The sequence below is a fragment of the Eptesicus fuscus genome, chromosome 13 (assembly GCF_027574615.1).
Source record: "Eptesicus fuscus isolate TK198812 chromosome 13, DD_ASM_mEF_20220401, whole genome shotgun sequence".
Taxonomy (NCBI): Eukaryota; Metazoa; Chordata; class Mammalia; order Chiroptera; family Vespertilionidae; genus Eptesicus; species Eptesicus fuscus.
The window spans coordinates 44,922,216-44,990,724 of NC_072485.1; the positions used below are offsets into that span (position 1 = coordinate 44,922,216).

At 51.3% G+C, this 68,509-nt stretch overlaps 5 protein-coding genes across 5 annotated transcripts; 1 reads left to right on the forward strand and 4 right to left on the reverse strand.

Annotated features, from left to right (window-relative positions):
* Positions 1-296: 296 nt before the first annotated feature.
* RRP8 (ribosomal RNA processing 8) lies at positions 297-5,091 on the reverse strand. The gene is made up of 7 exons (XM_008159842.3): positions 4,862-5,091; positions 3,092-3,455; positions 2,424-2,877; positions 2,205-2,334; positions 1,915-2,021; positions 1,730-1,826; positions 297-1,507 (listed from the first exon to the last, which is right to left on the reverse strand). The coding sequence occupies exons 1-7, from the start codon at positions 4,958-4,960 to the stop codon at positions 1,388-1,390; spliced, it is 1,371 nt and encodes a 456-aa protein (XP_008158064.2). The 5' UTR covers positions 4,961-5,091; the 3' UTR covers positions 297-1,387.
* Positions 5,092-5,185: 94 nt separating this feature from the next.
* Positions 5,186-11,704, forward strand: ILK (integrin linked kinase). Its single transcript, XM_008159838.3, has 13 exons — positions 5,186-5,254; positions 5,679-5,814; positions 8,993-9,158; positions 9,315-9,410; positions 9,607-9,703; positions 9,792-9,875; positions 9,978-10,063; positions 10,181-10,290; positions 10,397-10,524; positions 10,609-10,730; positions 10,802-10,901; positions 11,005-11,135; positions 11,298-11,704. Exons 2-13 carry the CDS (start codon positions 5,726-5,728, stop codon positions 11,445-11,447), a joined length of 1,359 nt encoding a protein of 452 aa, XP_008158060.1. The 5' UTR covers positions 5,186-5,254; positions 5,679-5,725; the 3' UTR covers positions 11,448-11,704.
* Positions 11,676-13,034, reverse strand: TAF10 (TATA-box binding protein associated factor 10). The gene is made up of 5 exons (XM_054724937.1): positions 12,758-13,034; positions 12,486-12,640; positions 12,225-12,289; positions 12,025-12,139; positions 11,676-11,842 (listed from the first exon to the last, which is right to left on the reverse strand). Exons 1-5 carry the CDS (start codon positions 12,987-12,989, stop codon positions 11,753-11,755), a joined length of 657 nt encoding a protein of 218 aa, XP_054580912.1. The 5' UTR covers positions 12,990-13,034; the 3' UTR covers positions 11,676-11,752.
* A 490-nt stretch (positions 13,035-13,524) lies between these two features.
* On the reverse strand, positions 13,525-21,766 carry TPP1 (tripeptidyl peptidase 1). Its single transcript, XM_054725398.1, has 13 exons — positions 21,723-21,766; positions 21,536-21,607; positions 21,128-21,267; positions 18,550-18,700; positions 18,217-18,344; positions 17,890-18,068; positions 17,435-17,633; positions 17,081-17,274; positions 16,771-16,835; positions 16,228-16,348; positions 15,975-16,133; positions 15,694-15,819; positions 13,525-15,514 (listed from the first exon to the last, which is right to left on the reverse strand). Exons 1-13 carry the CDS (start codon positions 21,764-21,766, stop codon positions 15,374-15,376), a joined length of 1,719 nt encoding a protein of 572 aa, XP_054581373.1. The 3' UTR covers positions 13,525-15,373.
* A 1,014-nt stretch (positions 21,767-22,780) lies between these two features.
* On the reverse strand, positions 22,781-56,104 carry DCHS1 (dachsous cadherin-related 1). The gene is made up of 21 exons (XM_008159834.2): positions 56,029-56,104; positions 41,087-42,995; positions 35,906-36,094; positions 35,577-35,808; positions 35,214-35,450; positions 33,856-34,881; positions 33,436-33,629; positions 33,130-33,226; positions 32,872-33,029; positions 31,811-32,675; positions 31,481-31,720; positions 31,252-31,377; positions 30,419-30,628; positions 28,211-29,089; positions 27,978-28,091; positions 27,595-27,806; positions 27,352-27,506; positions 27,046-27,176; positions 26,643-26,926; positions 26,149-26,287; positions 22,781-25,854 (listed from the first exon to the last, which is right to left on the reverse strand). The coding sequence occupies exons 2-21, from the start codon at positions 42,872-42,874 to the stop codon at positions 23,243-23,245; spliced, it is 9,888 nt and encodes a 3,295-aa protein (XP_008158056.2). The 5' UTR covers positions 42,875-42,995; positions 56,029-56,104; the 3' UTR covers positions 22,781-23,242.
* Positions 56,105-68,509: the final 12,405 nt, after the last annotated feature.

Genomic DNA, 68,509 nt, shown 5'->3' on the forward strand with positions numbered 1-68,509 from the left:
ATCTTCTCCAGCACTAGCCTTTCTTGCCTATAGCTTTTCCTAGGACATGCTGATCTGGCCCTAGTGTTAGGCAGAAATGACAGACCTTTCTGCCAACGAACAGCCCAATCCCCCACCCCAACGTGGCATCAACTGATGGTTATTTATGGAAAAAAAACCCAACTCCCTCACCACCACCCTCCAAGGATGGCTCAGACTCTATCAAGAATCTCTAAATATCCTATTAAATGAGCCCGTTGAAAGGCCTATATTGAGTTCTCTGAGTCTTCCTCACGAAGAGGAATAGAACAAATCTATTCTTTTTAAAAAAATATATATTTTTATTGATTTCAGAGAGGAAGGAAGAGGAAGAGAGAGATAGAAACATCCATATGAGAGAGAATAATTGATCGGCTGCCTCCTGCAAGTCCCCACTGGGGATCGAGCCCACAACCTGGGCATGTACCCTTGACTGGAATCGAACCTGGGACCTTTCAGTTCACAGGCCGACGCTCTATCCACTGAGCCAAACTGGCTAGGGCAACAAATCTATTCTTTACCCTCCAACCTCCAACCCAGTCCAGAGAAGGTCTTTAAAGAACAATGAAGCTTACAACACACAATACCTAGCTACATCTATAGTTTACTGAGCACCTCCTCGTACCCAGCCATGGCTATAGATCTCCTCAGTTGGCCCACAACAATCCATGAGACAGGAATTCTACCGTTTTCCAAATGAGGAATGTGACATTCAAAAATCAAATGACTCTCAGCCAGGCCCACCTGATTCTAAAATCTGTGCTCTCAGCCAGACACACACCAGGGCCCCACAGGACAACAGATGCCGGGAGTGTTTGGGTCTTGTAGCTCCAAAGGTGGAGATGAGACTAGAGGGGAAAGAAGTGTTTAGTGCAGAGACAATCCAACAGTCCTGACTCAGAAACCCAGTTTGTTGTACTGAGCCAGGATGTTGGAGGGCTACTAGTTGTTCAGAGCCAAGAAGCAGACCGAAGCTGAAGAGGCAGCAGTTATGAGTAAGCAGAGGAAGCTGGTCTGCAGACAGAAGATCAGAAGAGAGAATGGAGACACCAGGACAGGAAGCCCATGTGGCTCCTAAGAGACAGAAAAAAAGAGTCAAATAATTCCAAATAATCTAGTTTCCATGACACCTAGGGGATCCATAATTCCCAGATATCCCTGTGTTCTCACAATAAACTCCGTATTCTTTAGCCAGCCCGAGTGATTTTATGCTTCTTGCAACCAAGAATCCGTGAGTAGAGCAGGGCTGAACCAGGGGTTTCATCATACTTTGTTCTTGGGATAGAGGAAGGTGGTACCCGGTCCTGGGTCACAGCCTGGCTGGTTATGGAGTTCAAGACTTGCATCCCCTTCAAGGGGGCTCCAGAGGTCACCTGCGCTTATAGAGACATGGCTGAAGCTTCAGGCCTAGGAGTTGAGCCTTGGGCCCCACTCGAGGGGGCCCAGTCTTTTCAAAATCAAACAAGAAGAAGTGGCTGTTGGTCAGGTCCTAGGGGCAGAAAAGACCCAGTGAGTCGCAATTCCTCACCCCATTCTTTAAAAACACCTCCATCTATGTCCCACCCTTGCTCGGAAAGCTTCCCAGGGCTCTCCCATGAGTCATGCCTTCAAGAAGCAAATGTCTGTGCCCATGGCCTTCTTCCTGAACACCATTCCCCTGAAAAGGGCCACACATGAGACAAAAACAGGGACAGACTTCTTGGGCCCTCACCTTGGAGGTGATCTTGAAGCCCAGTTTGGTCACGGCTCCCAAAAAGGCCCGGACATCTTCAAAGCGGCTGCTAACTTCAGCCACTTTCAGGAGACCCCTGAGAAGAATGGAAAGTTCTGTGTAAGTGCAGACACACACACACACACGTGCACATACACATGCACCTGTGTCCTGGAGGCTCTTACCCGGGCTTCAGCACTCGATTTGCCTCCTCCAGGAAGTCCCTGATGTTGGTTCCCATCAGCGAAAGGCAGAACACAGCCACATCTACAGACTCATCCTCCAGAGGCACCTGTGGGTAGTGGGGGTGGTGTATGAGGCACACAATTTGGGGAGGAGAAGGCCAGCAGCGAGTGGTAGGTTGGACAGCAGGATGGGGGTGTGGGCAGGGAGGAAGAAGGGAGTGTTAGAGATTAGCACATGCAGGCTGGACTTAGAACACAGGCCAGACACATAGAGGGATAAAGGGGTTTACCTGGGCCATGTCACATACAGTGACCCTGGGGTCCATAGAGGCCAAGTCAAAGCAGTGCACCGGGTTCCGGATACTTGAAGCCAGGCGGCAGTCCCCACAGCCAAAGTCAGCTACCACCAGGGACGCAGGCCTGGGAGTGGAGGGGAGGGATCACTCACTGGTCTAGTCTGAGCCCATGATTGACCAACATTGGTTCTCACAGTGCCCAACCCCATTCACCGCTGGCGAAGATCCCTGGCGATGCGGTCCACTGGCTGTAGTGGCCACTTCTTGACTTGGCTCTGGAAGCCGCGGTGGTAAAGGAGAAAGGCCTCAGGGTCTTCCTGGAAGAGGCGCTGTGCAGCACTGCTGGGCCCCGAGTACAGCTGTTCGTTGAGGTAGCGAAACCGGGCACCATCCAGCCGCTGTGCCATGCGGGCTCGCAGAGCTCCTGCCCGAGCCTCGTGGTTATCCTGAGTGGGGGCAGGAGGCACCTCTGTCTCCTCTGTGGGGGCTGTGGCTTTGGCTGGGTCTGGCGGCTGAGGTGGCCGGAACTTGTTCTTGTGTCTACGCTTGTTCTTCTGCCGGTTCCGCCACTGCTTGCGACTCAAGGCATGGGGAGTTTGGGGGGAAGTGGTCACAGAGCTTGGCTTGGATGGGTCATCTGTAGCACTCCTCTTCCAAGCTTTGGCACCTGTCGGGGGAAGACGGAAAGGCATATTTGGGGCAACATCCACTGAACTCAGAGGCTTGGCAAATTCATCCTGGCCAAGACAGAGACTGTGGCCTGGATGAAAAGTACTTCTAACTGCCTAACCTCACATCTGATGGTGGGAAGTGACCTGGGTCACATGTAAGATCAGATGATTACCCCTCCCTGTCCCACACACACATGCATCCACTAATACCTGTTTGGTCAGCACTGTCCAGGTGCTGGGCAGGCTTTGAAGGGGCCTGTTTCTGGCGTTTCCCCTTTCTTTTCTCTTCTGCAGCAGAATCACTTTCAAGAGCCCTTTTACGGCACTTCTTCTTTTTTACTTCCTTTTCCTCAGAGTCACTGCCAGGTAGGCCTTGATTTTGCTGCTGCTTCTTCCTTTTCTCCTCTACTTTAGTAGGAACACTGGCCAAGGAGGCCTTTTTTGGGCGTTTCTTTTTCCTTTCCACCACGTCCTCCTCCTCAGAGTCACTGCCAGGTAGGCTGGGGAGTTGTTGGGAAAGAGATGCTGCCTCCAGGGCCCGCAGTGTGGCCAAGAGCTGTCGGCGCTTGGAGCCCTGGAGGGGAAAGAAGGGATGAAAGCTGGTTTGGCTCAGTGGGTAGAGCGTCGGCCTGCGGACTGAAGGGTCCTGGGTTCAATTCCAGTCCAGGGCACATGCCTGGGTTGCAGGCTCAATCCCCAGGATGGGGTGTGCAGGAGGCAGACAATCAATGATTCTCTCTCATCACTGATGTTTCTATCTCTCTCTCCCTCTCCATTCCTCTTTGAAATCAATAAAAATATACATATGTAAAAAAGAAGGGATGACAGCAGGGGCGAGGAGAATGGATGGGACCTGGGGAACGAGAAGGGAGAGATAGGGACCTGATTCAAACACTGGCAACAGTATCTGGATTATTCCGAGTTAACTAAACTTGTCACGAAGCATGTCAGACCCTGAAGAACTTTCAAGTTGCCACCCCAACCTTTGGGAGGCTGGAAGATAGAGAAACCACCCATCCCACCGTCTTCAATGTTCAGAAGAGGTACTGGGGTTCCCAGGAGAAAGGTGTTAAAGCCACAAGCAACAGGACCAAGGCCAGAGACCGGGAGTTCCAACCCTCCATCTCAGGTGTTTGCCTCCAGCTGATAAAAGGTAGAAGGTTACTGAAAAGAGTGACACCTATTTAAAACGACTCCAAACTGAAGGAGACAAGCGGCAGACAGCGGGACCAAAGGCCTGGATTATAGCAATGGGTTGAGGGAATGAAGAGGAGGCGTAAAGCAGACAGATTCTATGTTGGAAGCTCACGGAGAGTAGGAAGAGCCTGAGTACTGCTGCCTTCACATCAGCAAAAGCTTAAAAGAGAAGATCTACTGTCTGGGAGGCCTTCGGGATTGAAGTCCAACTGGGCAGTCTTAGCGCAGGCACTTAACTGGGAGGTTCTTCGCGCCCCCTCCACACCACTTTGAAATGGTAGTGCAGACAACCCTTCACTGTCATTCCCTCTCCCTCTCTCAAGTCCAATCTCCACACTGCAATTCTGAAGGAATCCTTGCCCTACTAAAACCGCCTCATGGACTTCTGACTATCCTTCAAATATGCAAAACCACTAATTTACCTCTCCAACTTCAATGGCTTCCCCTCTCATTCTCTGTGCTCCAAGGACACGGATTATTTCTGTGTGCGTGACCCTAATTGGACATGCATGGTCTCTTGACCCAGGGCCTTGGCACGTGCTTTCCTGTCCAAGAAACCCTCTTTGCTTCACTTAACAACTCTCAGTTCCAACGTCATTTTCTTGTGGAAGATCTCAGATCTCCGATCTCAGTCGGCCACAGACGCTCGCGCGCGCGCGAACACACACACACACACACACACACTTACTCGCGGAGTGCGCGCGCGGCGTGGCCAGCGCTGTGACCCACGAGCACCCGCTTCAGGGCCTTAAACGGCTCCCAGGGACACTGGGGGCCACTCACCTTGACTTGACAGGCTGCCGCAGGCCGAGGCCGCGAGGCTACAGGCCGGAGGCCCGCGGCCAATGAGGCCTCCTCGGCCCACTCCGGCTCCTCAAACATCTGGGTGGTGCGGAGTGAGGTCGCGGGATGCCCGCGCCTCTCCACGTGCCGAGAGCGTCTCCGGGAATCCGGGCGCACCGAGCCGGAAACCAAGCAGTGAAAGCTCGGGTGGCTAGAGCGGCCGGCGCGGCGCCGAAAACCATCGAGTTTAAACCCTGGTGGGCTAGAAGGGCAAGGAGGCGGGAGGAAGGGAGGTCCGCGCGGGCTGCAGAGGGCCAGGGGCGGGGCGGGGCCGGGCAGCGGGCGCGGCCGGACGGGAGTTCCCTGAAGAAGGCTCCTCCAGCCCGAGTCCCGGTGAGTGCGGGAACACCCGTGCCCCCTCCCCAAGGCGCCCTCACCCCTCCCTTCGCCTAAGTGCGGAATCGGGAACGAGGGCCACCCCCAGGAAAGACCCCCCGATCTCCTCCCCCAGGAAATAGGGAGTCCGAACTTCCCCCCCCCCTCCTCCAGCTGTTAGCGGATTGGGTCCCTGTGCGTGCTCTCTGACATCCCTTCTGGAGACAGACTACCTCCCACTCTCCTATCTCGCCCGGACTCGCCTCTCTCTCTCTCACGTCCGGGGACACACAGTTGGGGATCCTCCCGTTTCCCCGAACTCCTTCCCAAACCTCCACTGACTGGGGACGCAGCACCCAGACCCCCATCCCCAACACAAACACTTCTGCACTGCAGGGGACAAAGTTTGAGGCTCACCCCCGTCCCCTGGATCTCTCCACAGTCCCCAGGCTTCCCCAACCCCAGGGGACTCAGCGCCGGGACGCTGCTATGGACGACATTTTCACTCAGTGCCGGGAGGGCAACGCGGTAGCCGTTCGCCTGTGGCTGGACAACACGGAGAACGACCTCAACCAGGGGTGAGCCGAGGTGTCTGGTGGGTGAGAGGGAGGGCAGACGTTCCCCTCTCGGCGACGTGGGGTGCTCCTCTGGAGCGGCTGACTTTCCTATCCAGTGTGATGAGTGCCAAGCACAGCCTGTTTGGGGGGCGGGGAGGGCAGAGGGTCTCCACAGAGGAAGCTGTGTTTGAGCTGAACCTTGACGGCTAAGTAAGAGTTTTATTGGCAGAGGCCGCAGAGAGCTTTCCAGCCTCAGGGAACTTCTTGGGCGAGGAGGCAAGACCGAGTGGGGAGTGCCCAGAGACTGTCAAATTTCATACGGCTGGAGGATAAGAAGCAATGGGTGCAAGTGGAGAACCACAGGAGACTGGAAAGGTCTGCAAGGGTCAGCCAGACCATGCAAGGACATTTAGGCTATAAGAAGGCCTTTGTTTTAAGAACAAGGCTTTAAAGCCATGTAGTGACGTGAGATTGTCCATTTGCAAAGGATCACCTTGGATGCTTTGTGAAGGCGGTGGCAAAGTGAAGAGAAGCAATTGCCTAGTTCATCCCAGACGTGGTGGTGGCGGCTTAGACTAGAGTGGACAGGTGAAAAAGAAAGATCAGATTCCTGAAATAGTTATGATAAGGAATTGGTGAAAGCGTTAGGGGGAACACTTTGTAAAATATATGATTGTCTAACCACTATGCTGTTACACCTGAAACTAATACAAAATAATATTGACTGTAATTGGAAAAGACATTTAAAAAAAGAATAGTAAACAAACACATAAATAAAAAAGAATTGGTGAGACTTGGTGGGGGAAGTGAGTAAGGTCAAAGGCAATGACGAGGGTTCTGGCTTGGTCACTTGGGTAGATGGTGGTTCCTTTAACTGAGATGGACAAGATTGAAGGATGATAAGCTCCACTCTAGACGTGTTAAAGTGACAGTAAGGGAAGTAGAAATGTTGAGGAAGTTGTTGGTCATGCAGATCTGGATTTCAGGAGATGTGTCTGACTTGGAGACACAGACCTGGGAGATATTAGCATATAGATGATATCTGAAGACATGGGTGTGAAGGAGAGGGGATGAGAAGCCTGCAAGACTTAAAAGGAACAACTGGAGGTTGAAGGAGAAACAGGAAAACTTGGTTAAGCATAGAGAAGTGAATGTTTCAATGAAGGGGGAGTGGTCAACATTGTATAGGCTCCCGAGAGATCAAAGAATTTAAACACTTTATGGTACCCATATATCCGATGATCTCTGTGAGGGCTGTTGCAGAGGAAAACAGGTGAAGAATCCAGATTACACAGGGTTCCTTCCTTTAAGGTACTCTGCTAAATACAACCCCTCTGCTGGGCACTAGAGGTGGGGATTCAGACTCAATACCTCAAGGAGGGGCCTTGGGCCAGCTAGGTTGAATGAGAGATGTGGTTGGATAAGACTGGAAGACAAGGAAAGCAGTAGTGATGTTGACTCAGAATGATGGATTTTAATTTCATTTTAAAATTTATTTTTTTAAGGTTGGCAGAGTTTAGTTTTTAGGTTTGAGAGGCAAGAATCACCTGTCATCTTCTTCCAGGCTCCCACTAGGCTCATTGGTTCCCATTAGGCTCTATACTACTTCTCCATAATTCGAAGTCACTTGTTCCGTCACTCATATAATTCCTTAAAGGGTGTTCTAATAAAGTCAGTGGGCGCTGTTACTATTTTGTTGGGGTTATAAAGGCTGAGGCGAAGTTGTCCAGTGGGTGTGGCACCCAGCTAGACTCTGCTGCCCAAAAGTGAAGGGGTGGCAGTGAAACTGGAAGGCTTTGTTGGCTTGAGGGGATAGGTTTTGAGGGCCCAGGCTGGCCATATGATGTCTGTGAGGTTGGGATGAATTCCCTGCAGGCCCCTCTGGGATTCAGGTCTTGGCCCTGAGGTCACTGTCCGTCTGACAGTGGGCAGAAGCCTACCCATACTTTTGCTCTCAGGCTCTGGCCTGTTTTGGGGCCATAGTCTGGGGGGTGGGGGGGATGATAAGCCAAGGCATAAATTAAAGTGCTGGGAAGTAAAACTGCCTGATATGCAGGGGGTGGTAACTGCTTTGGGGAGGGGGAGGGGGAGGAACCCCACCTCCCAGGAAAACTTTTGGCTGAGAGCTGATGAAGGCAGCTGCGGAAGGAAATCATTACGTTTAAGGCCACGCCCCCTCCCTCCCATGAGCTATTGGGGGCTTCTGGTTGGCCTGCGGAGGCCAGACCCCTGACGAGCTCCAGGCCGGGCCCAGAGCCCCCACACGGAAGTGACCACAGCACTAAGGCATCCGGAGGCAGTCGGCCCAAACCACAGACCAACCCCAGCTCCGCCCCTTGGAACTGCCTCCGGGACTGGAGGGAATTTCCTTTTATGGCCCCAGGCTGTCCTGCTCCCACCCAATTGTTTTGGTGGTTTTTTTTATACAGTTCTTTTACTTTATAAAATATAGGTCCATGGGAAAAGAAAAAAAAAGTCAAGCAGTTTTCTTTCTACGAAAAGCCACTCTGATTTTCTTCTGTTTTCTGGGCCCAGGATTGTTTGTGTAAAAAGAATCCTGTTTTATGTGGTAGTTTGATAGCTGCCTCATCAGTAATGGCTTATCAAAACCATTTCTCATTTGCATTATAAACCCAAAACTTTTTAAATTCCATTCCATTTTTAAATCTTAGTTTCAACCAGAGCCAATCAGTAAGTTTGCCCCCTCGCCCATGAATTGTGGCATTCTTTCTCCATGACTCTGCACCCGCAACATGCACTGAACCCATTGTCAATCCATTCTCTCGAGAAGCTTACAATCTGACAAGACAGCCCATTCATGGATTTTTACAATCCAGTGTTGTATTATAGTAGGGGGATGTACAAGATGCACTGGGAAACAGAAGGGACCAACAGATGTTGCAAAAGGGATGCAGAGGACACCAGATAAAGAATGCTACCACTTACTGAGATAGGGCATGCCAGAGAAGAAGGGCTGGTGGGAGATGTTGATGAAAACAATGAATCTTAGGGACTTGTTGAGGGTTGGGTTTGAAGCTCAGGGGGGGTCTGAATTGGACAGCTTTGGGAGCTGCGGACATGAATGAGAATTGGAGTCCTGGAGAGGTAAGGTTGCCCAGGGTGAGTACACAGAGGGACTATATAAGGCCATTGCCCCGTTCCACCTCCAGATAAATGACCATTGCCCCTTCCTCCAAAGGGACGATCATGGCTTCTCCCCCTTGCACTGGGCCTGCCGAGAGGGCCGCTCTGCTGTGGTTGAGATGCTGATCATGCGGGGGGCTCGAATCAATGTGATGAACCGTGGGGATGACACACCCTTGCACCTGGCAGCCAGTCATGGGCACCGTGATATTGTGCAGAAGGTATGTATGATCCCGTTCCCCACGTCAGCCACAGGCACTCTCACATACTGGGGAAAGTATGTGTACTCTTCTCCCTCACCTGCCTCAACCCCCGTCTCATTTGGGACTGACTGCGCTTTCTGCCTCTTCTTTCTGTGATCTGGCCCTGGGAACCAGCTGCTGCAGTACAAAGCTGACATCAATGCAGTCAATGAGCATGGGAATGTGCCCCTGCACTATGCCTGTTTTTGGGGTCAAGATCAGGTGGCAGAGGTAAGTACTCAGGCCCTCAGCCCTGGGATGGGTGGGAGTCTGAGCCCCAGTGGGAGATCTGGAGTCCTCATCCTATCCTGTGAGCACTGCAGAGTACAGGACACTCATAAGATTTGTGCTGCATCTGAGTTCATGGTTGTTGTGACTGCCAGGGAGGTGGCAGGGGCCGTCATCACAACCACCTTTTAATTTCCAGGACCTGGTGGCTAATGGGGCCCTTGTCAGCATCTGCAACAAATATGGAGAAATGCCTGTGGACAAAGCCAAGGCACCCCTGAGAGAGCTGCTTCGAGGTCCGTCCCCCAACCCCCAGCTGTGTCCTTGTCTTGTCCCTGCCTGTCTCCCCAGTAGAGGCCAAGACCATTTGTCTTTCTTCCCCAGAGCGGGCAGAGAAGATGGGCCAGAATCTCAACCGTATTCCATACAAGGACACATTCTGGAAGGGGACCACCCGCACTCGGCCCAGTGAGTCAATTGTGAGGGAAGGGGTGGTAATAGGGAATAATCCTGGGTTTCTCCAGCTGGGTTAGGGGGGAAGCTGGGTACCTGACCTGCTCACACTCTCAGGAAATGGGACTCTGAACAAACACTCCGGCATTGACTTCAAACAACTCAACTTCATGACAAAGATCAACGAGAATCACTCTGGAGAGGTGACCCCTGCCTTCCTTGCCCCTCCCTCCCCAATTACATGATCTGTACCTCCTTTTAAGTTTATTCTCATTCGTGGCTTGAAAGTTAAAGCCTCCTAACCCTTACCTGTCCCTCAGCTGTGGAAGGGCCGCTGGCAGGGCAATGACATTGTCATGAAGGTGCTGAAGGTTCGAGACTGGAGTACAAGGAAGAGCAGGGACTTCAACGAGGAGTGTCCCCGGCTCAGGTGGGGCAAGGCCTAAACTGGAAGCTACTGCTTCCAGGGAACCCGACTTAACACCCAAGATGCTTTACTCTTGTTCTCAGCCAGGGACACTCTCTTCCTCTCCCAGGATTTTCTCGCATCCGAATGTGCTCCCAGTGCTAGGTTTCTGTCAGGCTCCACCTGCTCCTCACCCGATTCTCATCACACACTTGATGCCATATGGATCCTTGTACAACGTACTACATGAAGGCACCAGTGAGTAGGGGATGCCAGATCTCACTGAAGGGGGAGAGATACGTGAGCCTTTCCAAGCTATTTGACTCTTGCCTCCTCTCCTAGATTTTGTTGTGGACCAGAGTCAGGCTGTGAAGTTTGCATTGGACATGGCAAGGGGCATGGCCTTCCTACACACACTAGAGCCCCTCATCCCACGACATGCACTCAACAGCCGAAGTGTAATGGTGAGGTTACAACTTCACTCCTGCCTCAGTCCCCCAGACCTTTCCCTATCTAGTAATCTTCTCTTCCTCAGATTGACGAGGACATGACTGCCCGCATCAGCATGGCTGACGTCAAGTTCTCTTTCCAATGTCCTGGGCGCATGTATGCACCTGCCTGGGTGGCCCCTGAAGGTGAGGTTACTTGGGAGGTAGAGAAGGTCAGCTCAGTAGCAGTGGAGGGGGGGAGAGACGGGACAGGGGAGGCAGCCGGAACAGATAAGTGTTATCCCTCCAGCTCTGCAGAAGAAGCCTGAAGACACAAACAGACGCTCAGCAGACATGTGGAGTTTTGCAGTGCTTCTATGGGAACTGGTGACACGGGAAGTACCCTTTGCTGACCTCTCCAACATGGAGATTGGAATGAAGGTGAGAGCGCGTGTTGGGGCAATGACGGTAGTAGTGACAATTGTAGAGAGCTGGGCTTTCCCCAGTTGTTCAAATATAGTCATCCTGTCCTGATGGCTGGAGGCCTCTCACTACCTAAGACTCATGTTCTGAGACCCACCTTGTTTTTCCCTTCATTTACAGGTGGCACTGGAAGGCCTTCGACCTACCATCCCACCAGGCATTTCTCCCCATGTGTGTAAGCTCATGAAGATCTGCATGAATGAAGACCCTGCTAAGCGGCCCAAGTTTGACATGATTGTGCCTATCCTGGAGAAGATGCAGGACAAATAGGGCTGGAAAGTCCTTACCTAAACTTAAGATATGTGGGACACAGGGGAATGCACCTCCCAAAGCAGCAGGCCTCTGGATGCCTCCCCTGCCTCCAGTCATGGTACTACCCCAGCCATGGGGCCCATCCCTGCCCCCATTCCTAGCACTGTGGCCCCAAAAAGGGGCTGGGCTCAGAGCTTTGTCACTTGCCACACGGTGTCTCCCAGCATGGGAGGGATCAGCCCTACCTGTCACAATAAAGTTTATTATGAAAACAGGCTGGTGTGGGGATAAGGAGGCAGACAAGTACATATAAGTTGGGTGGCTCAGGTGAAATAGTGCGGCTTCTTCACATTGATGCCATACTCGCTGAGGGCAGGGGTCAAGTCCTCCATGGTTAGAGTGTACTTGCGGTCCTGGGGGGAAAGGGAAGAGTACCTGCTGAACACTGGAATCGTGATTTCAATCCCAGGTGGGTGACCCTGAGTAAGTTTTTTACTTCCCCTAGGGTTGAGTTTCCCCCAAAGGGGTTTCAGGATAAATTAAGCCTCCGCTGCTGGGGGAGGTAATTACTGATTCAATGATTCTCCCCTCACACCTTGCTCTTGCTTCGGGAGCTGCCAGAGGCCGTGCCCTTCATTTTGCAGTGCTGTAGTGCATCGTTGGCAATATCTGAGATGAATTTCTGGGCAGCTAGGGAGATGAGCCGAATTCTAGAGAGAAAAAACCGGCATAAGAAGCTGGACAGCAAACACCACACAAGCACCCAAAGCTCTAACCTGTCCAGAATTTACTCACATGCGAGGGTCTGAGGCCTCAAAGCCAGCACGGTTCAGATAGTAACCAGTCACTGCATCTGGGATCTGAGAAACCAATGAGACATCTGTCAGTGCTTGCCCTGCGCACTGCTGGGCTAAGGTGAGGGCAGGAGGGCAGGCCTGGCTATGGGAAGCTCACAATTTGTGTGGGCAGGGGGGGTGGGTAAACCACAAGAGCTAGTAGAAGGGCAAATACAAGAAGAGGGCGTTGGGAATCCAGATGGTGTGGCAGAAAGCCCACCGTAGGCGTGTAATCCTCCAGCTGCATCAGGAAGTCCACCAGAGGCGTGCTGGACACCACCGGCTTCACGTCTCCGTTGGCCGCGCTCGGCAGCACATAAACCCCGTTAGACATGGCCCCATCCGGGGGCGCCGCGCCGCCCGCCGCCACCGGAGCTGGAGGAGAAGCAGCGCTGTGACCAGTGGAGGGCCCAGGGCCCGGCTGGGTCTGCCTTCCCCGCCGACGGGCCCAGCCCGGGGCGCTCCCGCCCCCTCACCCGCCCCGGCCCTCACCCGCCCCGCGCCGCTCGGCCGGCTCCCCGGCCCGCGCCGCCACGGGTCCCGCGCCCCCGGCCGCGGCTCCAGCCCCAGGCCCCCCTGCTGTCCCCGCGGGGCTGGCCTTGTTCTCCGCAGCGGTGCCGGCGGGCAGCGCGGCGGGGGCCGAGACCGCGGGGGCCGGGCCCGGGGCCGAGGCAGCGCAGGCCGGGGCCGCCTCGGGGTCCGCGCCGGAGCCGCTGCAGCTCATCGGGCCGGTGGGAAAGGCGGCGAACAGAGCCGCTTCCGCTTCCGCTCACGCTACGCACACACCAGGATGACGTCAGACGCCTCGCGCTCGCCCCGCCCACGCCGTGACCGCGGGGCTCCCCGCCTACCGGTTGCCTAAGTGCCCGCTAGCTGACACAGACCGGGGGCGGAGCCCAAACCTCGGAGGTTCGCCTCCCGCTGCCTGTACGAGGCGGCTCCACCGGTTTGGGAAGCCTGGAATGCCGAGGTCTGTCTCCCACGGGCCGGGACCTTCATTCAGCCGGACTCCTAAAGACCTTGCTTTGGACTCATCGGCCCCGCCCGACACCCCTCGACCACCGCTTCCCAGCCAATCGGCATCCTTTCTAGTTCCCTTGTTATGCATTTTAGGGTTCGTAGTGGAGGAGGAAAGCCCCCTCCCCGCCAGCTGCCCGGAGAAATGAGGACCGCAGGAGAGCGCACACAGGGCGGCTGCAGACAGGAAAGTATTCAGCCTGAGTAAACAACATATGCAAAAATCACACTGAATGCAAGAGTGAGGTTCTTGATGTAGCAAACATTTATTTAATTCCTATTTGCCAATCCTGAGCTAGGGGCCTGGGAATACAAAGTTAAGTAAAACAAGATTCTAGTCCTCTAGGCACTACTGGCCTTGGAAAGCGAGGCAAACAGGTCAACTGGCAATTTCAATACTACGTGGCAGTTACAGTACTAGAGGTAGACACAGGGTGTGCAGTGCAAAACACGAAGGGAATTAACATCTGCTGCCTACTTTTGTGTCAGGGACTCTATCACCTTTATTCCATTTAATTATTCACTGGTAGTTATGAGAGACTGGTATAGATATCCCCACGTACCACGTGAGGACAAGGCTCAGGGAGATGAACTTAGTTGCCCAAGGCTCTCCACTAGTCTGTATTAGAAGCAGAATCAAACAGGTTTGGCTTCAAGTTCTGGGACTTTTGCACTATACCAAAATCAACCAGCTTTCAGGGAGCCAACAGGTTCACAAGAGAAGGTGGCTTCTGAACTGAGTCTGGAAAGAATCCTTGACATCAATCAAGCAAAGGGGAGTCAGGGGTAGTGTTAAGGGCACAGAATATCTTGAGCAAAAGTGAAAGAACATATTTGAGGGAAGAGCAGGGGAGGATAAACAATTGGTTACTCAGGAACAAATATCAAGGAAGGGGTCAGATTTGTGAGTCATGATAAAAAGCCTAAACTTTATCCAATAATCTTTGAAGGGTCTTAATCAAGTAAATGGCTTGATGTGATTTTCATTTTATCTCCGGAAGATGGTTTAGGAAAGGGCAGGAAGAAAGGTCACTTTTTGCAAGAGCCTACAATTCAAAGGAGAGAGAATGTGGCTTTAAGCTAATGTAGTAGTAGTGGAGGTGGAGTGAAGTAGATGAGTTCTAGATATACATAGGAAATATAACACTGGCAGGACTTGTGGACTGATAAAGATAATGTCAGAGGTAAAGTCAGCAGGACTTGTTAATTGAAGTGTGTGTGTGTGAGGGGGAGTGACAGAAATAGGAGTCTAGAAAGACATTTAGCTCTCTGGCTTGGTTGGAAAAAGCGTAGTATATTCACCAAGAAGAAATAAAAGGATTGGGAAGGAGGAAGAGAGATGAAGTGTTGAGAACTGCACATCTTGCACTTGAGGTATCAATCACGGTTGGATAGAACGTCTGATTTAGTAAGATGGTGATGGCTGTGGATGCCAATCATTGATTTGTTCCAGGGGACAACGGATAGAGTGAGGAGAGCAATAGACTAAGTAAGGATGCAGTAGTGAAGTACATCAATGAGGAAGCAGAGAAAGAGAAGGAGGAAGAGGGAATGGTCAGAAAAGAAGTTAAGCCCTAGTAGCTAAGGAAAGAGAGGGAGTGGGCAACTGTGACAGAGGGCCATAAAGTAAAGATTGGGAGGAGTGCACTTGAAGCAGCAGGGAGACCATTGTTTCTGTGTCAGGGGAGGAAAGATAAAAAAGGAGAACAGAGGTCTCATTGAAATGAATTGAGATGCAAACACAAAGTAAAATCGTGTACACAGACAGTGTAGACAACCCTTGGGAAAAGCCTGGTTGCAAAGAGAAAGAAGGAATGGGGGGGATGGGGGGGGGGCGGAGAGGGTGCTCCCAAACTGTACTGGTTATAGCATGTGTAGAGGAACCTGAGGCAGGAGTGGGGAGACCTGAGATGATGGAGCAGGGTAGGGTTGGGAGTCAAGTCACGCTCACAGCTCTTCAGGGTCAGGGATATAAGCTGTCTGCAGCAGTCAACAGGCGAGGGGGCAGCAGGGCTTCCAACAGTGCAGAATAAGGAAACAAGCTACCAGCTGTGGGGCAGGGGATAGGCCCTCTCTCCCATCAGGAAAGGGTCAAGGGTTGATTAATGTCTTCAGCAAAGCTGGGAAGTTGGGTGTTCCCCAGCCTGTCACAGGATCCCAGCCAGGGCCAGAGCAGAAACCCTGACCCTGCACCTCTTCATTCAGACAGGACTCATGGCAGCCACGGGTTACCTAGGAATAAGGTGGGCATCAGATCTGGGCCTGCTGGTACCAATACTAACAGATTATACCCCCTCACCCTGTATTCAGATCCCAGAGATTATCCTACCCCATCAGAACTGCTCTAAGGTTTATCTTAGCACTCCCCATACTCTTATGAAAAGGTTCACACACCTCCCTTCCACACTCACATCAAAGAGTCCTGCCCCATGCTGCTGGTAGAGCCTTGGGTTGAGAAAGCCAAGAGGGGGGCGGCCATTGAGGATTCTGTGTTCATTTATCAGGGATAGGATCCCTCCAAACACCGGAGTAGAAGCCTGCAAGGGTGAGGGTACAAGTAATTGGATTTTGGGGAAGGGGTGTTTGAAAGGATCAGAGGTCTCTGAGAAGTCAGGGGTTCTGGGCACAAGGTCTTGGCGGGGGTACAGGCTGAGGGTAGTTCCTGAAGGTTGGAGGCCAGGCTGATTCTCACCGAGGTGCCAGACACCCATGGAATAGGCACGCGGTTGCTGACCACCCAATAGCCATCGGAGAGTGCAGCCACATCTGGGTAGGCACGTCCACTGGCACTGAAGTAACTGGATGGTGGCAAGTTGGGGCTGGAGCTCAGGAACTTGGCAACAGCTTCCTCCTGAAAAGCATCGTTGAGTGCGTATGTCTTCTGAACTGAGGATTCCTGACCTCCCCGACTCCATTCCCACCCATCCACATAAACATACACGTACCTGGTACGGAGGTCGTGGGAACACATTGCTGAAGCCGCCGCCACTGATATAGTCAACAACCTCATTTGTGATTCGGAAAGGATTCTGGAAGGACGTGCCTCCCACCGTGGTGACATAAGGGCTGAGGGCAGAAGACAGCACTCAGATTTTAGGGGTCCTAAGGGTACCTCCAAAATGGGTGGCGATGCCCTGGGTGTTGCTGGAGGGGCTGGACTCTGTGGGGGAGCATGTACGTAGTGATGACTAAGGTTTTGAGCCCCGAAGGCTTGGCTGAGGTGACTGCATACTTTTCCTAACAGAACACCCACCATATCTTCCACTAAAATGCCTGGGACCTGAGAAGGAGAAACACTGGGAGCTGTGTCCTACTCAGGAGACTTGGGGCCTGGGACCCACTGGAAGAGGGGAGTGCAGCAACCAGGGCATGTGAAGCTGAGGCTGAGCCGTAGGAGCACCCGGTGGGGTCAAGGCAAAGGTTCCAGATCATAAGGTCACAGATGAAAGGTTGGTGGTCACCGATAAGTGGTGAGCTGGGGTGCTTACCTGGAGGCAGGAAAGCTGGGACGGAACTGGTGTCTTCCAGAGGTAGACCAACACCCGGCCCCACTGTCACCTGAGAGAGACCAAGTTTAGCACTCAGATTAATTGGTCAGAGCTTGGTATGTAGGTTTGGCTGTGGGAGAGGAATTCAAGAGTTAGTCATTAGTGCAAGAGGTCAGAGTTTAGAGGTCAGGTCAGTGGTCCCAGTTAAGTTCAGAGTATGAGTCAGAGATCAGAATAGGATCAGGGGTCACTGTGGGGTCAGAGCTCGCAGTTTGGGTGGGTGGGTGGGGGTCTAAGTTTTCAGTAGGAGGTCACCTGAGGCAAAGAGCAGGGTAAGACCCCGAGCAGCAGCCTTCATGAACTCAGTGTTGACCCTCTGGATGTAGGCACTGCTGAGGGAGTCCTCGTCATCTCCGTAGCTCGCGGTGTGCACCGGTGGCAGGGCTGACTCATTACTGAGCAGCAGGAGCCACTGCAGGAAGGGTTCCTGGGACTCATGCCGGCCTGGATGTTTTGTGGGAAGGGGAGCACAAGGCAGTCATTTGGAAGGCGGGGGGGGGGGGGGGGGGGAACGTTCCAGGATCTCCCTCTAGTTCAGTCGGAGGAGCAAAGATCAACACTCATTCCTATCCCTCTTCCCACCAACCAAGCCCCTTGGCAGTACCAGGGTTACTGTAGACCCAGGTGGAGATGTTGGCGCCAGCACTCATCAGGTACTCCACATCTAGACTGGCCTCGATCCCAGCCCGGCCCCGGCCCTGTTGTCCAACCACCTGGGCTACTGATGCCTGGTGTGCAAAGTTCCCACCAAAGAGATGCATGAATTCAGCCAGGTCTGAGTCGTGGAAATACTGCTCCAGGAACTACGGAGGGAGCCAGAGCAGATACATGGGTCATAGGACATAGCCCCATGGGACATGGCCCCAAGAGATACCATCCTAGATCACACTAGCCCCCCAATGTGGTAAGATCAGATTTGAGGAGATCTTTTAGACTAAAACCCCCACTTTACTGAGGCTCTCCCCAACCTTCCCCGTGGATAGGGGATAAGAGCGGGCCCTTGGCTGGTCAGGCCCCGTGGGGAGGCTTCAAGGACCCTAAGGCTCCTGCCTGGCTCACCTGGGCACAGGCTTGGCTGTTGTTGGTTGTGCCAGAGCCCACGTCTTGTGCTGTCAAGTTGTATCGCTCACGGATAACGGATGGGGTCACCCCCAGGTGCAGGCCAACAGTCTCTGCCACCTGTGGCTCAGGGCGTTGCCTCAAGGATGATGTGGGGGGAAAGCGGTGCAGCCCCCCAACTGTGGAAAGAAGATTAGGTTTGAGGAGATCTTTTAGACTCCAACCTCCACTTGACTGCCAATCTCGCCAATCTCCCCCCATGGCATCTAAACTTCTCCAGCCCCTGGCCCTGCCTGCCCCAACCCCACCAACCCCATTGGGTGTTACCAAAGTCCACATGGGAGGCCAAGGCCTTCGGGAGCTGGTAGGGTTGTAGGGACCTTACAACATGGGTCTCTGCAGGTCCCCCCACATAGCGGTGAAACTCAGACCCAGAGAGCAGCAGCTCTGCCTGTCTGGAGGTCAGAGAGCAGAGAACAGAGGTCAGAAAACATGGAACAGAGCAGACGGCTGTGTGAGCATCACCAGGCAGTTAGTTGTCTCCCTATGCGTTAGCTCTTACCCATAGCCCCCAGCAAGCTCTCAGCTCCCTCCCATTGGGGTGACTAGTCTCCCTGGTGGCACAATTGGTACCCCCGTGGGGCAATGATTCTCTCTCACCGAACACTCATCCAGCACGTCAGAAAGTCCTGTGTGATCACTGATTGGCAGTTCCGGGCTCCAGCTGCCAAGAGCCATTTTTGGACCGTGTGGAGGGTCAGTGGTGATGGCCGGACCAGTTCAGCCACATCCTCCAGGGTCAGGTATTTTCCTGCAGGGATTCAGTAGAGGCTCTTACCTTCATTCATTGCTTTTCCCAGTTTCCCTTTTTGGACCTCAACCAGGAGACATCGGGAGCCCGGAGAAGGGTCTTGAGGGACTTTATAGCAACATGGTAGTCTGTGCAGGTGCAGCTTATACTTGGGGGCCAGGGGAAGACAAGCTTGAGAGAACTGGAATGCCAGGGCCAGGAATATGGATTTATCCTAAAGGCTACTAGGTTGCAAATGCTGCACCACAGCCTGCACTGCCATGATCACGAAAAACAAGTGAGGTTCATAAATTAAAACTCCATTTTAAGCTTATTTCCAATAACAGTTTTTGAGATTTTCAGAGCCAATTATAAGATGATATCTAATTTAGCTCAAATTTTCATACACGTTGATTTTAATTTTAACATGATGGCAAGTCACCGTTTTCCTGTATGGAGCCATGCACACCAGAACTCGCCTCCTGGGTGCATCTGAGACCGCCCTTCCCCCCACGCCTCTACCCACCAGGAAGGGCTGCAAGCAGGGGAAGGACACAATCCAGCCTGACCATTGGAGCGAAACATCGACGGTTTTAGAGCAGAGAGTGGAGGACAGTGGGGAGGGGATGGAGGGGAAGAGAGTCACAGGGCTGGCTGCAGCCACGTGAGAGAATAAACTAAGTTGGTGGCAAAAAGGGGTTGAGAAGTGGAATACACCAAAGGCTATTTTAGAGTTGGAAGTGGCAGCCTCAGCATCTCAGTGGAGGAGGAAAGGGAAGTGGATTTGGGGAACTTGAATTGGTGAGCACCTAGATGTTCAACAATCCCCAACTTATTTTTTTAAATATATTTTATTGATTTTTACAGGGAGGAAGGGAGAGGGATAGAGAGCTAGAAACATCGATGAGAGAGAAACATCGACCAGCTGCTTCCTGCACACCCCCTACTGGGGATGTGCCCGCAACCAAGGTACATGCCCTTGACCGGAATCGAACCCGGGACTTTCCAGTCCGCAGGCCGACGCTCTATCCACTGAGCCAAACCGGTTTCGGCAACAATCCCCAACTTATAATTCCGACTTTACAATGGCGCCAGACCGATGCACATTCTGTAGAAACTGTACTTCGAATTTTTATCTTTTCTGAGGCTAGCAGTGTGGTACGATACTCTCTGCTGATGCTGGGCGGTGGCAGGAAGCCACAGTTCCCAGTCAGGCACATGATCACGAGGGCAAGCAACTGGTACTCTACCAATTTCTTGGATCTTGTGTTCTGAACATATCTAAGACAGGCTAGGCTAAGCTATGATGTATTAAAAGCATTTTTGACTTAATATTTTCAACTTGTGGTAGGTTTATTGGGATGTAACCCCCATTGTAAGTCAAGAAGCATCTGTACTAGATGCTACTTCTCCATTTGTAGAGTCATAATTTGAATCCAGATCTAAACATAAAGCCTGTGCCTTTTTTCTTTTTAAATTAAGCCCTGGCTAGTTTGCTAAGTGGTTAGAGCATCAGCCTGTGGACCTAAGAGTCACTCGGTTCAAGTGAATGTACCTGGGCCCCGGCCTTTTTGGCTCAGTGGTTGAGCATTGACCCAGGAACCAGGAGGTCCCGGTTTGATTCCCAGTCTATGCCTGAGTTGTAGGCTCGATCCCCAGTGAGGGGGGTGTGCAAGAGGCAGCAGATCAATGATTCTCTCTCATAATTGATGTTTCTATCTCTCTCTCCCTTCCTCTCTGAAGTCCATAAAAAATATATATTTTTTAAAAGTGGATGTACCTGGGTTGCAGGTTTGATCCCCAGCTCCAGGCAGTTGGGGTGTGTGTGTGTGTGTGCGTGTGCGTGTGTGCACGTGCCAATCAATATGTCTCTCTCACATCTATGTCTCTCTCTCCCTTTCCCTCCCTTCCACTCTCTCTAAAAATCAGTGGGAAAAAATATCCTGGGGTGAAGATTAAAAGAAATAAAATAATTTATTTTAGAGAGGAAGAAAGGGAGAGACAGAGGGAGAGGGAGAGAGAAAAAGAGAGCGAGAAAGAGAGAAGCAGCTGGCTCCCATACCCGCCTTGCACTTCCACCAGAGATTGAAAAGCAACCTGGGTATGTGCCCTGACCAGGAACCAAACCTGTAACGGTTCTCGGTTGGTTGGGAGGATGCTCCAACTGAGTCACACTAGCCAGGGGAAAGCCTGTGCTCTTAACCACATCTGCTTTCAGGTTTCTAGCCGGACAAACACAGATGGAGGAGGTTTTGGAGGAAGAATGAGTCAGTTTTGGACAGGTTAGCTTCAGTTCACTTTTCATTCAGGAACTTTTCAATGAGAGCCACTGCCCTGTATCACCCGCTGACAGGCAGGGAGAGCATGACCTTGACATGCTCTGCACTGTCCCAGGCTCAGCCCAGACCTGCACCGCATCCCACACCCCACCCCTAGCCCCGAAGGCACCGTAGCGAGGAGAGCCGGGATCCGACACAGCCTGAACCAGCTCGGGCAGTCTTTCCAGGTTCTGCTGTCTCAGAGCAAAGGTGAGACTCAGCTCTTCCTCAGGGTCCACACGGCCCAGGGACACCCAGCCTGGGGGCAGCCTGTGGGGTCAGGAACACGGCCTTCGTTAGGGTGGCGATGGGAAATAGTCACAGAAGGTTCGGGATTAGGGGCTGAGAGCGTGGGAAGGACCCCAGCAGCGGATATGGCTCAGGAAGGTGGATGATAGGTGACTGAGCCTGGGAACCTGGGGATGAGACTCTGGAGTGAATGCCAGGGGCTGGTAAGGGGATGAGCGAGGCTACGAACAGGGCAGTGGGTGTAGGACAGGGCATACAGGGAAGGGGAGGTCGTGCTGAATCAACTCACGTGCGCTGCTGGTCGGGTTCCGGGCTGTAAGTGCATTTGCCCACGACGAAGAGGGCTAACAGCCCTAGGAGGCTGCAGGGATGGCAGGTGGGTTTCAACGGCCACTGGGTTGTGATGGTCTCCCCACCCTCCAACATGTATTCCCTCCCACATGATCCCCTTCTCCCAGGCCCTCCTGGTTTCTTACCAGGCTCCGAGTCTCATTCCGTCTCGCAGCAGATCTGCTGTCATGTGACAGATCACATGAACCCTACGGTCTACCACTACCACCCTTCTGCCTAGAAACTAGTGACGTGCAGGTTCCTCCCCCAAGTGGGCGGTCCTGAATGCTGGGGGGAATGGGAGGGGCTGCCACTTCTGGATTCTTCTGGATCCAGTGCTGGATTCCACTGCTGGATTCTTCCTCGGTGGCCCATCCGGCCCTGGCTTTGGCCCAGAGTTTCCTCCTACTGCGAGTCCACCAGGACTCACAGGAGTGGGGGGCGGGGGGCCCTTAAGAAAGGAGCCCTAGGCCAGTGGTCGGCAGACTCATTAGTCAACAGAGCCAAATATCAACAGTACAACGACTGAAATTTCTTTTGAGAGCCAAATTTTTTAAACTATATAGGTAGGTACATTGTTATTAACTTAATTAGGGTACTCCTAAGCTGGCCTTTGCTAAAAACTCAAGGGGCCAAAGAGCTGCATGTGGCTCGCGAGCCGCAGTTTGCCGACCACTGCCCTAGGCCCACAGACCCAAAGACCCGGGTTCTTCCTAGCTGTGTATCAGGAAAGTCACCCACCTAACCTCTCAGAGACCAGCTTTCTTCACTTAGAATATAAACTGGTCTGTCTCATAGGGTTGCAGTGAAATTTAGATAAAACAGGCAAATCGCTCAGAAGTCTGATGGCAAAGGCTCAACACATTTGAGTCCTATTACAAGTGAATATATTGTGGCCCCAAGAAAAACACATAAGCCACTTGGTTGCTCCTGTATCCACCCCACCTCCTTGAAGACCCTAAGGCCTAGAGCTGGTCATCCCTAAGATCTCTCTTCACCCATCCAGCCTCTCTCTGGGTCACCGTCGGCCTTCTTCCTGGCCTCCTGCCTGTTAGAGGGAAAGATAGACTGCAGAGAGCTGGCTCCCAGTGCCACCCCCACCCTGGATGCTCCTGTGTCTACCACCACTCTGTGCCTCCTGGGGTGTCCACAGTGTGCTAGGTGCCTTCCAATCCCTCTGGCCCCCACAGAACTGAGCCGGACGCTGGGTACAAACTGCAGTTTATTAAGGCTCCAGAGTGAGAATTGGCACTTGGTTCTGGGCAGGGGAAGGGGTGTCAGTGGAACCCAAAGGAGCTGGGCCCAAACAGGTTGGAGGACCTCCCCCATCCCCCCTACCCCCCAATAAATAAAGTCTCAGCTCCATCTCAGGGTGCTGGCACAGGGCAGGAAGCCCTCGCTGAGGAGAACCAGGGCTGCTGCCTCCTTCACGTGTCTCCCCACACTGGACCTGGCCACAGGTCAGTGCCCACAGGGCCTCTGTGGTGGTGGTACTCTGATGGGGCCGGGGTGAGACGTGCGACCTGCTCCCACTGGAAAGTTTGGGGCGGGGAGCGGGTCTCCCCTGTGGCCAATCGTGGTCCGAGGCTGCCCAGGGCAGGCTCAGATGGGGCCTGCATTGGGGACACGGTGCGTGTCCCAGGTCGGGGCCCAGCCTGGGCCACAGCTAGATGTGCAGCTCCGTGTCATCGGGTGGCTCCAGGCCGGACTCTGCGCTAAGTGCTGAGGCTGAGGGGCCCTGGGCCACCCCAAATGGCGAGACAACGGGTGAGCGAGCAGCCAGAGGTGACAGTGAGGGTGAGAAGCTGGGGGACATGGCAGCTGAGGACAGGGAGCCTTCGTGGCTGATGGGGGAGCGGTGAGAGGCCGGCGGGAAGATGGCCCGGGTTGCAGCTGTGCTGGCTGGCTTGGGAGGCACAGACTTGGCTCCTGGGTGGGCCACGGCAGTGATGAGGGGTGGTGGGTCAATACGGGGAGCTGGGGGACATGGCCGAGCTTCATCCTTGAGCCGGGCGATCTCTGTGAACACACTGGCCAACGGCTGGAACTGAGGGCACCAGCTCAGCAGGTAGTCCCAGTTATAGCTGCCACGGAGCTCTTCCTCGCCAGCCACAATGGCCGTCAGTGCACCTGCCACGCATGGCTTGCCATCTGCTGGGAAGCCATAGTCCCCAGTGGGTGCAGGGCTCAGGCCACATCCCCCCAGGAAGGCCGTGGCAGTGGCCGGGGGGCCCTCTTCTCGGTACAGAGTGGCTCCTGCACCTGGCAGCAGCAGCCCTGCCTTTCGGCCCTTATACCAGGTGTCGGGGGCAGGTGGCTCGCAGGATGTGTCACTCAGTCCATCTGCATCCTGCTGAATGCCCGAGTCGGGGCCACGGGCAGCGAGCGAGGAGGCCACACTGGCCACACGGGGGAACTCGTTGATCATGCGGATCTCGTCATCCTCCGCAGCCTCGGCTGAGCCTCGGCCGCTTGAATGGGAAGGGTCCAGGGAGCCGCCCCGCGGGTAGGGACCTCCAGCTCCTGGCCCACCATAGCTGGGGAGAGTCTGGTGATACAGGTGCTCGGAGGGCGGTGGGCTGGGGGGCTCCCGGCCCAGCTTCTGCAGGGAGCCACTGGCTAGGGGTGCTGCCTGGGACATTGGGCCAGGCGCTGCCTCCGCCTTGCGGTTACGGGCCCGCACCAGCCCAAGGACCAGGGCTGCCAGTGCGAGCACCACCACCACTCCCAGGGAGGCTGCCACAGCCCCCACCAATAGCAGGTTGAGGTCAGGTGCCAGGCCCAGCGCCGTGTGGGTGATATCCACGGTCACCGGCACTGTGGCACTCCTCGAACCAGGCAGAGGCCCCCGTGCCACCACTTCCAGCCTCAGCTCTCGTGGTGCCTCACGCCGGGTTCGGCCCCCACCTCCAGAGGGGCCTGTTCCGCTGCCTGGTGCTCGGCTGTCCACCCGCAGGTACAGGGCACCTGTAGTCTGGTTGATACCAAAGTAGGGAGAAGAGGTGGCAAGGGAATAGAGCACTAGGCCATCGGCACCTCCATCCTCATCTGTGGCCTGCACGTGACCCAGGCTGTGGCCACGCCGGGCACCTTCTGGCACTTGGAAGTGGAAAGCTGGAGCCAGGAACACCGGGTCATACTCATCCTCGCCAGTCACCAGCACGGACACAGTGACCGAGGCGGAGAGGTTCCCAGCATCGGCAGCACCCACCAGCAGCTGGAAGCTTCCTGTGTGCTCGTAGTCAAAGGCCACTCGTGCCCGCAGCTCCCCTGTTGAGCTGTTCAGTGCAAATGCCTCACGTCCCTCAGGCCCTGGTCCAGCCTCCAACAGGGTGTAGCGGAGCCTCCCGAAAGCCCCGGCATCCCCATCCATCGCATGCAGCGTGGTCACAAGGGTGCCTGGAGGCTGGTTCTCCGCCAGGCTGGTGCTGAGCAAGCTCAGTGGGAAGGCTGGGCCATGGTCATTCACATCCTGGACCTCGATGGTCACTGGGGCCAGAGCAAAGTGTGCCCCCACAGGGTCTGCAGCCTGCACGACAAGCTGATGCCGAGCCTGGGTCTCACAGTCCAAGGGCCGGGCCAGTCGCAAGGCACCTGAGCTCGCATCCAGTTCAAAGAGCCCTGCAGGGTCGCCCGAGCTGAGGGTGAAACGCACGAGGCCATGAGGGCCAGGATCGGCGTCAGAGGCCTCCACATGCAGCAGCTCGGCTCCAACAGGCGTGTCCTCGGATACTGCCACGCGGTAGGCTGCTCGGGTGAAGACGGGTGGGTTGTCGTTGACGTCCAGCACGGTGACGGTGACCGGCACGGCTGAGCTGCGAGGCGGCTGTCCCCGGTCAGCTGCAGCCACAGTTAGATTATACTGGGTTAAGCTTTCGAAGTCTAGAGGCTCAAGCAACACCAGGCATCCCAGTGCCTGGGGGCCTAGTCCACCACTCTCCCCGGCTTCAGCAAGACGCGGTTCCAGCTGGAAGACTCGGCCCCGGTTGCCACTGACAATGCTGTAGTCCACAGCGGCATGGGTGCGGCTTCCGTCAGCATCTGTGGCCTCCAGGGTGAGCAGGGTGGAGCCAGGGGGCAGGTCCTCGGTCACCGCCACACGGTAGTGTGGCAATGTGAAGCTCGGGGCGTGGTCGTTCTGGTCCTGCAGCTGCACATGCACTGTGGCTCGGGCTGCCCGGCCTGGCATCCCATGATCTCGAGCTTCCAGCACCACGTCCACCACTCCTAGCCCCTCATGGCCCAAAGCCACTGTTCCCGCTGTCGTGAACAAGGTCCCTGAAGTGAGAAGGGAATGGAGAGAAACATGAATGCAGCAGAGGCTATGGGTGAACAGAGCAAGTGACCCTTCAGGACCTAGGAAATGGCCTCAGAAGTCAGACTCCAGGACTCAGGGAACAGCTTTTAGACATGCAGCCAGGACAGGGCTTAAAATAGAGACAAAGGAGGGAAAATGTCCTCTTTGGGTAAGAGATCTATGAGTTAAGAGTTTGGACAAGAAATTCTAGGAAGGAGGTCAGAATACGGCCCAACACAGTCAAAGATATGGGGTCAGACCGGGACAGAACGCACCATTGTTGGGGTCAACACTGAAGCCCTCAGCAGGGGAAGCCAGGTGGTAGGAGATGTGACCGTTGGCACCTGAGTCCCGGTCAGTGGCAGAGACGGAGAGAATGGCACTGCCTGGGGGCGTGTGTTCCAGCAGCATCACCTGAGGTATGAGGACAAATGTTCATGGCCATGCTGCCCTGCTGTCCATCCGGCCTGTGTTCTGGAGGTGGGTCCCAGGAGCCGTACTTGGTATCCATTCCAGCTTGGAGCCCATACTCCTTAGTATTTGAATTGCCCACCTTTCCCCATTTTGGGGCATGGGGCAAAGAACCTGGATACAGTTCCCACGACTTGCAAGACTGGTTTGAGATGAGACCTTTTCCCCTCCCGCCTAGAGCTCCATCCCCAGGTCAATTCTAAGGTCCAGCCCATCTCAGACACTTCTAGCCTCCTCCCTTCTCTCCAACACGAACCAACCTGGGTCTGGGTGTGGGGACATCCAGGGACACTGGTACCTGGTAGAGGCTCTGTGAGAAGACAGGTGCGTTGTCATTGACGTCCTCCACGAGCACCGTGAGGTTGGCACGGCCCTCGTGAGGCCCATCATGCGCCAGCAGCTGCAGGTGGTAGCGGTCACACTGCTCGAAGTCCAGGGGGCCTGTGAGGGAGACCCGGCCTCCATAGCGGCCTACGCTGAAAGGGTCCTGGGGTCCAGATGAGCTCAGCACATACCACAGCACCGGGCCGGAGTCCACGTCATTCCCCGTGACCTGTGCAATCTCTGAGCCCAACAGTGCATCTGCAATACGTACGTGGGACAAATGTGTTTGGCATGGCTCAAGACACCTCTGGAGCCCCAGAGTGGGGAACAGTGCCACCCTACCACCCTTTGTACCTCTTACTTTACCCGGCCCTCACCTTCAGATACTTGGAGCTCCCAGGGCTGGGGGATGGTGGGTCGATTGTCATTGGTGTCGATGACCATCACCGTCAAAGTAGCTGAGCCCACCAGGGCTGGGCTTCCTCGGTCTGTGGCCATCAGTACCAGCCTGGACATAGTCAGGTGGAGCACAATTGGGGGAGGGGTCCGGGGATAAGGGAGAACACTGGGCAGGGCTAGGGAGACTCAGAATGTGGGCTAGGAATTGAGGGGGATTCCAGGAGGGACTTGGAAGTTGGATGGACCCAGGATGGGGCTGTGGAGTCTATAGAGCCAGGGCTCACCGTGTTTCCGCCCAGATCTCACGGTCCAGGATGGCTGTGGTAGTGATAGCGCCTGAGGCTGGGTCTACATGAAACAGTCCCCGTGCTGGCTGGGATGCAGCCAGACTGTAGGAGATCTGTCCACTGGGGCCCTGATCCAGGTCATCTGCCTCCACCTGTTGGAAGTAGGAGGCTGCTGGCACTGGTCTGGGCACAGTCAAGTCTGACCAGCCCTCCCCCCCATCTTCCCATCATATCCCATACCTGCAGCAGGGGCCCCTCCAAGGGCCTGGATTCAGGCAGAAAGGCCACGTAGTGGGGCTGCAGGAAGCGGGGGGCATTGTCATTGGCATCTTGCAGGGTTAGGGTCAGCACGGAGAAGGCAAAGGCTCCTCCGCTCTCTGCCTGCAGCACTAGTCTCAGCCGTGGGTTTGCCTCAAAGTCCAGCCCCTCTGCTGAGCGAACTGTGATGGCTCCTGGGAGAAGGCAGAATGCATCACTGAATGCCCCTTCCTTGCCCTGGAGCCTTCCTCTCTGAGGCCTCTTACTCAAGGGCAGCCCCTCCCCCACCAGAGTCTCCTTGGGCCCAAAGGGGAGCTCCTCCAGGAGCCTGTCCCTTCACAGAGCCCCCTGCTCCTGCCCCTTACCTGTGTTAGGCTGGATGGAGAATGTCCCTTTCTCATTCCCGCTGAGAATGCTGTAGGTGATGGGTCCATTTGAGCCCCCTGTATGGACAGCCTTAGGAGAGGCAATGGGAGTCCCTGCAGAGAGGATGGTATTGGTTGGACTGTAAGCACTAGACTGAGGGAGTTTGGGGGCCATTTTTAGTAACTCCAGCCCATGCAGAGATACGAGGCTGGGAGACACGGTTGGGACCCACCTGGGGGTGCATTCTCACGGAGCACAGCTTCGCCACTAGCACGGGGAAAGCGGGGTCCACGTTCAGACTCCCCCTGCAGCCCCACAATGACCACACCGGTGGCAGAGCGAGCAGGACGGCCAAGGTCAGTGGCCACGATGAAGAGGACACGATCCCGGGGGCCCAGGCCTACAGGGGAGCGGGTCACACGGATTTCACCAGTGTAGGAGTCCACGGTGGTGCCAGGAGGTGGTGTGCCTGCCAGCCTATAGAGGATGGAGGCATTCGCACCAGCATCACGGTCTTCAGCTCGCAGAGTGGCCAGAGCCAGGGTCGGGGTGCTGAGGCTGGGGCCTGGGCGGGGCAGGCGCAGCCTCAGGGGACTAGTGGGGAAGGTGGGTGCATGGTCATTGACATCACGCACTGTGATGGTGACAGGCACTGTGGTGCTCAGGGGCCCAGCAGCTGCACCATCCACCGCACTCACGGAGAAGGAATAGCTGGCACACTGCTCTCTATCTAGGGCGGTGGCTGTACGCAGTTCCCCGGAGCTGGGCTCCAGCAGGAAGGCTCCTGCTGCACCTGCACCCAGGTAGTAGGTCACATGGCCATTGGCCCCAGCATCAGGATCATGAGCCTGTAGCTGCAACAGGAGAGTTCCTGTCGGGGCATCCTCAGGCACCTCCACAGAGTAGGCAGGCACAGGAAAGGCTGGGGCATGGTCATTGGCATCCAGCACTGTCACTGTCACAAGCAGAGTGGCACTGAGAGCTGGCTGGCCTCCATCCCGAGCCTCTATCCGCAGCTGGAATGCTGGTTCCACCTCTCGGTCTAGTGGTCTCATGGTACCAAACTCCCCAGAGGCTAGATCTAGGACAAAGGCTCCTGATGGATCCCCATCTGCAGAGAAGGGCATACACACATAAGCATACACGTATCAGCCCATGGGAGTGGGACTGATTTATAGGCAACAGAAAAGAATGAGATAGGATGTGAGGGAGAGAGAGAGGGAGAGAGGAGGAGGAGAAAGAGAAAGAGACAAAGAGAAAAAGAAAGAGAAAGAGAAAGAAATTGGAAGAAAGGCAGAGAAACAAAGATAAACACAGAAGGTGAAGAAATACCTTACTATAAAGCAGCTGATCTTAAGAGTGTGGTCTGGGAACCTCTAGGAGTCTCTTAAGACCCTTTCACGAGAGTACATAAGATCAGAACTATTTTCATAGCAATACTAAGACATTAAATGCCTTTTTCATTCTCATTATCTCACAATGTAGTGTGGAGTCCAGATGGTATATGTGATGACATCATCACTTGGATGGCTAATGGAATGTGTGCTGATATATTCTTGTGTTTTCTAGAATAGTCTAGGTAGAAAGTTTAGGATATAAACATGTTCAGAGATTCATTCAGTTTTTGCTGGCTTACCTTCATTTACACCTGTTACCATCTTTGCAACCTCACTACTGTCCAACAAACTGTTATTTGAAACCCTAACATGTGCCTATGCAGAAATATGTCAAATAGTATACTTCATTGGCTTGCTTTGCAATATTTTATATCTTCTTAGCTTTAATATCTAATATAATATTGACAAACATATATATTTATATTACATATTGATTATAATGTTATATCACACAATTTTATCATACAAATAAAAGCTTTCCAGGGATCTCAAAAATTAAGCATGTTGCTCAGCCGGTGTGGCTCAGCGGTTGAGCGTTGACCCAGGAACCAAGAGGTCTTGGATTAGATTCTGGTCAGGGCACATGCCTGGGCTGCAGGCTGGATCCTCAGTAGAGGGCATACAGGAAGCAGCCAATTAATGATGTTTCTCTCTCCTCGATGTTTCTGTTTGTATTCATCTTTCTATCCCTCACCTTTCCTCTCTCTCTAAAAAACAACAAAAAATAAAAACATAGTTTTAAAAAGCACCATTTCTTTTTTAAAAAGTAAGCATGTTAAAGGTTCCCAAGAGAAAAACGTTTGAGAGCAACTGCTGCTCTACAGGGACAGACAAGAAAGAAATAGAAGCAAAGTTAAAAATAGAGTCAGAGAGGGAGATAAAGAGCTGAAGAAGCACAGGAGACACCCAGAGACAAAGATATATGCACGGGGGCGGGGGCGTGGGAGGAGAGGGGGAAGAGGAATACATAAGGAGAAGGAAAAGGAGACCCTGACACATTGACTGAGTCTGACAGAGGCCAACATGGAGGATGTGGTTCTCACCCAGGATGCGGTACTGCAACTGCCCATTTGCTCCCACATCTGGGTCAGAAGCCCGCAGTGTGGTAAGGGTCTGGGGGTCCTGGCCCTCGGGCACTTCCAGGGAGAGATGGGCACTCCCAAAGGTTGGGGCATGGTCATTCTCATCCTCTATAGCCACTCGTACGGTGACATGGGTCAACAGCGGAGGTGATCCCCTGTCTCGGGCATACACTATGAGGAAGGAAAATCAATGAGCTCTAGTCCGCTCCCATCCCATGGAGAAATCCATACCACACAGTGTTCACACGCGTTTACCAGGTGCACACACAAAACAGAAAATGTCCATCTCTCTACACCCCACAAGCACATCGGTGCCTACATGTGGACATATACACATAAATATACAGGTTTCAGAGATGTTACTTTCTTCTCACCTCCCATGCTTGGTGCATGCAAGATGTAGCGGTGGTGTGACATTAAATGAGGTATCCAAAGATCTGGGTTCAAGTTCCAGCTTTGCCCCTTTCAAGCTGTGTTAGCTTGAGCAAGTCAGTTCACCTCTTAGGCACTCAAATATGCTCCTCTGTTAAATGTCTGCAGTATAATCTGAGGGAATCCTAGAGGGCATAGCTGTGACATTTTGCATTTGAGAGTTTGTGTCACACTGGTGACAGCCTAGAAATCAGTTGACCTTGCACTCTGCCAAATTGCTGACTCCCCAAAAGGATAAAAAAATGTAACAGAAGCTGTGCTGTAATGGATGGAAGCTTCTAGAAGGTAATTGGGGTTTTTTTCTTATGTAACACTGGGGATTACAACACCTCTCAGGTTTTCAGGGTCCTGTCAATGCGTACCTGTCAGGTTGATCTCCTCCTGTTCCTCCCGATCCAGGGCCCGAAGAGTCGTGAGAACTCCAGTGTCTGGGTCCAGGGAGAAGCTCTCGCCAGAGATGCCTCCATAGGTCACCTGCCCATTGGCCCCTGAGGAGGGGCAGCATGGAGGGTGATTATATATATATATATATATTCCTTTCTTGCCCTAGTCCATCCCTCTCTCAACTCCCCCCACCCCGCAAGGTCTTACCCAGGTCTGGGTCGGTTGCCCGCAGAGTGAGCAGAGATGTGCCGGGCGGGCTGTTCTCCCGCAAGAGGACGCTGTATTCCTGCTGCTGGAAAGCCGGCGCCTCGTCGTTGACGTCAGCGACACTGACAGTTAGGAGCTGCGTGGCTGAGCGCGGCGGGGAGCCGTGGTCGGAGGCCACCACGGTCAGGAGGTGCTCAGCTCGATGTTCGCGGTCCAAGGGCCGCACCAGGGACAGCGCTCCTAGGTGATCAGCAGGGCGGGTTGGAAGGAAACCTCCGCATCCCCTTCGCATCACACCCTCCTCGCACCTGGCCACCGGGCACAACTCACCAGTGCTTGAGTGCAGCCGGAAGTAGCCGTCCCCGCCAGCAGCCAGGCGATAGGTCACGCGTGCGGCCTCGCCCAGGTCCGGGTCCCGGGCCACCACGTGCAGCGCCACGGGCCCAGGCGGCTGATCCTCGGGGAGGCGCACACGTGAGGGCGAGGCGAAGACCGGCGCGTTGTCATTCTCGTCAGTGACGAAGACACGCGCGGAGACGCGCGCCGTGCGGCGGCGGCTGGCATTGGCGGGCCGGTCGGTGGCTTCCACCAGCAGCAGCATTGCGGGCGTGGTCTCGCGGTCCAGGCCCAGCGGCGCGCTCAGGGCCCCGGTGCGCGCGTCCAGGCGCAGCGCGGGCGCGGGCGGCTCTTGGCGCAGCAGGCGGTAGCGCACGTCGCTGTTGGGGCCCGGACCGTCGGCGTCCGAAGCGCGGAAAGTGTACAGCGCAGCGCCGGGCTCTGGGTTCTCCGGCAGCGCCAGCGCCAGAGGGTCGCGGGCGAAGGCCGGCGCGTGCTCGTTCTCGTCTTGCACGCGCACCTGTACGCGCAGCAGTCGCGCGCCCGCGCCGCCCGGGCCCTCGGCGCGCACCGTGAGCGCGCGCCACGCTGGCCCGGCCTCAAAGTCCAGCGGCCGCGCCAAGTACAGGCGCCCCGAAGCCGCCTCCAGCGCGAAGGTACCCTCTGGGTCCGCGCCGCCCACCAGGGTGTAGGTGAGTGCTCCCACACCTGCTGGCTCAGGGGGCGCCACCGAGCCCAACAGGGAGCCAGGCTGCAGCCCCTCGGCTGCTGTCACCGTCAGCACTACAGGCACGGGTGCCGCTGGGTCTGGCTCTGAAGGATCTGGTGGGGGCTCAGCCGAGTGAGCTGAGGGAAGCACCTGTTGTGGACGGAGGCAGGAGGAAGAAAGCAGGGGGACCCGTGTAAAAGGGGGGGTCTGGGTTTGCCCACGGGTAGCAGGAAGGGTGCTCAGAGTAGCCTTAGGAGAGGGGAAAAGGACCCAATGAAGGTGGAGCTATTGGAGGTGGGTCCACAGCAGTGGCCAAGTGGACAGACTGGAGGCGGGGCAGCCATACCTGCACCAGCAGCTGGAGGCTGGAACTCCGAGGAGGGCTGCCTTGGTCATGAGCACTCAGCGTCAGCACATAGTGGGGCCGCTCTGCTCGGATCAGGGGTGCTGCAGTGAGCAGCTCCCCTGAGTGAGGGTGCAGAGAGAAGAGCTCTGAGCCAGGACCTGGGGATAGGCAGTGGAAGGGTGAGGGCCTGGGTCCCAGAGCTGGGCAGGTCATGAGGGTGTGTCGCACCCATCAACTCCCTTCTCTCCACCCCCATACCGGTCAGCGTGTACAGGATGGTCCCATTCTCCCCTTCATCCGGGTCCTTGGCCTGCAGAGTCGTCACCAGTGTCCCTGGAGGCACTCGGTCTGGTACCTGTGGGGACACACAACTTGCCTACAGTTGTCTCTTTCCTGTTCTTGAGACAACCCAGGATGGAGTTCCCCTCACCTGTGTGCAGACAGAGCCCCTTTTTTGCTCTCACACTTGTTCCAAAAAGCATCTCTTACCTACATCTACAGCTTTATGGGAGACGCTCATTCCCTCTCACTTCTTCAGGACAGAGTCCTCCCCCCATCACATACCTGTACAGGGAGGCCCCCGCCAGCAGCCCCTGAAGCCTGCAGGAAGGTGGGACTGTTGTCGTTGAGGTCGAGCACTGCGATGTGCACGGTGCCTGTGGTACTGCGGGGTGGGCTCCCCCCATCCTGCACCCGCACCAGGAGCTGGTAGCTGCTCTGCCGCTCTCGGTCCAGGGTTTGGAGGGTGGTCACTTCTCCTGGGAGTGCAGGAGAGGGGTCATGTATGGAGTAGCTAGGGAGGCAGAGCCAGAGGCTGAGGATAACGCAGAGAAGCTGGGGTTTGGGGGGTGTGCGAGGGAAACCCGGGGTGAAACTCCAAGCTCAGTGCTGGTCTTCATGACCAGGCTCTGGGGATCCTGTCTGATGCTTCCCCAATCTGAGGATGAGGCTACGGGGCCTCAGAATTTGGGTGCCAGTACTCACCAGTCTGGGGGTGGATGCGGAAGGCCTTGCTGTCTTCTGACATCTGTCGCAGGCTGTAGGTCAGGCGTCCATTGGGTCCCGAGTCTCGGTCACTGGCATAGACCCGGCCCACACTGGTCCCTGGGGGCTGGTTCTCTGCCACAGCCAGGAAGGTGGGCTCCTCAGACAAGCGGGGACTGTGGTCATTCTGATTGAGGATGCTGACCCTTACGGTGGCCGTGCCTGTCTGCTGCCCCAACTCAGCTTTGGACCCAGACACTGCCATTACCTTGAGTGTGTACAGCTCCTGGGACTCACGGTCCAGTGCTGCCCGCACCCAGAGCCACCCACTCTGTGGCTCTAGGCCAAAAGGGCTGCTTGGCCCATCTCCTGCAAGGTGGTAGGTGACAGAGCCCCCATCAGGTGCTCGAGCCTTCACCTGCAGAACCTGAGTTCCAGGGGTGGTGCCTGAGGGCAGGTCCACACGGTAGGTAGGGCTGTCGAAGTGGGGAGCCAGCCCACGGGTCACCAAGTCCTGTACCACCACCCGCAGTCGAAAGTGGCTGGTGCGGGGTGGGGAGCCTCCATCCCGGGCTTCCAGGTCTAGTTCATGCGCTGGCCCCCCTGGGGCCCCCAGAGGTCCTATAAGTCGTACGTGGCCTGTGGTGGGGTCCACGGTGAAGACCCCGCCACCCCCAGCAAGAAGGTTAAAGGTGACTCGGCTGTTAACGCCTGAGTCTGGGTCCAGGGCACGCAGTGTATAGATGAGGGTCCCTGGGGCGGTGCTTGGTGGCAGCAATACTGTGTCTTCAGGTGCAGGGAAAGCAGGGGAATTGTCATTCACATCATCCAGCAGCACACGCACCCGAGCTACAGCGAAAGCGGGGGGCACTCCACTGCTTGCCCGCACCTCCAGCTCCAGCACTGGCCCCAGCAGCTCCCGATCCAGAGGGCGAAGCGTCTGTAACAGCCCCGAGGCCCCATCCAGGGAGAAGAGTCCTCGGGGATCCCCACCTGATAGGGCGAGTGTCACTGGCCCCAAGCGACCTAGGGAGGAGGGAGTGGTCAGGAAAGAGATGGAGGGGCACCTATTGAGTTGGGACCAGACTCTGATCCCAAGAGGGGTTACACAATGCTCACTCCTGTGCCTTTCAAAGGAATAGGGGGCGGGGCAGGTGTTGGCAGAGAAACTGGATGGCACTAGGGTGATAGTCACGTGGCTGAGGATGAAGCAGAGCGCCTGCACATGCCCAAGAAGATGGTGGGAACTGGAACCAGTGTTTTGTATTGGGGCTATCTGGGGTACCCTGAGATGGAGACCGAGGGTTATATCGGGGTGTCTGGGTGTGGCGTTAAGTGGGAATAATGATAAATGATACCTGGTGGGTTGTGTGCCTGGACTGTGCCCACACTGGTGCCTGGTGCCACATCCTCTGGCACAGAAAAGACATACTGTAGTTGTTCAAATATGGGTGGTATGGGGGTTCCAGGCACAATGCTGATGTTGACTCGGGCACTGGGCTCTGCCTTCAGGCCACCTCCATCCTGAGCCCCAATCTCCAGCTGCACCACAGAGTTGACCTGCCTGGCCAAGGGCCAGGCTACTGTCAGCAGCCCTGGGAAGAGAGAGAGAGAGAGCAGAGATGTTTAAGGAAACAACAGAGTTGAAAGGGGGGCAGTGCTTCATTTCGGCAGGTGGGAAAGGGGTGTGGGATAAACCCTGGGTACAGAAGGATCCTCACCTGAGTGCTCATCCAAGGCAAAGAGTGGGGGGCTATTGCCAGCCAGGATGTGGTAGGAGAGTCGCCCATGGGGCCCCTGGTCGGGGTCATGAGCACGCACCCTCAGCACGGCTGTGCCTGGTGGACTCTGGGCGCTCAGGCTGGTAGCATACTCCCGTGGATAGAACTGAGGTGGGTTATCATTCTCGTCTGACACAAACACCTTCACATACACTATGGACTTGAGGCCTCCCTGGTGAGATATGTAGCCATAAGTCAGGTGGGCTTTATCTGGCCCTGGTGAATGCTCTATCCCAATGTCCCACCCTGCCCACGGTCTGCCCACTCACCCCATCCACAGCCGTCACCGTAAAGTCGAAGCTTGAGGGCCCCTGGTCACGGTCCAGGGTCTGAGTCGTGCACACATCACCACTGTGGGCATCAATGCGAAAAGGGGGAGACCCCGAGGCCCCAAGTCCGGCACCCAAGGAATAGGAGAGGAGGCCAAATGGGCCACTGTCTGCATCTGTGGCTGTCACCTGCGGGAGAGGCTGGGGTGAGTGTTGCCATATCTTTTTGGCCAGAAAAGCCAGAGATACATGGCAATTAGGAGGAGCAGGCCCTGAGCCACCTGGGGCTCAGAGTCTTTAGATGGTGGACACACAGAGGGAATTAGTAGGACACACACCAAAACACTTTGCCTGTGTGAGGTTCCTGTGAGCCTCTTGTCACAATATTTTTGTCAACTTGTCAATACATAACCTTGTTTTACGTGTGTTTCTGTTTAAAGACACCTAACTTAATATATATTACTAGAGGCCCGGTGCACAAATTCATGCACAGGTGGGGTTTGGCCAGCCCGCCCTGATGTGGGCCTATCATGCTGGGCCAGCGGAGGGAGGGAGGAGGTGGGAGGAAGGGGGGAAGGAGATGCGGGGGGTTGGCCGGCCGGCCTTGCCTCCGATCAATCAGGCTGGTTGGCCGGGTGCAGTAGGCATCATAGGGACTGGTCCTTCAAATCATTTAGTTGTTCAGTGTTCTGGTCACTGGCTTTTTATATATATAGACTGATTTGTTAACATTGAACACATGGCCAATGACACTATAACTCTTATCTGAACAAAGTTAATCTGAACACACATACTGTTTTCTCCATAAGGCACATCACAGCCCTCTTGTGCTTAGGGACACTAGACAGCACTTCAGCACCACACCTGGGGACCACTTTAAACAGCAAAATCACCAACAAAAAGCACAAAAATGCAAAAAAACCTGGCACTAAACAGACTGCATGAAGGACTCTTGTTTACAGTATAAGAACTGAAACGTGAAGGCAGAGCCTGGCCATGTTCAGCCTCAGCTGAAACTGTGTGCGTTAGGTAACTTGAATTTTTCATCACTCTGCCCATGTCCGAGAATGACTGCAAAAGTTCCACAAGTATTGATTTTAGGGTCACACCTAAATTTTAGAGAGTCAGCAAACTGACAGATATTAAATCTGCAGAGAATGAGGACCAATTTCACTTATGAAGAAGAGTACTAAAGGGCTCTGACTGCAAATTCCTGGTGGATCACAGGGAGTGAAGAACCAAGTCTCATCATCACTCCAGGCAGAGAAGTGGCTGACTGATAAAACTATAGAGGCTGATGTCACAGGGTTACTCTTTATTGAGTTTGGTCGTTACAGAATGAGATCTGATTGATACTGAAATTTGATGACTGAAGTGATCAGGGTCTGCTCTATGGATGTATGGTTGTGGCTCATGCAACTTTAGCTTCCCTTTCACCTCTCAAGCAAACTTCATTGGAAGTGGGAGAGGGAGAATTTCAGGTCTATATTGAAAGTCCAACATTGAAGTCATTCAGTTGTAGGGGCTCTCCAAAACTAAGAACTAGGGAAAGGCTTTCCTGGTTAATTCTTGATAATCTCCCAGACTGGGTCAGAAAAAGTTGAATGATTGGACACCAATATCAGGAGCCTCTGAACATTTCAGAGCTGGATCAGCAGGAGACACCATTCTGGGAGCTCCAAGGCCAGGATAGGGCCAGGCACACCTCTATGTGTATTTGTTCATTGAGTAAACGGACATTCTGATTGCCCTGCCTTACAACAAAAACTTCTTTCAAACTGACTTTTATATCATGGGTGCACATTAGGGCCTCAATAGTGGGCTAGCTGGTGCCGACTGCGGTAGCCTGTGACAAAGTGCTCTTTGTGGATCCAAGGGCCTCAGGGTCATGATATGCTGTAAAAGGAAGCTGGAGAGTTCCCCTTTCTGAGCCAGAAAATGTTGCTCAGGGAGAAGGCTGGCCAAGGACTTCTAATGGTTGCCTGGGCCCTTGACAGAAATGATTTGTGCCATTGTTTACCCTCCTGAGAGACACTAAGACCCTGACATGGCTGGACCCTGGAAACAGCTCCCGCTCCAACTCGTTACTGTGGCCGTGGGCCCGATATCCCAGGAGACAAACTTCCCCTGCATCAAGCCTGCAGGCTGCAGCACAGCTGCGGCACCATCTCCAGAAGCTGTTAAAGACCTTTGCCCTCTGACTCGCTGCAGGAAGAAAGCAATAAATAGTGGTCAGGGGAAGTTGTCAGGAACTGACCCCAGAAGGCGCAGCAGCCATTGACTGGAAATGACCAAGGCAGAAGTGAATTTCCCAGCCTCTGCAGCCCCTGCTCAGAGGTTCCACTGCAAATGCACAATCTCCATTTCAGCAGGCTCTCCGCCCTGTTACCCAGCAATCTCTCCCCAAAGCTGTAACTCTTATCCCCACCCCACCCAAACCTCTCATCAAATGCACTATTTCAAGGAGAAAATAAAGACCCTTATCTGTGAACTCTCTAAAACTCCTAACAGACCACAAACTTACTGCAACAGCCCATCCTGACCTCCTTCCCAGGTGTTTCTCCCACTCTGACTTCTTGACACTACGCTCTCCGGTCCCCGCCACCCCCCTCCCACGTTTCCCACCCCCAGTCTTCCTTTGACCTCCGCTTACTCTGTCTGTTGTTACAAGTTTTTGTTCCCTGGAATCTCTCCCTGGCCTTTTCTCACGCTACACACTTGCTTAGGGTCTTCTCTTCCACTTCTGTGGCTCTGACCATTGTCTATACTTTGACCCAGATCACTTCTCTGAGCTCCAAACTTGTAAGGTGCCTGCTCAACATCTCCACTTGGATGTCCTCACAGGAACCTTAAATCCAACCTGTCCAAAACTAAAGTCATGATCATTCCAAACCCCTCTCTAATGACTCTTCCATCCACACAGTCACTCAAGCCAGAAATGTGTTCTTCCCTTTTCCTCGCCCGGTATATCAATCAACCAGGGACTAAGTAAATCCTCATTATCTCTCCTATTTGTCTATTTCTTTCCATCACCATTATCACTGTCCTGACCTAGGCTTAGGTTGTCTCTCCCCTGAACTGTTAAGTTCACATCTCATAGCTGTCTGATCCCCCATCCTTCCTCTACACCAGGGTTTCTCAACTCAGCACGATTGACATCCTGGACCAGACAGCTCTTTGTCGTGGTGCATTATAGGATCCCAGGCCTATACCCACTAGGTACCAGTGGCACCCCACCCACTGTGACAATAAAAAATGTCTCTGGACATTGCCAAATGTCCCCTCCAGAGGGCAAAATCACCTCAAGCTGTGAACCACTGCTCTACACGGATCGTCAAAAGTATTTTTTAGAAAACAAGTATCATGTTACTCCTCTACTCAGAAAGCTTCAATGTTCCCTAAAGAAAAAGCTCACACCTCGTGGCTTGGCTGGACTTTTCACTGTCTCGCCTCCCTGCACAGTCTCATCTCCCACTCTCCCATCTCCCACCCTTAAACAAGTCAGCCTCTCCCACTCTGTGCATGCCACCTCTGCTTGGTACCTTCCCCTGTCCCGTCCCCTCATAAACTCCTGCTTACCCTTTACGTCTGAGCTCAAGGATCCTCACCTTTGGGAAGACGTTTATATGGCCTTTCTGTACCTCACACGTATCCCCATCATGGATGTTCTCTTACTGCAGTAAAGTTGTTTCTTTGCACATGAACCTCCCCTCTACATTATAAACTCCATGAAGTGTGTGTGTGGTGGGGGGGGGGAAGGGGAGTTGAATGATTCATTCATTGCTGTATTCTGTGTCCCTAACACAATGACTGGAACCTGGTAGATACTCTAAATGTATGCTGAGTGAATCGAATATTAAGACTTCTTGTAACCATTATGAACACCCCACTGGTTATTTTTATGCCTGCTTCCCTATGGTTACTAACAGTAAGAACTCCAGGAAACCACCTGGAGAGCTGCCCTCTTGCTTCAGGCACTCGTGAGGAGAAAGAAGTTTGGAAGCCACAGCCCACTGGTCCTGGGCCAGGAGGGACAGTAAACGCATGCGAGTGTGGGTGGGAGCTGGACAGCAGCAGGCAGGCAAATAACCTAAGTCTGGCCAGAAGGGAGAGGGTCAGCCACGCCCAGGCACTGGCCTGGAAGTCTAGACTGACAGGGAGCCCCTGAGAAGATGTTCAGGGGTCTGGTGGACTTCTGAGACATAAAGACTTCAAGCATTAGTCTCCTGAGAGACCTCCCTACCTCCAGTCTCCCCTCTGGCACCCATACTCCATGGTGCAGCCAAAGCAATCTTTCCAAAAGACATGTCAGATTTGCCTAGAGCCGTTCATTGGCTCCCTATGGTTTTTAAAAATATATATTTTTAATTGATTTTTTTAGAAAGAGAGGAAGGGAGAGAAACCTCGATGTGAGAGTACCAGTAAACATTATTCAGCTGCCTCCTGCATGCTCCCTACTGGGGAATGAGCCGCAACCCGGGTACGTGCCCTGATTAGGAACCGAACCCACAACCTTTGGGTACACAGGCCAACACCCATCCCATTGACCCACACTGGCCATGGCTCCCTATGGTTTTTAAGGTAAAGTCAAAGCTTATAATCTGTTTCTGTCTACAATTTTGTCTCATCTCTCTCCAACGCTTTCTCATCAGCACAACTTCATCTAAACAATGAAGTCCCCTGAACACATCACGGTGTTCTGCAGCTCTTTCTGTAGGCCTGGAGCCCCTATTCACAACCCTGTATTATCTATTTGACAAAGTCTCATTGATTCTTCAAAGGCTTGTCCTCCGGGTCTCCACAGCAGCTCATATACAGCCTGCTACAGCACTAGTTACTGGTGTGTCTCTCCACCAAGACCGTCACCTTTCTTGGTTCCCAGGGCTCAGCCGTGCTGGACTTATAGTGGGTAAGTTAATTCTTGACATCACAAGACACTTTTTCTCTAGACCCAATCTTAATTCCAACTACCAAGATTGCCTGACCCAGCTCTTGCACCCTGCTCTCTCATCTTTTCACTAACCCTTACCCTCTGCACAGACTTTGGAGCTCGCAGGATAGAACCAGACCCTCTGGCATAAGTGACCATCAACAGATGCACCTGAAAGGCTTAGTTCTTGCTCTGAGCTCCCCTGTGGCCCTCTGATCCTCTCCTGCCCATAGCAGCATCCCACTGTGTACCTGTAGGAAGCAGGTTCCAGGCTGGGTGCCCTCGGGCAGTGAGGCGTTGTAGAAAGTCTTCTGAAACTGAGGCTCGTTATCATTCACATCTTGCAGGGCCACGCTAACTGTGGCGGAGGAGGCGAGAGGGGGCAAGCCCCCATCCGTGGCCACCACAATCAGCTGTGGCTGGGGTTCCAACTCATAGTCCAGTGGGGCAGCCGTGGTGATGATGCCTGAGGTGGGGTCGATGGAGAACCAGCGGGTGTGGCTGCCTGGGGCCAGGCTATAGGTGACCTGACCGTTGGTGCCTTGGTCAGGATCCCGGGCCATCACCCGCACCACGAAGCTGCCAGGCAGTGCAACCTCAGGCAGGGGCTCAGGTCGGTAGAGCTGGCGGTCAAAGGCAGGCACGTTGTCATTGACATCAGTGACATGCAACACAAAGGCGGCCTCAGCCCGCAGCGGGGGTGAGCCTGAGTCGGTGGCCGTAACCCGCAAGTTATAGGCATCCCGCTCCTCCCGATCCAGCTGCCGAGCCACGCACACCAGGTAGATGACGCTGTCCTGGGTGCTTAAGGCAAAGTGGCCCTCTCCACCCTCCAGGGACACGTTGACGTGGGCAAAATCACCATCATCTGGGTCTGACACAGAGATGCGAGCAACAAGCTGGCCAGGTGGGGCGGCCTCGGACACGCGGGGGGAGCCATCTGCACTGAGGAAGATGACAGTCATGGAGGGCTGATTGTCATTGGCATCTCGCACGTGCACAGTCACAAAAGCCGAGCCCAGCTCAGGGTGAGCCCCACCGTCCCGTGCCTGCACCACCAATTCATGGACCCGCCGTTGCTCGAAGTCCAATGGCCGCTCCAGCCGCAGCAGCCCCGTGTGCGCGTCGATGGAGAAGGGTCCATCGCCCTCGCTCTGTCTCCGGTTGATCTCATACGTCACAGCCCCATTGGCATCGGCATCGGCATCAGACGCATACACCTGCAAGACTGGGCTGCCGGCAGCCAGGCTCTCAGACACCACAGCGTGATAGCGACTCTGATTGAAGGCTGGGGCATGGTCATTGATGTCCAGCAGTGTCACATCCAGCAGGGCCTGGGCCCTCCGAGGGGGTGAACCACCGTCATAGGCCTCCAGTTGCAGCATATAGTGTGAGCGGTTCTCTCGGTCCAGGTCCCCAGTAATTACCAGCTCAGGCACGGGAGCCCCATCCGGACCAGGACGTGTCTCCAGCCGGAAGGTCTCTCCAGCCCCATCACCAGACAACGCATAGCCCTGGGTTCCTAGGCGGCCAGCGTCTGCATCACGAGCCGGCTCCAGCGGGTAGCGAGTGCCAAGAGCTGTGTGCTCGGGTATCTGCAGGGCAGCACGAGCCTGTGGGAAGGCTGGAGCATGGTCATTGATGTCAGCCACTCGTACAGTAACTTCCACGGTGGCACCGTCAGGAGTGACTGCAGTGAAGCGGTAGCGATCCCGCCGCTCACGGTCTAAGACACGGGCTGTACGGACCACCCCACTGTGCTCATCGATGGCCAGGTCTGTGCCCACGCCGCTGCCCTCCTGCGCAGAGATGAAGTACATGGGAGGTGCTGCCGTGCCTGCCGGAAGCCCTGCACTGATGTCCCCGATCAGCGTGCCTGCTGGCTGCTCCTCATCAATCTGCAGGTCCAAGCTCCCGGCCTGACCCCAGGCTCCTGGCACCCTGGTCCCCAGCAGCAGTAGCAGCAGTGGGAGCAGGGGGAGGGGCCTGGGGCCCTGCATGCCAGTGCAGGGAGGCACAGTGCCCAGCTCCTTCTGCATGACAGGCGCAAGACCAGATGTGACTTGGGCTCTGGCTCCAGGCCAGGCTCTGGGCCCAGCTTGATCTCAGGCTTTGGATCAGGTCCAATTCGAGCACTGGCTCCAGTGCAGGCTCTCTGACCTGGGAGAGAATCAGAAGGGAAACGGTCATGAGGGGGAAGGAATCACAGTTCAGGGAGACTGGGGCTTAGGCTTTGTGCTGCCTCACACCCAGGAAACCTCTGCTTCAGGACTCCTCAGGACCCACTCATCTTTCCCATCCCAACCTGACCCTGCTCTCGGCAGATTGTTTTGTTCCTATTGTTCAGGTCTGAATGCCCTCAGATTCCCAAATGGGGCAGGGACTCATAAGCCACATTGATGGGTTTGACTTTATCCTAAAAGCAAACGGAAGCCACAAAAGTATTTTGAGAAGGGATGTGCCAAGATCTGACTGACATGTTGTGAAGATGGTTATCTTAGGACAGTCCTTGTAACACACTTGTGGGAGTCCAGGCGCTGGCATGGCTTTGATGGTGACTTGGATGAGTGTTAGCAATGAAAATGACAGTAGTGGAAAGGTCTGCAGAAGTGGCTAGGTCTGCATGAGGTAGAATAGACAGGGCTTGATGACTGTTTGAAGGCAAAGGAGGAGGCAGTGGGAGAAGTCAAGTATGATGGGCACATTTCTGGCCTGAACCATGAGCTGGACAAAGGTATCTTTAACTGGTCAGAGAGAGAGAGAGAGAGAGACAGACAGAAAACCAAAGAGGGGAGGTACTCTGAAGCTAAGGAGAGCCAGGGTTTCAAATGCTGTTGAAGTTCAAGAAGGAGGAGACCTAAGGCCTCAAGATGGCATTTAGTGACTAAGTGAGAGGTTGATTCATATATTCCAATTTCTCACTTCTCACACCCTCCACCCTCTATGAAGTGAGGCTTCCTCTCCCATGACGTTGCTTTCACTAAGCTTCCACTCATTTCTATGTCCTACATCTAATGGGCACTTTTTTAATCCTTCTGGAACACTGGATTAGTGGTCATTGGCTTCTTGGAGCCTACTCGTCTTGGCTTCACATGGTGACCCCACCTCTTCCTTCCATTCTCTGTCCACTCCTCCATCTCCTGTGCAAGTTCTTCCTCTACCCATCCTTTAAAAACTGGTGCTCTTTTTTTTTTTTTTAAATATATATTTTATTGATTTTTTACAGAGAGAAAGGAGAGGGATAGAAAGCCAGAAACATCGATGAGAGAGAAACATCAACCAGCTGCCTCCTGCACACCTGCCACCGGGGATGTGCCCGCAACCAATGTACATGCCCCCGACCGGAATCGAACCCGGGACCCTTCAGTCCGCAGGACGACGCTCTATCCACCGAGCCAAACTGGTTTGGGCTAAAAACTGGTGCTCTTTATAAGTACCGCGCGCTAACCGATTGTACCACTGGAGCTCTGGCCAAAAAAAACTGGTGCTCTTTAGTTGGGTGGGAGGCTCAGTTGGTTGGAGTGTCGTCCCGTGCAGGACACATACCTAGGTTGTGGATTCGATTCCCAGTTGGGGCACATATGGGAGACAACTGATAGATGTTTCTCTCTCTCTCTCTCTCTCTCTCTCTCTCTCTCTCTCTCTCTCTCTCCCTCTCCCTCCCTCTCCCTTTCTTTCTCAAATCAATGAAAAGCATATTCTTGGGTGAAGATTAAAAAAATTGGTTCTTTTCAGGACTCAATCCTGGTCACATCACTCCCCCTCTCCTTTCCCATTCCTTCAATTCAAATGTATCAATCATTAGTGTATATATATATATATATATATATATATATATATATATATATATATATATATTGTTGTTGTTGTTGTTGTTGTTGCTTTCAGAGAGGGAGAGGGAGAGAGAGCTAGAAACATCGATGATGTGAAAAAATCATTGATTGGCTGCCTCCTGCATGCCCCGCCACTGGGAATCGAGCCTGCAACCCAGGCATGTGCCCTCGACCCACCGGAATCAAACCTGAGACCCTTCAGTCCGCAGGCCGACTCTTTATTCACTGAGCCAAACCAGCTAGGGCATATCAATCATTTTGTTATATACCACCTATTTGCTAATAACTTTCTGATCTCCAATTCTAGCTCTGGAGATACATGTCCAGCCATATTCTGGACTTCCTTCACAGCGGATCCCCAGCCTTCACCTCAAGCTGATTTTCTTCCTCCAGTCCCTCTCCTGGGAACAGCACCACCACTCACTCATCCAGGTGTCCAGGCCAGAAATCTGGAAGCTCTCCTGGCTTCCTTGCTTTTCTTTAGTCATATTTCCAATTAGTTATCCAAACCTAACCATCTCAACTAGACATGTCTCAAGGGTGCCCTTTCCTCTCTCCCACTGCTGCTGTCCCCGTGCCAGTTGTTTTGTCATCTCTCCTTTCAATTCTGCTCCTTACTGGTCCCCCAACCTCCTGGCTTGGACCATCTGATCCATCTCCACCTGACCAGAGGTATCCACACAGCTCTCAAAAAACCACTCCTGACAAAAGGATTCCACTGGTTCCCCATTACTTAGAGCAGAAACTACTGCCTCTCCAGGGGGAAAAATTCAGATACACATACTCGCAAACTGTGTCTGTAGTTTCAAGGGTTCATGGACATTAGGTATAGAATTTCTGGCCAAAAATATAAAGTCCAACCTCCTTCATATATCTTCCTGATCTGAGTCCTGCCAACCTCTCCAGTGTGCCCGCCCTTTCCTTTTCCCACCATACCCTGCATTCCAACACTAAACCATTATCATGTTCCTTCCCAACTCTTTGCCTTGTACGAAGTATTCTCTTGGTCTGAGATATCCCCTATAAATCCTCTCCAAGTGGCCATCTCCTACTCAAACTTCAAGATACAATTCAAATGTCTTGTGTTCTGTGGAATCTTCTACATCTCCATCACCCCCTACAGAGCCAGCTGGACCCTCTACTGGGCTCCCACTGCTTTTGGTGCACACTGACGTTAGTTGCGTAGCAGCCCTGATTTGTTTACATGTCTGCCTCCCTTCAGAACTGGAGGCTCCCTGAGGACAGCCACTTGATGGTCCTATTTAGTCTCTGATTCTCCAGCGTTCAGTAGAGGTATAGTGTCAGCAGGCAATCAGTGCTGAATGAATGGCTGGAGCCTCCGAATTGCACACCACCACACTCACCTACTGACTCAGAGAGAAACAGTCATGGACATGCCAACTAAGATGACAAACACATGTAAGCCTGTGCCCTTGAGATATCATGGTCAGTCCTGTGGCTACAAAAGTGTGTCCTTGGGTCTATACAGATTTGCTCTGCTCTAGGACTTCCTGTCTTGCTAAGGAAGGAGAGTTTCTGGCCCCACTCTTACACTCCCAGCCCCTACCCTCTCCCATCTGTGAGGCTATAAAAAGAGCAGGGTCTCCAGCGTTTGAGTTGGATTTGAGTCCGGTCCCTGTTATTTTCCTAATCTCTAAAATGGCTCTGGTAAGACCTACTCTGTTGGGTTTTGTGACAATTAGAGGCAATGGAAGCAAGGAGCTCCCATTTGGTATATGCTCTCTCATGGGTTCCCTCATCCCAGCTTCAGAGTTCTGGGGTTCTTATATGTGCACTAAGATCCCTTTCCTCTGGGCTCAAGACTGAGGAACCCATGGAGCTGCCCTAAGGAACAACAGGTCAGAGAAGTTCAGAACAAGGAGGTCAGAGTGAACATCGGCCTGATTCAAAGAGGGGAGAGACTGAAAGTACAGGGATGGCCCAAGCCTAGAGACTGGGTTACACATAAGGGTTAAAAGTTGTTTCTATTCATTTAATCAGTCAGTAGAGAGAAAGCAGTTACGATTGGTGGGGAGAGGAGAGAATGGACAGTAAGGTCAATGTACTTATTACACTGTGTTATAACTCTCTGCTTCCCCACCCAGAGACAGAATGTCAGCTATTTGAAGGCCAGGATTGTATCTTATTCACCTTTGTGTATAGCACAGAGCATGGCACATAGTACATGATCAATACACTTTTTGAATGAAAGGATATATGAAAGGTATGCGATAAAAGCTCAAGTGAAAGATCGACTTTGAAAAGGAGGGATTCAGACTCAGGCAGATGCCCTTCTTCCAAACTGTGTAGACACTAGGGCCCTCCTCATCACCCAGCCTGGATCCCTTTCCAGTGCCAACTGTCCCAATACACTCTTACAGTGGACACACAAAGGTACATACTCATGAAGCCACAGGTCCATACATGCACTAACTTACTTGCAGACAAGCACATTCAACACACATTCATTCACACGTGGACAGGCTACAACAGACACAACCAGGGCACATACACAGATACCCTCCTCACAAATACAGAGAAACATGTTTTCACACACACAGATGTGCAAATTCATTCACATGGACTCCCCCACCCCCAAACACTCACATGCAGGCATACATATAGACACACACAAAAAGGTGCATTCTCATAGGCCTCACATGGACAGGCCCATTCACATGGGGAAGCAGATACCCCATCCCTCCCATGTATACGCACAGGCACACTCCCACGCACTGCCTTCCCATACGCACAGACAGACCCACCTTCACACATGCACAGTCTCACACAGACAGGCACGCGCGCGCACACTTGCAGACCCACCCACACGCAGGCATGCTCTCACACATGCTGCCGGGGCACTCGTGGTCAGCTCTGTGGCTGCAGCTGTGACCTCTAGGTCCCTGGGGCCTCTGTCTGGACTCTGCCTCACCACTTCCTGCTCCAGGGCTTCCAGTTCCAAACTCGAACTCCAGACTCTCTCCCGAGACTGTCTCATCCTCTCTCCAACTCTCTTCTCAGCACCATCTCCCCCATCTGTCCAGTGTTTCTCACTGCCTCTTCCCCAAGACTTGCTCCTCCTCCCTGTTCCTGTCTCTCTCCCTCTCCAGGTCTGTCCCATCCCTTCCTCCAGATCAGCCATCCACCTTGTCTTTCCCCAATCTGTCTGTCCTGCCTCCCGCCCAGATCTATCTTTTCTTTCCCCAGATCTGTCACACCTCTTCTCCCACCCAGTTCTGCCTTGCTGCATGCCCTCACTCTGTCCCCGTCCTGTTACTCTGTCCTCTGGCTCCATCCTGCTCTCCCCCTCTACCCCCACATCTGGGCCTCTGGAACCACAGCTGGTTCTCATTAGGAGGGGGAGGGGCGAGACTGTTCATTGGGGCCTGCAATGTGATGTCAATCCTCCCCCCACCCCGCCGCCTGTGTGTCTATAGCGCCTGGGAGCAGGGGTACATGGGAGAGGAAGGAAAAGTGGGTTGGGGAAGGAATAGGGGGACCATGAGGGAAGGGGATACTCCAGGAGGAAGTAGAGGAGTGGCCCGAGGTACAGAAGGGGAAGCAGGCTGGGGGAGCTGGCACCACTCAGGCCTCCTCCCTCAACTTCCTGTCCCAGCGCCAGGGAGGGGCAGGGACCAGAAAGACAACAGGGTGAGGAGGAGAGCTACTAAAGCGAGAGTGGCACAGAAGTGGAGGAACAAGAGGGTGGCTTAGGTGAGCAAAGGGAGGTGGAGGTACAGGGCCAGGCCTAAGGGAGAGAGGAAAGAGTTCTAGTGGGTGGATGACAGGGAGCAAGATGGAGGGAGAGTGAGTGTACATGGTCAAGGAAAGCGAGTGGAGTTAATGCAGAAAGGGGAGGTAAGTCGGAGACAGGAACAGTGGGCCTGGAGAGATGGGATGGGGAGGTAGATAGAGGCAGAAGGCAGAGCTGGAAGGGTAGGGGGCAGAGAGGAGAATAAGGAAAAGAGAGGGAGGAAAAGGATGACAAACTGGCTTCCCAAGGGACAGTGACCGGCGGCCAGGGCAGCACCTGGAGCTTGGCTCTCCTGAGGGCTGGCTCCCACAAGGCACCTCAGGGAGAGGCTGGGACGGATGTGAGCAGAGGAAGCAGAAAGAAAGTCTATTTTCTGAGCTTTTATGGTGTGCTGGGCCCTATGCCAGGCAATTCACAGACAGTATCTTGTTTAATCATCATAACAACCCTGTGAGGAAGGTGTCCCGCCTTCCATTGAAGAAACTGAAGCTCCGAGTGAAACAATTTCCCCGAGTTAACACAGCCTCAATTTGAAACCAGCATTATGCACTCCACACTGCTTGGGAGTCAGGGAGAAGGGGAAGATGGAGAGAGGAAGAAATTACAAGAGAGTTGAGGGGAGAGAGTCCCTAGTAACCTAAGGGAGACCTGAAGAAAAGAACTTACAGGGGGGAGACAGGTATGAGGTGTCTGTAACAGCCCAGGGCAGGCGCAGTGGGTTAAGGACACAGAGAAGTAAGATGCAAGGAACTGAAGCTGACAAGACTTGGCCACTGACTCTTCAGGAAGGAAGAGGGAATAGAAGGGCTCCAGACCGACGCCCAGGCTTCTGGCCTGGTAACTAAAGTGGTGCCATTAGGGTACCACAGAGGAGAAGCCATTTTGGGGCGGGGGCTTGTTGGGATCCCCATCTGGAATTGTTCCAGGCACAGCTGGATTGGAGCCTAGGAGAGAGGTCTGGACTTGGACAAATCAAGGAGTAACGGGAAGCCATGGGTGTGGGGACCATCAGGACAAATAGAGTGGGAAGAGAGTCTAGGACAGAATCCTGGGGAGCAGTCACATTTAAAGTGCAGACTGAGGAGACTTTATTCTTCTTGGAGAAGGAGACAGTATCACAGAGGGAGGAAACATTTCAACAAAGAGGCAAAGATCAACAGCACCCAATGCTGCTGAGAGTTAAGGAAGATGAGGGCTGAGAAGTGGCTGCTGACTTTAGCAATGAGGAGTTCACTAGCGACCTTGGGGAGAACAGTAAGGAGAGCCATAAGGGCGCAACCCTGCTGCAGTGGGAAATGAGAGAGAATGAATTGATGAATAAGGAGCCATAGAAAAGATGTCAGCATAGATTCATTCATCAATGCACACTTATTGAACTCCCAGAATAGGAAGGCAATATATCACAGTGAAGCAGGACAGGATAGTGGTGAAGATGTGGAATCTGGGACCAAACCAACTAGATTTTTGCCCAGCTTCACACTAACTAGCTGTGTGACCTGGGGCAAGCCACTTAATTTCTCAGTGCTTCCATTTCCTCATGTATAAAATAAGGACAATACTAATACTTACTGCACTATGTTCGCAGTATGAACAGTGTCTGGCATGCAGTAAATGTCTTATAAGTAGGCAAGCATGAACGAGTATTGCAGTGGTTAAGAAGATGGGCGCCCTGGCCGGGTAGCTCAGTTGGTTAGAGTGTCATCCTGTACACCAAAAAAATGGTTGTGGGTTAGATCCCCGGTCAGGGTGTGTATGGGAAGCAACCGATCGATGTTTCCCTCTCTCTTCCTCCGTTCTAAACCCAATAAACATATCCTTGGGTAAGGATTAAAAAGAAGAAGAAGATGAGTTGTTGTCAGACAGACTTGAGTTCCAATTCTGACTCTATCACTTACAGTGTAACCCTGGGAAAGTTGTTTAACCTTTCTAACTCTTAGTTTCTTCTTCTGTAAAATGGGGATTAAAGGGCCTACTTTATCATTGTACAGAGTTAAATGAACGAATGCTACAAAAATTTAGCAGTGTCTGGCATACAGAGAAGCCTTGATAAATATCAGCTGCTATTGTGTTCTAGACACACAAATAACCCTGGGATACTAGTAAGTGCTATCCCACAGATGAGGAAACTGAGGCTCAGAGCAAGTAGCAGAGAGACAGCTGGAACACAGCCCTGATGGACTCCAAAACTACTGCTTCTCTGCCGGAGGGCTTGGCAATACCTGAAAAGAGGTCACGGCCAGGCGGCAGAACAGGGGAGAATGAGCAAAGTTCTGTTTTAGGAGAGAAAATCATTGATGAGGTAGTTGCCAATCCAGGTGGGCATGGAGTCAGGTGGTGACATAGGGGATGGGACTAGAGGATGCTTGGAGGACTACAGAAGACAGAGAAGAAGAAAAAAAAAAAGCAGGGAGAGGCAGGCCCAGGGCATGCTTGAGAAATGATTCATCAGTAGATTTATTCAACAAATATCTACTGAAGACCTACCATCTGCCAAACACCATATTAAGCAGTAGGGAAATAGCAGGGACTTGGAGAGATCGAGTCCCTGCTGCCGTTGTGGTGTCCACAGGTAGGGAGACCTGGAAATGGTGAGGGATCTAGGGGTGGTGGTGATGGGCAGCAAGGGCCTGGTCCTAAGTTCTGACCCTGACCAGCGGAGTCCAGCCTGCAGAGGAGGCCAATGCGGCTGGAGCTAGCAGAGAAGTTGAAGATGTAGCAACCCAGAGATGTCGAGAGGAAAGAACAAGTTTGGGGAAGTGGGAGGAAGGAGGTTGAGAGGCAGGTGAGCACAGCAGAGGGACTGAGACGTTGGACACAAAATTAACTAAGTTAAAGTTGAGCACTTAATAGCTGTTTTCTTTCTGAATCCTCAAAGCCACTCTCTTAATGTTACCTCCGTTTTCACCTGAGGAAACGGGACTTCAGAGAAGCTAGGGTCAATCACGTGGAAATGGCGTGGCTGGAAGGTCCGATGTGTACCCCTGCTCCCCCCTTTCCTCCCTCCCCTCCTCCTTCCTCACCAACCTTATGGGAATTCTAGGCCCTGAAAGACAACAGCTCCTTTCTTTGAGTAGCTTAGAGAGAGAAACATAAATAAAGAGATTCTAGTATGCTAAGCAGAACACAGTGGGGCATCCTGACTCAGGCCTGGGGGTTCCAGGTGAACTTCTTGAAGGAAGTACCCTCTCAACCAGGGGACACAAGAACTGAGAAGACCTTCCCATGTGGCATTGATTGAAAATGCCTGGACGTCAGAGGGTTACCCAGGAAATACTGACACTGGAGGTGAAGGAAGGGGCAGGCAGGGGGAAGCCAGGAAAAAGAAGGGATCCAACAGCACAAACCCCTGGGAGGGACTTTTGCTTTGCAGGTACCAAGGCACTAGGGAGTCCAGGCTTGCTCCCATTACCGCTGATAGGCAGGAGAGGGAAGAGGCAAGAGCACAAGTATCTGGGAATTGATATGAGGAGGAGAAGGGGCTAGGGTGCCAGGAGCTGGAGGGTGTGGAGTGGATGTATGTGAAGGGGGCTTTAGAGGAAGGAGCTGCCTATGGCACCTCCAGGGAAGGGGGCCTGGTGGAGTGCAGAGAATGGCAAGGCACTGTATGTAATGCCTTGTGGCCTGATGTCAGGTCACAGCTTCCTCATTGTTCACACCCTCCACGAACCCCATCAGGCACCTGGCCCAACAGATTTGGATCTCTCAGCAGGTTCCAATGACTTTCTGGGTTATGAGACATGTGGAGAAGGGAGTGGCTGCCGTTAATTTCTGGGTTTGTAGCTTGATAACTGAGTGGGGATGGCTTGGGGAGGAAGGAATGATGAGTTCAGGTTTGGACATTATAAAGGGCTTGTGAGCTATATAGTAAAGATCAGGTAGGAAGCAGATAAAAAAGGTCTGGAAGTCAGAAGAGAGGTCTGAAAGAGGTAGATATTTGGGAGCCATCAGCTTAAATAAATGATAATTAAAGCCCTGGAAATGAATGAGATGGGTCACCCAGAGGAGTGTATATAGTAAAGTGATAAGAAGGTCCAAGCCAGAACCCTAAGGAACAGTAACATTTACGGGCCACCCAACAGACCCCCTAAAGCAGACTGAGAAGGAACAGCCAGAAGAGCGATGCACATACTAGTATTCCCACCATACTATACCAGTAATCATTTGTTTGTTTGCCTGTTTCTCCTATTGAGGTCTAAACTTTTTGAGGTTAGGAATAGTATCTTCCATCATAGTATTCCCATTACCTAGCAGTGTGATTGGCACACGAGAGCTCATTAAATGTTGATAGAATAAAATAACGACTCAGAAGCCATCTGACAAAAATGATTCAAATAGAAGAAAATGGTCATCAAGAGGTCAAGCAGTTAAGGACTTTTGAAAAGAGTCCTTAGATCTGGCAGGTGAGAGGCCACTTGCTCTTAGGGCGAGCAGTTACATGGGAAGGGCAGAAGTAAATGGGAATGAAGAAGTGGGAGCAGCTCTGTGCAGAAGACACTCACAAAAGGTGGTAGTGAAGCAAAGCGAGTTTCTTGGCTAATTGGATATTACAGGGTTAAGGCAGGTAGGAGAGACTGGAGGCTATTCACACGCTCAACGGATAAATGGATATATGGAGAGAAACTGGAGACCTGGGCAAGACGCGGAATAATTACTTGAGTCATGTCCCTGTGGAGGTGGAGGAGATGGGACCCACAACACCGGTGGAGGACAGGTCTGAAATAGAAGAGCTGCCTCCTCATTCTTACAGGACAGCAGAAGAGGTTGAGGAGGAGGCAGATAAAATTTGAGGGAGGAGGCAGAAATTTGAGGAATTTAAACGGGATGGCCTCCGTTTTCTCAGTGTTCAAGTAGACCAGGTTAGGTGCTCCTACCTCCTCCTCGCTCTTCACATCCATTCTATCCCTGAGCCCTGCTGACCTCACTGCCTGAAGAGCTCCTGAAACCACGTACTTCCTCCCTCGGTACTGCCACTGCTCCAGTTCAGGTCAGCGAGATCCCCTCCTGGGTTCCTGCAGCAGCCAACCAGACCCCTTTCCAGACTCTTCCCTCCAGTCTCCACACTGCTGTCAGAGTGGTATTTCTAAAACAGATCTGGTCATAGCACACCACAACTTTAACTGATTTGGTGGTGTTCCGTTATTCTTGGGTTAGATACATATTTTTCACATGAACTATAAGAACGCATGATAGAACTAACCCCCCATCGACCCCTCTCTCTCCCCGACTCTCACCTCTCCTGACACAGTGCTATTCGTGCCAGGCGCACCGGATTGCTTTATACCTCAACACATATCACTTTCTTCACGTGGGCTTTCTCATGCTGCTCCTTGGCTTGGAATATTCTCCCCCATCCACCTCACCTCCACCTCTCCCACCTCGCCTTTGTTTGGTTGACTCCCTGTTTATCCATCAAACTGAAGCTTAAATGTCACTTCCTCCAGAGAGCCTCTTCTGACCTCACTACACTGGCTACGTGCAGCCGTGTTATAGCACTCACTCCATGGCCTGTAAGCCTCATAAAGGTAGGGACCATGTCGGTTTGGTTCATCCTTGTCATGCTAGCACCTACCACACTGCCTGGCACAGAGTAAGTGCTTAACATGTTTTTGCTAAATGAATGAGCCAGCAAATGACTAATGAATCTGCTGAAAACAATGGGCGAGGATATGAGGTTAAGGGGTGTGACAAAAATGTAAAAAAAAAATAATCTATTTATTTATTTATGGAGGGCTTAGTTGAGGGTGGAATTTATAGAAGCCATGTATTTATAGAATCATCACTGAGTGTAGTTGAAAGTTCATTCCAGCTAGGTTTAAGATTTTGTGGGATGGGTGGGCTCAAGGACAATGTAACCAAGAGTCACCAAGGAGTGGTTGAAGGGAGGGTCCTACATGTACAGTATAAATTGGAAGAAGAGCACAAAGCCAGCATGGGGCAGATTAGGAGAAAGCAAAGAAGTCAAGGGCAAAAGATCATTACGAGTTGAAGAATAAGTATAATGGAAGTGAGGGCATTTGAGAGCTGGAAGGACACAGGAGGTTTTGGGCGGAGAGTGGAATGCAGAAGTTTAGAATTTTAGAGATGGACCAGTTCTATAGAGTAGTTCTGGGAAGGGAGAAGAAGGTAACAGGAGCTAAGAAACTGTGAGGCTGAAGTTTTGGAGGGACACTTAGAACTACGGCAGGATATAGGGCAGGGGGAAGACTGATCCAGGCCCTCAAATTTTCAGGCCTGAAGAGGGTAAGCCTGGCAGTCTATAGATGAGGAAGCATGGTGTGAGCATCCTAAGTTAATGGGAGTTTATTTAGCAGCTGGGACAGCTCACTCTGTGGTGTGTTGTGTGCATGTCACCTAGAAGTGTGTCTCCTATGTGGGTGTGTGGTAAGGGTGACTGATTGCAATACAGCTCCCTGTTAGTGTCAGGGTCTGGGATACCTGTTTTGTATGCAGCTCTGATGAAGGATAACCTAGATGGTGGGCTGACTGTGACAATGGTTCCAGTAGATATGTATTGCTGTGACAGTGCCCCCCACAGTATGTGTTGGTCTTGACAGTGATCTTGTGGGAATGTGTTGGCTGTATCATTCCAACCGTAAGTGTGTGTTGTCCTGACAGCATCTTCCGTAGGTGTGTGTTGGCTCTGACAGTGCTTTCTGGGTGTGTGTGATGGCTTTGAAGGCATTTCTTCTAAATATGTGTGTTGCCTGGGACTGGGTCCCCTGTGGGTTGAGTAGGGCTATGGCTGTGTCCCCTGTGGGTATTTGAGGAGTTGACATAAGCAACAATATTTTTCTGGCCTATAACCCCATGGCTGCGGGCCCAGCCCACGCCACACTGAGTTCATTGTGCTTCCAGATCTCCCTCTCCCCACCCCCTCCACGTGGAACCAGGCCTGTGGTGACCTCCCTCTGTCCCCGGTGCAGGACCCCTGATCCAGGTGTCCTGGACACAAACTCGGGACATCCACCTGAGGTGACCAGCCTCCTCTTGAGGCTTTGCCTCTCTCTCCTCTGCTTCTCTTTACTTCTTCCCCCTCAGTTTCTTTGTCTCTGTCTCAGTTTGTCTCTGTCACACACACACACAATCCTCCACATTCTGACACATGGCTCCCACAGAGGCAGCAATACACACAACACACACACACACACACACGCACACTCACATACACACACACGCTCCCTCACAGGAACTCACTCACCATGACACACACTCATTCTAACCCACACACCCTCGGAGTGACACGCACATACACACGCAGCCAGCAGACACACAGGCACACAACCTCCTAGTGACACGCACTCACACAACCCATGCACTCACACTCGGAGCAGAACACACGCACCCTGCCCGCACCCCGCACCCCCGGCACTCTCACTCCAACACACACCCTGACTCGAGGACACACGCACACAAAGACACCCCCCCAGGCCCTGCCCCCGCGCACACGTTCACGCTCCCCCTCGTCCCGCAGGCCCAGGCCCCCCCTCCCCCATTGTCTCCGGCTCAGAACAAAGCCCCCGGCTGCACCGCCGCTGCCGCCGCCCCGGAGAGGCCGGCCGGGCCTGGCGACTGCGGCCGAAAGGGCCAGACGGCGGCGGGCACTGACCTCCGCGCGGCGCGGGCTCTCTCGCCCGGTCCAGGGGTGCCGTCCGGCCGCGGTCAGCCCCCCGGGCAGCGCCCGCCCGCCCGGGGCCTGGGGCTGCGCATCGTCCGTCGCTGTTGTCTCCGGGCTCGCGATGAGCTCCGGGAAGACCGCCGTCGGTCCTCGCGCCCCTGGCCGTCGGTGTGTCCGTCCGCCGCCGTCACCACCACCGCAGGGGCGCCGCCTCCTCCACAGCCGCCCCGCGGAGGATGCGAGCTTCGCCGCCGCGGCCCCGCGCCCCCTCCCCTCCCCTCCCCCGCCCTCCGCGCGGTAACCCGAGCCCCCGCCCCTCGGCCCGCGGAGCCCCCGCCCCCGCTCCCACCCGCGCCCCGCGAGGCGGCCCCCCCAGCACCCGCCCGGCCTCCTCCGCCCCTCGACTTCCCGGCCCCTGTCCCGGGCGCCGGATCCGGCCCCTGCTCTGCGCCCTCCCAGTTCCCTTCCCTTCTCCAGGTCACTGCGCCCCGTCCCCTCCTCCCATCCCGTTCTCTACGTCCTCTCTCCTCGCCCCCTTCTCCTCGTCCTCCCCTTCCATCTTCTCTCCCGCCCCCCACTCCCCCTTCGTCCCCTCTTCTCCCTCACTGTCCTGTTCTCTCTCTCGCCCAACCCTTCTCCCTCGCAATTCTTTTCTCTCCGTTCTCCCTTCGTTCTCCCCCATCCGCTTCTTCTCCCCATCCCTTCTCCTCGGTCCTCTCTCCCCAGCTCTTCTCCTATGCCCCGCTCCCTTCCCTAGCTCCCCACCCCATTTCCCCCATCTCTTCTCTTCATCTTTCTCCCGGTCCCTTTCTCCCCGTCTCTTCCTCATCACCCGCTTTTCCTCCTGCCATCTCCCCATTCCCTTCTGCCATTCCTCCTGTCCCTGTCCTCCTCTTTCCCACCTTTTCCCTCCTTAATCTCTCCTTTCCCTCTCCTAGTCACTTCTGTTTATCCCATTTATCTTTATCCCCTTTTCCTCTTCATTGCTCAGTTCTCTTTCCCTAACTTTCTTACCAAATTTGAGGCTAGAGATTGGAGGGTATTGCAACAAAGAGATTTGGGGATGGTGGTCTAACTCACAGTAAGCCCCAGAAAAAGGAAAGTGAGATGGTAACTGGGCAGGGAGGTGGGAAGGAGCTTGAGGTGACAACTTGGTGGAGAAAATGGGGAGAAGCGAGATAAAACAGAGGTAGAGAGTATTGAAGAACTCAAAGAGTTTTGGCTCCTCCCCTTCTGTCCTTATGCCTGAGAGTAGGTGAGTCCAAAGGTATTCTGGACTTGAGACTTATTCCAAGGGAACAGGAACTTCTGGGGAGAGAGAGCACAAAGTTTCAGTTAAAGGAGAAGGGAATGCGATTTTGAACGAGAGGCTGGAGTCCTTGGTTTCTGGCTTGGGCAACTGGGTGGATGGATGGTGGTGACATTCACTGTGCTAGACAAAGGGAGGAGGAGGAGGAGCTTGTAGGGAGATGATACAGAAGGATGAGGACTTTCCATGTGGACTGCTGACTTTGAAGTGCCTGTTGGGTAGGCAGGTCTGCAGCTTAGAAGAGCGGTCTGAGATGGACATAAATATTTGGAAGTCATCTGCAAATACCGTATAAACTTGAATATAGGGTGAGGTTTTCCCTTTTTTGTTTTTCCAAAATCATCCCTCAGGAAAGAGGGAGTAACCTTATATTTGAGTTCTTACAAAGTCTCTTATATTACAGGGTTTGCTCTCATTTACTTTTTATTTTGAACAACAAACCACTGGATAGGGCAGTATGGTATGGTGACTAAGCTTGTGGACTCTGGAACCAGACTGCCTGGCCTGGGTCCAGACTCTGCCATTTTCGAGCTGTGTGGCTTTTGGAAAGTTACTTAACCTGTCTCTGCTTCAGTTTTCTCATCTATAAAGTGGGGCTAAGGATGAAATGATTTAATATATGTAAACTATGAACCTGGCACATTGTAAGTGCTCAATAAATGCTATTTTTACTGTTTGGGTAAGACCCATTAACCTGAAATATCCTGAACAATACTATTTCAGATACTTGTATAGGTCATGTGCCACAGAATCCATAGTCAAAGTAATTTAGCACAGCTTTGGTAACTATTCCTGGTAGTATGACCTCACTACTGCATGTGTTGTATGTTTCTATATACACTTTTAAAAGATTGCTTTAAAAAGCCATACAGTAGTATCTAGGAGGGGCTTCTGGGATGCTAAAAATGTTCTATCTCTTGACCTGAGTGATGTTATATGGGTGACAATTCATTGAGCCGAACACTGGTGACTTATGCCCTTTTCTGTATGAGTAAAAATATTGTTAATTAAAAAATATTTAAAAAAGGCAATACATTAAGTAGTTTTTAGAGGTCATGAGTATAATCTTGCAGGACTCATGCCAAAAACCACTGCCCTAGAGTGATGCAAATGGGACTTGTGACTTGGGATAAAGTTTCCAGTGACTGCATCATGAGTGGGTTCAAATTGTGCTGTGCTCTCTCCCACATTCTTCAGTTAACTGAAGGGAAGGTCATCCCTTCTGGAAAATGTGTAAGGTGGCTGAAATAGTCCTCCAAGTAATAGAAGTGAACTTTTGATCCTCATTCTTAAAGGTATGCATTTTCAGGTTGGAAAAATGAGGAATCACCTTAGGTTTGGGTAGCCTTATATGGTAAGTGTGGCAAATGGTAAGTGAAGCTAAGAGAGTGAATAAGGTTGCTCAGGGACAGAAAGTACATTGGAGAGAGAAGGAGGTCTAAAACCTGAGGAGCTCCAAGATTTAAAGGTTGAGGAGAGGAGGAGCAACCTTCCAAGGAAAGTGAGAAGGAATGGACAGAAAGGGAGAAGAAAGGAAGGGAGCTGCATGGGGCCACTGAAGCCAAAGGAAAGGCCAATAAAGAAGCCATGAACACCCAGCTGGCATGGCTCAGGGGTTGAGCATTGACCTATGAACCAGGGAGGTCATGGTTCGATTCCCGGTTAGGGCACAAGCCTGGGTTGTGGACTCGATCCCCAGAGTGAGATGTACAGGAGGCAGCTGATCAATGATTCTCTCTCATCATTTATGTTTCTGTCTCTCTTTCCCTCTCCATTCCTCTCTGAAATTAATAAAAAATATATTTGAAAATAAATAAGCTATGAAGGTATGGCTCAGTGGTTGAGCGTCGACCCATGAACCAAGAGGTCATGAATTCGATTCCTGGTCAGAGCACATGCCCAGGTTGTGGGCTGAATCCCCAGTAGGGGGTATGCAGGAGGCAGCAGATTGATGTTTCTATCTATCCCTCTCCCTTCCTCTTTCTCTCTCTAAAATAAATAAAAACATGTTTTTAAAAAATTAAAAAAGAAGCCATAAAGCTATCTATCTATCCCTCTCCCTTCCTCACTCTCTAAAATAAATAAAAACATATTTTAAAAAATTTTAATAGAGGCCATAAAACAGGGAGTGGTCATCAGTACCAAATGACACAGAGGAGGCCAACGAGATAAGCGCTGAAAGGTATCCATTGGGTTTGGTGAGAGGGCAGCCACTGGAGACCTTGTGGACAATGGGGGTAGGTGGAGTGGTAGGGGTGGAACTAGTGAGGTAAGGGAACTGAAGACTTAGAGTAGAGACCATTCTTTAAAGAGGCTTGACTACAGGGAAGGAGAGAGATCTGTGTCAGGGGGAGGGGCCAGGTATTTTAGGGGGCCAGAGAGAGTTTTTAAAACAGGAGAACCTAAATGTTTTTCCTTTTTCTTTTATTGAGATAGTAGAGGCCTGATGCACAAAATTCATGCAAGAGTAGGCCTTCACAGCCCCGGCTGCCTCCGGCTTCATCTGGAAGGTCGTCCGGAAGGTCGTTTGGATGGTCGTTTTGCTGTTCCGTTCGGACGATTTGCATATTATGTTTTTATTATTATAGATATTGACCTAAAGGTATTTTATTGCTTTATTCATTTACTGAAGACACATATAAGTGTCTACTGTATGCCAGCTTTATACTTAAAATACATAGTTAAGATATGACTGAGGAACTCAGTAAACTGTGAAGACAGATCTGCAAGTTAGCACTGGGAGGTGTATGATAGAGGAAAGCCTGGGATTCCTAACTCAGTCCAGGGGTGGGACATCAGCAAGTGGTGTCACAAAGATGACACTGGAACTTGATCTTGAAGGATGAGTAGAAGCATAGCAGAGGGAAGAGTTGGATAAAGGACATTCAGGCAGGATAAACAGCACCATATTCAAAACCTAAGGCATGAAAGAAAGTAGCTTCTGGCCATGGAGGTTGCTGTGTAGGTGATAGTGGTGGTGGTCTTGCGTAGATTGACTTGGCTGGAGTGTAGGGCATATGGGCTAGTGTGAAAGGAGGAAGCAGAAATGTTAAATAGGGTCAAATAATGGAGGATATTGTATGTCATGCAAAGGGCCCAGGCTCTGAGGAACCATTGGAAATTTTATTTAACAAGGGAAGTACAATGATCAGGTTATGTGATATTGCAGTCATTTTGGCTGCAATATTGAAAATCAAAGGGATTCAGGTAGGCGTCAGTTTTAATTACCCAACTTACACTGAGGATCTAAACTAAATTAGTGATAGTAGGATTAGAAGAGAGGAGTAATAGATAAAACTACAATACTTGGTGGCTGACTAAAGTGAAGAGTGGTGGTAGAGGAGGACTCTAAGATGTCTTCTTTGTTCCTGGGTCATACCTTAGTGATGTTACTCATGAGGTTGAGGAAACAAAGAAGGAACAAGTTTGCAAGGAGACAGAGAAGATAATGAATTTGTTTTTAGACTTGATGAGTTCAAGAGGTACTTGACATATCCAAATTAAGATGTCTGGTAGGTGTTTGAGTATAAAATTTGGAAATGAGAAGACAGAGTTGAGCTGAGGATAGATATTCTGGAGCCATCAGTCTATAGGTGATTAAGTGGAGCTCTGAGAATGGATATGGTCACCTATGGAGAACATGTAATGAGGAGATGGTCTGGGCAGCCTTTAAGGGATGGTAACAAAAGAAGAGCCTTGAAGGAGATTGGGAAGAAACAGCCAACAGGGTAAGAATTTAAGAAAAGAGTAGAGTCCAAAATGTTACCATAGAAGCCACCAAAAGAAATATCTACTAGAATGAGAGTTGCTAACAGAGTAAAAAAATACCACAGTAAGATGAGGTCAGACAGGTCTCCATTAGATTTTGGAATTAAGATATAGCTGATGATCTCAGGGATCAAAAGAAAGGAGGAGGAGAAGAGCAAAGCTGGAGTTATCACAGTTCCTGGTTTCAGACTATATTATAAAGTTACTAGAGGCCCAGCACATGAAATAGTGTATGAGTACCTTGCTGCCGCTTGCCACCCTGCTCATCGCCACTTGCGGGTGGGGGGTTGGGGAGGGACTGAGAGGTGGTCAATGCACCTCATGGCGACTGGTCAAGCGGTTGTTCTGGTCATTATAATTATGGTCCCTGGTCTTTTATTACATAGCAGTGATGGCGAACCTATGAGGATGAAACAATTATACATTTATGTTATTTAAACTATAAATATCGCGAAATAATGTTTTTTCCTCAAAGTGACACACTACCCGAGTTATGCTCAGTTTTTTGGCGAAGTTTGACACATCAAGCTCAAAAGGTTGCCCATCACTGTTATATAGGATAGTAATAAAAAACAGTATGGTTATGGCATTAAAAACAGACACATAGACCAATAGAACAGAATATAGAGTTCAGAAATAAACCCATGCATATGAATTAACTTTCAGCAAAGGAGCTAAGAGTACACAATGAGGAAATGATAGTTTTTTCAATAAATGGGGATGGGAAAACTGGATAGTCACATGCAAAAGATTGAAACTGGACCACTATCTTACACCGTACACAAAAATCAACTCAAAATAGATGAAAGACTTGAATGGAAATTCTTAAAGTAAAACTGGAAGAACTTCAGTGTAGGGGTAAGCTCCTGGACATTGGTCTTGGCAATGACTTTTTGTATTTGACACCAAAAGCAAAGGAAACAAAAGCAAAATTAAACAAAAGTGACTATATCAAAGAAAGAGTTTCTGTACAGCTAAGGAAACAATAAAAAAAGAAAAGAGAACCTATAGAATGTGAATAAATGTTTTAAAATCACAAATCTTATAAGGTTTAATATTCAAAATATACAAGGAACTCATACAATTCAATAGCAAACACACACACACACACACACACACACACACACACACACACACACACACACACACACACACACACACACACACACACCAAAAAAGCAACCAAGTAACCCAATGAAAAAAATGGGCACAGGACTTGAATACATATTTTTCCAAAGAAGATATACAAATGACCAAGAGGTACATGAAAAGTTATTCAAAACCACTATCAGGAAAATAAAAATCAAAACCCCAATGAGCTATCACCTCACAGTTATTAGGACATACATTATTTTTTAAAAGCACAAGATAATGAATATTGGCAAGGATGCAGAGAAACAGTGAACTCTTGTACATTGTTCTTGGAATGTAAACTGGGATAGCCACTATGGAAAACAGTATGGAGATTCCTGAAGAAATTAAAAATAGAACTACCATATGATCCAGCAATCCCACTTCGCGTATATATACGAAAGAAATGAAATCACTATCTCGAAGAGATAATCAGCACCCTCATTGTAGCATTATTCACAAAAGCCAAGACATGGGAACAACCCATAATTGTCAAAAGATGAACAGATAAAAGAAAATATGATATATATGAATATTATTTGGTCTTCAAAAATAAGAAAACCTCCCATTTGTGACAGCATGGATGAATCTGGAGGGCATTGTGCTAAGTGAAATAGCCAGATAGAGAAAGACAAATACTGCATGGTATCACTTAAATGCAAAAACTTAAAAAAAAAAAAAAGTCAAACTCATAGAAACAGAAAATAGAATGGTAGCTGCCAAGGGCAGGGGTTGGAGGAAATGAAGAGATTGGTAATAAATAAATAAATAAATAAATAAATAAGGTCCAACTTTCAAGGTGAATAAGGTTTGAGGATCGAATGTATAACCTGGTAACTATAGTATTGTATAAGCGAAATTTGCTAAGAAAACAAAAAAGGAAGAGAAGAGAGGAAAGAAACCAGGCCACGGTGAGATAAGGAGAAAAGTGATAGTAAAACAGTAGTGACAGTGTGTAGGAGTGAAAACTAATAAAGAAACCTAGTGAAAGAAACCTAGTAGAATTCATTTGAGGAAGAAGGGTACATTTGTTGGTCTAAACTAGATAACCAAACCTGGGAGATGACTGGCAAATGGAACCAGAAATTCCAATACTGTCAAGACTTTCTCAATGTCTCTGGTTTTTGTTTTTATTTTAATTTATTTTGCTTCATTTTCTCCTGCTGATGTTTTAAATTTTTTCTTTGGAGTAATTTTAGATTTATAGACAATTTGCAAAGATGATATGAGGGTTCCCATATATCATTCACTAGTTTCCTCTAATGATAACATCTTAAATAATTATAATGTATCTTTCAAAAATAAGAGGTTAACTTTGGTACATTACTATTGTTAGGTAAACTTTATTCTGATTTCTCCATGGTTTCACCAATGTCCTTTTTCTATCCCAGGATTCAATCTAGGATACCACATTGCATTTAGTCATCATATTTAATCAGTCTCCTCTGGTCTGTGACAATTTCTCTGCCTTTCCTTATTTTTTTTCATGACCTTGATAGTTTTGAAGAGCACTGGCCAGGCATTTGTAGAATGTTCCTTAGATCTGGAGGAAAGAGAGCCACAGAGGTGAAGTGCCCTTCTCATCACATCATATCAGGAGGTATATTATATCAACATGAATTATCACTGGTAATGTTAACTTTGATCACTTGTTTAAGGTTGTGTCTGCCAGGTCTGTCCACTGTAAAGCTACATATTTTTCTCTTTTCATATTCTGTTCTTTGGAAGTAAGTCACCAAGTTTGGTGTAGGGGTGCGGGGAAGGCTAAGCTCCAGCTCCTGGAAAGGGAACGTATGATGTATGTCATAGCATAATATGTGTTATATTACTTGGAATACTTCTATTTGGAAGATTTGTCTCTTTTCCCTCTTGATGGTTTTTAAAAATATTCTTATTGATTTCAGGGAGGAAAGGAGAGGGAGAGGGAGAGAGAGATCAATGATGAGAGAGACTCATTGATTGGATGCCTCCTGCTTTCCCCCTAATGGGGATGGAGCCCACAATCTGGGCATGTGTCCTGACCCAGAATCTAACTGTGACCTCTTGGCTCATAGGTCAATGCTCAACGATTGAGCCACACCAACCAAGCCCTCCTGATGTTTTTAACTAATGTTAAAATTAATATTATATATGTACTTAGTTTTTTTAAAAAAAGTTAAATAAGCCTTATAACAATACCACACATCCATAAATCCTGAGGAAAGCTTTCAGATGGCCTGGGCTGACTCCTGTGCCCTTCCAGATCAATCTTGGGAGCAGAGGGCAAGACCATTTAAGAAGATGGCAGCTCCCATTCACACTGATTCTTAAAAAATGCTATCTCATAAACTTGTCTTCTTCCCCAGGGCATGCTTTGGTTCTTTCCTCTTTTAAGTGGCCTCTCATTTACCCTTCAGGTCTCAGCTGAAGCACCACTCCACCAAAGACATCTTCCCTGACCTCTCTGACTAGGTCAATCCCCACGTGATGGGTTCTCGTGGTGCCTAGTACTTCTCCTTTGTGGCATTTATCACAGTTGCAAGTTTCTGGTGTGTGAGTATTTGATTAAATGTCTTTGTACTTCTCTAAACAGTAAGCTTGTTTTGTTCACCAGTGTAGCACATACCAGCAGTGCCTGCTCATAGGTGATGTTCAATCAATATTTGTTAAGTGAATGACTGACATGAAGGGGCTATTCCAGAATTAAGAAAGAATGTTAGTGCGACAACTGAAGAGGATCACTACCAAGTGAGTGTAGTAAGAAAAGATAGAGAAGATAGGTAGCAGGCTTGGATGGAGGAGTGGGGAGTGAAGGATTGGGGGAGAGTTGCTTGGAAGAAAGCAGCAGGACCAGGTTTAACACCATAGATAAGAAGGTAATGGACAAGCAATGGCTAGTGGAGCAAGGTCCCAGAGGAGAGAGGAGGGTCTGACGACTTTCCCATGACTATGAGGAGGAATTTTCCTTTAACAGGAGAGAGGCACTACCTCCTTCAAGACTGATAGGGAAGATGGGTGAGGGTGCAGGTATGTGTGAGGAGGGTATGAGGGAAATGCGGGAGGAAGGTGGACAGGGCAGGAATTTGATGCCTCCAACCTGGTGATTTATTCTCTCTGAGGAGGAGTTGAGACTTTGTGAAAAAATGGGGCAGATGGTGGAGATATGTTAGGGATCTTGGGGAAAGTGTTAAATAATAGGAGACACCGTTGAGGGAAATAATGGTTGGTGGGCTCATTGGCCTAAGAGACCATGGAGTTGAGGATGCTGGTGAGAGAACAAAGGATAAGACACAGCTACACTGAATTAATTAATGAAAAAGAGGGGAGGTCATTTCATGACAGCACTGAGTGGGAAGTGAAGGCTTGGAGGCATATAAAAAAGCTGAGAGTTTAGGGTTTTCTCACCATGAAAAAGAGGTTTCAGAACATAAAAGACTGGGAGGTGGGTCCACAATGGGAAGAGCTGAAACAGGGAAGCAGTGGAAGAGTGAAGTAACTAGGGGTAAGGAAGGACAGATCAGTGCGGGGTTGAACCAAATGGGAAAGGAATGGTGACCCAAAGGGCTGCCTTGTGAACAATGATCTGAATGACAGGATGGGAGGCTGATAATTCTCGCTGGCTCTGTGTTTTATTTGTTCCTTCTTAGTGCAGGAAGCAGCACTGGAAGCAGCAGAGCCTGGTTTCAGACTGCTCCAAGCCTTAGTCCCCCTTTCAAATGCTCATGAGAAGCCACAAGTCATTAGAGCTCTGCAGTACAGCCCAGCCCTGGAGAAAGGGAGCAGGACTATTAAGAAATGGCCAGAGTCCAGCACTGTTTGAGTTGGGATCTTCCAAGAGCTAGTATGTTTTCCAGGCTCTGAAGGACTTCCGTTCCCTGTGGAGACTCTAGGAAAGAATAAAGGACACTCCAGATTGTCTCCAACAGAGCAAGAGCCAGAGTAAGCAGAAGGGGATAGAATCTAGAACAGATGGAGGGGCTACATTTGAAGACGAAGGACTCCCATCATCTGGGATGGGAAGTAAGGAAAGCCAATTCTCTGAATTTCAGTTCACAGTGATCAATTTGCTGAAATTTACCAATTCTGTCAATTTACCAAAATTTTGTTTCTTTTAATTATGTGTAAAGTTTACAACAATTTGCATGGTTGGGTGGATTTTAGCTACTTGTGAAGATTTCTACAAAGTATCAGTTGACTAAGTTTAGTTTAGCTTAGTTTTAATTTATTTGCAGCTGTTTCAGTGAAGTTATTTTGCCATGGTTGGCCAAAGTTCAGTGTATTCTAAGTTTTTCCTTGCTTTGAATCTATGACTTTTGGGAATGAGAATTTCTTGTGTATTTTGCTCCACAGTGTTGTGCAATGACTCAAATGTCAAAAATTTTATAAACAACCATTGGGAAGGGGGATTTTTCTTTCCCAAAACATTTTCAATCCAATAATTTGCCTTTATAATTTTTTTTGCACTTGTAATGGTAATAGATATATAGATAGAGACTGAAATATGGCCATACTCTATTTCCATGCTGGTTGGTAAATGCTATTAACAGATACTACAATAAATGATAGAATTAATTATATAAATTCTATTATTAATTCAAGATAATTGTTCTTAGATGTCATGAAGACTAATAAATGGGCCCATGCCATAGTGACATCTAAGAAACATCTGTAGAATTTCTGCCAGTTTTATTCATACCACAATTGGGAGAATACTTTAGGAAGAGCTCTGTTTACTTATTCTTATCCTTGATTATATAGTTGTTACTACTTCTATAGTTACTTTGATTTTATTTTTTATTTTTTTAAATAACAGTTTTATTGAGATACAATTTAATCTATCATAAAGTCCATTCTTTTTTTTTTCTTTAAAAAATTAAAAAAAAAATCTTTATTGTTGGACAAGAATCAAGATGGTGGCATAGGTAATCACCTATACTTGCTGCCTCTCACAACCACAACTAAACAGCAGAACAACTACCACCCAGATCCACAGGAAAGCTGGCTGAGTGGAAGTTCCACAGATAGAGAGGTGAAGAAAACACATTGAGACTGGTAAGAGGTGTGGAGGCACAGAAAGTGCTGGCACCTGGATGTGCTGCTCTTTTAACGGGGAGGGAGATACAAGCTCCTGCTTGCTCTGAACTCCAGTTCTGGGCGAGACTCTAGGGGATGCAGGCACATACGGGGAGAAACTGGACTGTCTGGCATCGGGACAGGAACGTGAGAGCGGCTTTCTCTCAGAGGTGCTCGCAGCAATCATTGTTCCTGTACGCAGGTGTGGGACACAGAGACCTGGAGACCTCTCTGGTGCAGGGCTGACTGGTAGCCATTGCTGTTTGCTCCGCTCTGGTGATTCCCAGAGACCCCGCCCCTCCCAATTTACAACCCCACCCAAGCTGTGAGCATCGGCTTTTACATATGAATGTCCTGTCCTTTCTCCTAAAACCTATCAAACTGCAGCTGGGTCAGAGAGCCCCAGAGCTTCCAAAAGAAGGCCCAAGGCCTGGCAGCAGCAGCCTGCCTTGCTTCACAACTGGGCCTCATCTGGGCACTTCCAAACCCCATACAAAGAGGAGGAATCTGCAGATGTCTCTGTAGCTCCTTTTGGGTGGCCCAAGACAGTGGCTGACCTTGCACCTCCTTGGAGATCCAAGAGCCAGTGTACCCAGTGGTCAGAGTGAGACCATACCAGATTATAACTCTTCACATCCATAAGAAACACATTCAAAGGGAAGACTCAGTGAGCATCAAAGCCCTACTGAAGCAAGTTCTGCCCCATAAGGGTGTCTCCTGCACAACAGATCTTCCAGTGTAGACACAGCTAGTCATCACAGCCAATTGGCCTGGAGGTCAATTCCTCCCAGTGATACCAACAGCAATCAAGGGTTAACTACAACAAGACTGTGCAAACAGCCCACAAAGGGGTGCACCAAGAATGTCCACCTCAGGTGACTGGGGAGGCTGAGCCACTGGGCCCTATAGGACACCAACCACACAAGGCCACTCTATCAACTCAAGGAGACTTAGCAGATACCCAGTACATAGAAACAAACACAGGGAAGCAGCCAAAATGCAGAGACAAAAAAACAAGTCACGAATGAAAGAAATGGATGAAAGCAAAATACTGGATATAGAGTTCAAAACCACAGTTATAAGGCTACTCAAGAATCTTCTAGAAACCTCTGAGAAATTTAGTGAGACCCTCAAGGATATGAAAAAGGACCAATCAGAAATTAAGCATATACTGACTGAAATAAAGAATAATATACAGTCCTAATCGGTTTG

Bases quoted from the DNA above. Each gene is read 5' to 3' on its own strand.
- ILK (XM_008159838.3), top strand. From the start codon at position 5,726: ATGGACGACATTTTCACTCAGTGCCGGGAGGGCAACGCGGTAGCCGTT. The intron at 5,815-8,992 runs GTGAGCCGAGGT...CTTCCTCCAAAG, and splicing joins GAGAACGACCTCAACCAGGG to GGACGATCATGGCTTCTCCC. The intron at 10,525-10,608 runs GTGAGTAGGGGA...CTCCTCTCCTAG, and splicing joins CGTACTACATGAAGGCACCA to ATTTTGTTGTGGACCAGAGT.
- TPP1 (XM_054725398.1), bottom strand. From the start codon at position 21,766: ATGACAGCAGATCTGCTGCGAGACGGAATGAGACTCGGAGCCTG. The intron at 17,634-17,889 runs GTGAGCCAGGCA...CTCCCTCCGTAG, and splicing joins ACAGCCAAGCCTGTGCCCAG to TTCCTGGAGCAGTATTTCCA. The intron at 15,820-15,974 runs GTGAGAATCAGC...TCACCCTTGCAG, and splicing joins CATGGGTGTCTGGCACCTCG to GCTTCTACTCCGGTGTTTGG.
- DCHS1 (XM_008159834.2), bottom strand. From the start codon at position 42,874: ATGCAGAAGGAGCTGGGCACTGTGCCTCCCTGCACTGGCATGCAGGGC. The intron at 31,721-31,810 runs GTGAGTTGTGCC...CTGATCACCTAG, and splicing joins CCGGCTGCACTCAAGCACTG to GAGCGCTGTCCCTGGTGCGG. The intron at 25,855-26,148 runs GTGCGTTCTGTC...TTCTCACTTCAG, and splicing joins CAGTGTTGACCCCAACAATG to GGACCTTGTTCACGACAGCG.
- TAF10 (XM_054724937.1), bottom strand. From the start codon at position 12,989: ATGAGCTGCAGCGGCTCCGGCGCGGACCCCGAGGCGGCCCCGGCCTGC. The intron at 12,641-12,757 runs GTGAGGGCCGGG...CTTCTCCTCCAG, and splicing joins GGCCGAGCGGCGCGGGGCGG to CTCCGGTGGCGGCGGGCGGC. The intron at 11,843-12,024 runs GTGTGAGGGGAG...CTTTCCCCCCAG, and splicing joins GCTCCCGAAGCAAGAGCAAG to GACCGCAAGTACACTCTAAC.
- RRP8 (XM_008159842.3), bottom strand. From the start codon at position 4,960: ATGTTTGAGGAGCCGGAGTGGGCCGAGGAGGCCTCATTGGCCGCGGGC. The intron at 2,878-3,091 runs GTATTAGTGGAT...TTCCCCCGACAG, and splicing joins GGACAGTGCTGACCAAACAG to GTGCCAAAGCTTGGAAGAGG. The intron at 2,335-2,423 runs GTGAATGGGGTT...CTCCACTCCCAG, and splicing joins GCCAGGGATCTTCGCCAGCG to GCCTGCGTCCCTGGTGGTAG.